The following is a 70911-nucleotide window of genomic DNA, read 5'->3' as shown; positions in this document are numbered from 1 at the left end:
AGTTTTTGAAAGCTTGATAAATCGAACATCGATTTAAAAAATCGCTGGTTGTAAACAATCCTCTCTACGCAAAAGCCAGACTCCAACACGCTCACACTGACCACGATTAATCTGGCACATAGGAATAAAGAGCCTCTTTTTAAAACTGAAGGGGCTGCAGTTCTAAATCCACAGAGCTCGAGGGGCAGAGCTGGGATTCGAGCACAGGTCAGGCTGACTGAGGAACCCAAGGCCTCACTTTTCTCTGGTTCTGCCTGTTTTGTCACCAACCCCTCGGGCCCTTGAACCCAATCCCCGCTTCACCCACTCTCTCAGTGGTCACTCTCCCTTGACTCCAGGCCACTCACAGTTCACGTTGAGAAAGATTAAGGCGCTTTTCAGGAGAATCTCCTCGAAAATCTCTATCTGACACTGAAGCGTCCAGTCGTAACGGTTAAGCCTCCGGAGGAGCAGGGACTTGCCATCTGGGGATATGGTCAGCCGGTCGCTGCTGGACACTGGCCCAGAATTCAACAGCCACGTGACCTTGGTGACGTTGGTGTGGCAGACGGCTTCTATGGAATCCATGAACTCCACCCCGGAGCTGGTGTTGACGGAGATGCTGGGGTTTTTCCACTCTGGGGGAGGCAGGAAGGAGGCCATGTGGAGTGCCACCTGCCTCTCCAAGCTCTTCTTCTCCAAAAAACAATTTTTTTTCGGTGGGGAGGGTTATGTGGGAGACAATTCAAGAGCTGTAAAAAGGGGTCTGGGGTCTCGGCAGGGGAGCAGTCCTGGAGCTGAGAGGGCCAGGAAAGTAGGGAGAGGGTGACAAGGCTATGGGAGACTCTGGCGCTCGTCTGAGCCCACGCGGCGCCCTGAGCCGTGGCCTTGAATTAGGCATGTGGCCTCATGGCTGCTTCTGCCCCCGAAAACCAGGGCAGTCCCAGCAGAGGCGCCACGAGGCAGAACGCAGAACACAAGGTGGCATTTGGGCTACCAACCATCATTGTTCCCGTGGTTACAAATACTACCTCCAACATACAGCAAATCACAGAGGACGATACTGACCCCTCTCCCACAGAGGGGGACACTGAGGATCCCAGGGGGAGAACAGCCCCCCAGGGCCACGCAGCATATACAGAGGGGAACCCAGCCCTTCCTGCCTTCAACACCCGCACTCTGTCCCCTAGCCCTGGGATGGGGGTGGGGACATGCCCAGGAGCTACCCCCAAAATCTCTGCTCCCTGGAGCTGGCTCTGTGAACCCCCTCCCCTTGCGGGTGGGTGCGGCCAGGACGTGTGTCTAACCTACAAGGTATGGCGAAGGCAATAGGCTGTCAGTCCCCTCATTGCCTTACATCACACCAGACCTTATCTTAGCAGATGAGAGGTTTCCCAGCTGACCTTGAAGCAGCAAATGGCAACACCATGAGTGCACTACCCGCGGCAGGAACCACAGTGGCCTTGTGGGCCAAGGGCCACGGGTCATCGCCAGGCACAAGCCGGGGCCCTCAATCACACAACCTGGCCATGAAGCCAAACATGAGCAGAAAGCTCAGCTAAGCCAGGCTCGCCTTCCTGACTCGCAGAGCTGGATAATGAATGGGTGTGATTTTAAGCCGCTGTGCGGGGGGGCTGTGTGTTACACAGCGATCAATAACCAATACACGGTCGCACAACGGAATTGGAGCCCTTGACATTCCGGAGCAACCCATGTCTGTGGGAGAAGCTAGGCTGCCACCTGCCGAGGCTCTCGGTGGCCCTGGAGATGGACGGGAGATGGACTCCCAAAGCTTTCAGCTCCAACTCTCCTCGAGGCCGGGAAACGGGGTGAGCGGCCGAGGTACCTTGAATCTCCAGCCAGCCGGTTGCGGTCTGTGTGCCGTTGCTGGCCTCTACCCGCACAGTGTAGTTCCCCGTGTCATTTAATTCAGTGTCCTGGATGAGCAGGTCGCCCGTGTGGCTCACGTTCTCCCGACCCCTGTGCTCGGGCCCGACCTGCCAGGACTTGGAGGGGGGTCTGTAGCTGGCAATCATGTTTCCCGCCGTGCCGTCCGCACCGCGGTGCCAGCTGTACTCCAGAGCCTCCGCTGGGGCGTTCTTGAGGACCAGGCTGCTCGGAAATCCCTCGAGCCCTAGGAGCGAGTCTGGGCTGATGAAGATTTGGCTGTAGGCCAGGCTGGTCCCACAGACCAGCAGACTGGCTGAGAAAGAGAAAACAGATAAAAGCATTTGGAGAACGATTCACAGGGACAGTGGGAATCAAGTCCAGAATTTCTAGTTCCTAAATGAGTCCCCATGGCCTCAGCCCCCTGCTTTTGCTCATTCTTTCCTCATCGTCTCCCAGCCCAGCCTCCTCCCTGGTGTTCAGCCTCCAAGCCATCCTCCCACGAAAGTTAGGTGCATCTTTTTAAAGCCCAACTTGCCCTCCCCTGCTCAAGGACCTTCCATGCCCCCCAGGGCTTTCATGATAAAGTTTTAGACATTGCAGCAAGAACTTATCCTTATGACCCATCTGATTTCCTTTTGTACCACACTTTGCCCTACCCAATCACCCCGGGCACTTCCTCATTCATTCATTCACTTATCAAAAAACACTCTGTGCGTCTGTCATACATACGGCTGTCTTGATGCAGCGAAGTCTCTCCTAACTCTAGATTTTTGCACATTCTGTTCCCTTTTCCTGGAACTCTGATCCCTGGTTTTTCCTCCCCATACCCACCGCCTCGGTGACTCTTCTCACTCTTCAGCTCTCATGTCTCCTGCAGCCCTATGCCTCCCTCATCCCAGCCCTGACCACTGGGCTATCAGAGTCCAGCGAGAGCTCACCATCTCCCACTGGGAGGTGAGACCCAGGTGGGATTGGGAGAGGGCTGGGGCCATCTCTGTCACCACGGCAGAGCTCGGGTGAAGTTGGGAGATGCACTCAACCCCAGACCATCTAAATTCCCTGGAGTGGATGTGAAGTGGGTGGGAACAGGCTGTCGCCCAATTCATCGGCAGGCAAAGCCGCCAGGACCCGCTCTGGGCCCCTCAGTGCAGATGAGGTTATGAACCCCGGGCGGCCAGTGGGAAGCTACCTCCTTCGTGTTGGTGAGGCGAGGACGTCGGGTCTTGGCAGGAAAGAAAGAGAGGGGCTGGGAAGGGTGGGGGAGGGGATCAGGGCAGATCCGGGCACCTGGGGGGGATTGCTGGGGGGTGAGGGTGGGGTTCCCATGTCATCACTCCAGGGGGTGGATGGAAAGGAATGCTCCGTGTCTCCGTGTGTGTGCGCGCGCGCGCAGTGCTCAGGTGCGTGAACTCACAAGAGTTCCACTGGGGTCCTGCTCCCCCTTCCCCACTCCCTGCCCTGGGAGTGAGCCCCCACCCCCGCCCCAGCCTGACCTGCTGGGCCCTGGAAAGCAAGTTCAGCTCTCTCTTACCCGCAAGGAGGAGGCCCCTCCAGGGACTGCGCCGGGGGCTGGGACGGTCCATGCGCCGCGGGGGTCCTCCCGCAGGAGGGTTCTTCCCAGGAAGCAGGCAGCGGGGCGCCTTCCTGAGCTGGGTTTCCCAGTCAAGCGCCTCCCCCTCCCCCTCCCCCTCCCCCCTCCCCGGGGCGGGGCGGGGCGGGGCGGGCGGTGCTTCCTCCCAGGCGGACTCTGACCGCTTGGGAGTCGGTCTTATCTTTTATTGCTTTATTTTGCCTTTACTTTATTACTTCTCTTATTTTTATATTGATTTAATGGTATTTTGTCCTGATTACAACTCATAATAATAAATTATTATATTATAATAATGCATTATATAATAATAATAAATTATTATATTATAACAATATATTAAATTATTATTATAAATAATAATAAATACATTATAAATAAAAAAATAATAATACGCACGCTCACTTTAGGAAAGCGGGGTGAGACCATGCCTACCACTTCTTGCTGCGCGGAGCATCTTCGTCTTCCGTTTCCCACGGCCGGGTATTGAAATCGCCGGGTCCTGTTTCACAACCTGCTTGGGCATTTCCGGGTTAAAGATTCTTCCACTGTGGCGGTGCCACATAGCTGCAGGGCAGGCCATTCTATTTATTGTTGGCTGCTCCCCAGATTCACCATCAGAGTAGCACCCCCAGGGGGGTGGGGCGAACGATGGGCTCCAAGCAGACAGTAATGGCTGGGGGGCGGGGAGGGGAGCAGTGTGCACAGGTGCAGGAAGGCGTCCGCATGGTGAGACACAATGAGAGATAGACAAGGAGAGCCCGTGGCTCCGAGGCACCGAGAAAGCATCCCAGAAACCCATAGTCGTCCAAGTTTTTCAAACCCTTCTTTCAATTTTATAACAGCAAATACGCCTTTTGCAGTTACCAAAAGGAATGCATTTGTTGTAGAAAACTGGGAAAATCCATTAAAAGAAAAAGAAAATCACTTGTAATGATCTGGCTACCCAGAGCTACGTCTGGGCTCTCTTCCTCTGTGCCTCTTCTGAGAGTTTTTGTATAATATGCATATTCATGCCCATATGCAAATTTTAATGAAATAGAGGCATATTTGGGAGCATTTCGCTTTTTTCAGCTCTTCTTCTCTTGCTCACACGTTGCATTCTTTTTGCCTTGTTCCGTGAGCAGATGTGTGCTGAGCGCTTTAATTTAAATTCTCGGAGCCGGACTGGTGGGTCAGTGGCTTTGCAGGGTGTGTGAAGGGAGAGTTTGGCCGAGGCTCGGAATCCTGAGCCTGGGTTGGAATCCCATCTCTGCCACGAATGGTCATGAGCCCTCAGGCAAGTTGTTCCCCAATATTCACTTTCCTCACCTGTAAAATGGGGACTTTGAAAGTTTGCCCTTCGTGGGGCTGTGCGAGGGTTAAATGAGATGATAGTATGCATATGACTAAGAAAAATACCTCACATATAAGCTCAGTGAATGTCTTGTATACATTTCTGTATATAATCCATTTTATACTACATAAATATAATATATTTTTAAAAAATATTTTTATGTGTATTATTAGACTTTTTGTTTTGTTTTTTTTTTACATGCTCTAATAGTGTAATCATACCCATTCAGGGAAGGATGCTGAATTCAATCAAAAAGATTTTCTTGATAGAGAATTGGGTATTTCTGTGGGGAAAGCAGGGCCAGCTGCGTGATTTTCAGAGCCCAGTGCAAAATAAGAATGGGGGTCCTTGTTTAAAAAAAACAAAAAGAAAAACAGGAAAAAGGTACTGTTAAAACTATTAAGACTTAAATCTAAAAAAGTATTTGCAAAGTCTCCTTCCGGGAATGGTGAGAATGGGGGAAAATTCAACTTCCCCAAATTGAATTCTTGATATTCTCACAAGCAATGGGGACAACCAAAGCTATAGGCTGAGCCCCAAGACTTGGGGTTTGTTCATATGAAACTTAACCCCACAAAGGATAGGTCAAGCCTACTTAAAATTAGGCCTAAGAGTCACCCCCAAGAGAACCTCTTTTGTTGCTCAGATGTGGCCTCTCTCTCCAGCCAACACAACAAGCAGTCTCACCACCCTCCCCCTCTCTGCATGGGACATGACTCCCAGGGGTGTGGACCTTCCTGGCAATGTGGGACAGAAATCCTAGAATGAGCTGAGATCCAGCATCAAGGGATTGAGAAAACCTTCTTGACCAAAAGGGGGAAGAGTGAAATGAGACAAAATAAAGTGTCAATGGCTGAGAGATTCCAAGCAGAGTTGAGAGGTTATCCTGGATGTTATTCTTACGCATTAAATAGATATCACCTTTTTAGTTAAGGTGTAATGGAGAGGCTGGAGGGAAGTGCCTGAAAATGTAGAGCTGTGTTCCAATAGCCATGTTTCTTGAAGATGATTGTATAATGATATAGCTTTCACAATGTGACTGCGTGATTGTGAAAACCTTGTGTCTGATGCTCCTTTTATCTACCTTGTCAACAGATGAGTAGAACATATGGAATAAAAATAAATAATAGAGGGAACAAATGCTAAAATAAAAAAAGACTTAAAACTTTTACTCTTTTTCCTTTGTCCACAGTCCTCCTCTTAACTTCTCATGATGAATTTTATTTGCTTTTTAATGATATTCTAGGTAAAAATACAATAACATAAAATTTTTCTATTAGTAACATGCATTTTACTGTTCATTTTTATGTTATGCAATGCCAGTTTTAAATGCAAGTAAATAAAAGCATATTTAAACCTTATGTGAAATTACACAGTCCATATTTCTTGCTGGTACAGGCATATATTTTTGTTCTTAACAGAATAATGGAAATAGTGCACAAAACAAACTCAACTACAACATCGTGACTATAATTAACAGCACTCAATTATGTGTCTGAATGTGTTAAAAGGGGAATTTTAGGTTGTATAAATGTTACTAGAACAATAATTTTTAAAACCTGTAGGATTGCAAGACACAAACAAGGAGCCCTAATGTAATTCTTAGACTAGAGTTAGTAGTACAATTATAATAATATTCTTTCATCGATTGTAACAAGTACATCACACGAATGCAAGGTGTTAATAATAGAGGGGGCACATGGGAACTCTGTATTTTGTGCACGAATTTTTCTGTAATCCTCCAACTTCTCTAATTGAAAACAAAAACCGAAAAACACATGGCCTAAGAAAGCTCAACTAGATTTGAGCTTGAAATCAAAACAAAAAAACAACCTCCCACTCCCCCGCACACTAATTCAACTATTTTTGTTTCTTCTTGGTATGTACATATTCTGTCAACACTCGACCTTTGGTTTACCAATAGGTAAGGAAGGAAAAGAAACTGAAATGAAAAGAAACCGTGGGTTGCCCAGTATTTCCCTTTCCTTCCGCGTCATGCGTCATCATTTTCAACATAAGTTGCTTTTTCGGGTTCTTTAATTCCTGTTGCTTCCATCTGTGTTTAAAGCACGCTGTCGTCTGAATGGAAAGCGTGGTCTCTCTTGGGGCAGGCAGCCCCTCACTTACTCAGCCACAGAGGTGACACTTCACTTGTACTCTTTTGGATCTCACCAACTTCCCATGCATTGTGGGTCCCCCCAAACTCTTCGCTTGGGGGGAGGGGTCGTGAGTGGGGTATGCCAACAGGGTGGCAAGGGATGGACGTCCAGAGTGGCGCCCAGGGTGACTGGACTGGCTTGTGTCTGAGCCTTTCAGCAGCCTGAGCATGCCAGAAGCAGTCTGCCTGTGGTTCCTTTGGTTTCTCAAAACAATACTCAGTTTATTAAGGTTATAAACACAAAACTTCATTTTTCTAGAGCTCTGAAGTTCAATTTACAAATCCTGTTGTTGATGGCCAATCTAATAAACTTGACTAACTGCAGGTGGATCAACTGAATATCAATAGGCAAAAAGGTATTAAAAAAAATCAGTGAAATTTACAAACACAGTTAATTAAATCCTCTTAAACATTTTAAACTGCATTTCTATATTTAAAAAAACAAAACAAAAACCTTTCAACCACATAATCTAACAACACAATCTTCCCACGGCTTAAATTACTCTATAAATCTAATCAATTAAACATATAAATGCAGGGACACAGGTTCTTTCAAACATCTCAATATTGTTTACAAATTTAATGAGTCTCTTATAACATTCAGTGCAAACCTACAGGTCACGAGTTTTTCACCCAACTGCGTGTTTTAGATTATTTTCACAAGGTTAACCTGTGTCTCTAATGTGTCAAATCCCCTTAAACACATGTATGAGTTCCCCACTGCTGCTGTAAAAAATGACCATACGTTTAGCGTGTTCCACCAACAAAACATGTATCATCTCACAGATCCGGAGGTCAGAAGTCCCAAATGGGCCTGTCTTGGGTAAAACCAAGGTGCCTGGTGCCTCTGGAGGCTCTAGGGGAGAATTTGTTTCCCTGCTGTTTCCGGCTTTCACGGGTGACCTTGCCCCTTGGCTGGTGGCCTATCCTGAGGCCGCCCCCATGTCTCCTTCTCTCTCGGACTGTCCTTCTCTCTTGGACGCTCCTTCCTCTCTCACTCACAAGGACCCCTTGACCACAGCAGGTCCCCCTGGAAGCTCTCCCCATCTCAGGAGCCTTAACCATCGCCACCTTCAGAGTCCCCTTTGCCATTTCCTCAGGTTCCAGGATAGGATGTGGACAGCTTGGGCCATTCTTCAGTGAAACACAGCACTGTACCTGCCTCACGTACCCGCGTTGACGTTCCTGCAGTTTTAAGTGACCCCAGAAATGCAGGGTGGGGGTGGCAGCCCAGCGCGGAATTATATATTTGAATGTGGTTAGGAGGGAGCATTTTAGGTCGTATATATGTTACCGGAATAAAACTTTATTTAAAAGACCCCATAAGCTTGTGCTACCCAAATGGGGAGCCCTAACGTAAACCGTGGACTGATGTGTTGGGTACGATTATAATGATATTCTTTCATCAGTTGTTAAAAAGGTACCAAACTAATGCAAGGTGTTAATAATGGGGGAAGGTATGTGGGAACCCTGTAATTTCTGCATGATGTTTTTGTAAACCTACAACTGCTCTAATAAAATACATACATACATATATATATATATATATATATATAAATTTTCCTTCGACATCTCTCTACTAAATCCTGAAGCTTCCTGAGATTGGAAATGAAGGTATCTAGAGAGAAAGGTATCTATCATCTCAAGTGAATGGGGGAGGCTGTTTGACAGCTGAGATCCGGCTCTGGAAGGTAAGATCTGGTTCCCGGCATAATTCTCCCCTTCTAAAGTTGTTGTAGCAACAGGGACTCTGGACTCTACTGTGGCCCCCTGAACTCTGGAGAACCCCCATTTGGCTCTTCCATTGGGGTGAGTGCACGGCTGGCTGCAGCCATCTCTGCTGGGCTGGATTCCCACTTCCTTGATTTCTCTGAAGCTATTTCAAACTGGTTCTAAAGACGCTTGAAATCCAGCCACATCCAAATGTGATTCTCTCCAACCCTCTTTTTTTTTTTAATCATCACAATTGACTTTGTTTGTGTGTGTGAAAAATAACATAGTTACAAAAAAGCAGTAAATTTCAAAGTGCATTGCAGCTGTTGGTTGTAGAACAGATTTCAGAGTTTGGTATGGGTTATAGTTCCACAGTTTTAGGTGCTTACTTTTGGCTGCTCTAAAATTTTGGAGACGAAAAGAAATATCAGTGAAATGATTCGGATCATACTCAGTCTCTCCAGTCCCTGTTCAATTCCGACCTCTGTGGAACCCTGGGCTCTCAGGGCCTGGTGAGGGTGCTACCCGCCGGGTGGGCTGCCTGCTCTTTTAGCTTCTCCCTCACGTGGGGTGGCAAGGAGGGTCTGGCTGCAGCTCGCACCCTTCTGGGCACAGCCTGCCGTTCCGTTGGCTCAGAGGACCCGGAGAGCTGCGCCTCCTTCCCTCAGGACCTGTTCCTTCTTGGTGCCGTCCCCGAGACTTCCTGGGAGTGGACACGGCCCCCGCCGCCCGGCTCCCCGGCCCCCAGCCTGGGCTCAGTCTGGGCAGCGCGTGGGTGCAAGCCAGCCCGGGAGCCTGGCCACGGGGTCCCTGAGCCGGGGTGTTTGGGCGAGAGGAAGGGGCAGGCTCCCCATGAGGGGTCACGGGGCTGTGGGCAGCCACGGTCCCTCCTCTGGGGGACACGAGAGGAAGAACCCAGGGCCCAGGGAGAGGCAGAGGTGAGAGAGACAGAAAAGAGTCCTAATGGGTTTGGAGCTCTGTCGTTAGGCTTTTCTCCCAGGCATAGCCCCTCTTGCATCCTTGGCTTCTCTGCGAAACCTCAGAATCTTCATCAATTTCCCTTTGTGCTTAAATTGCTTCAAAGGAGTTCCTGGGCCTGTACCCAAAGTTCTATTAACAGATGAGCCTGCTTTGCTCCCCCCAAGAGACCCTATGGTTCGGGATTGAGTCCAGCTGAAAACAATGAAAAAAATATATTAATAAAGTACTTAAACAGGGCAGCTGTTTATTTCCCTCTCATATGGTGGGTCCGTGGTCTGTGGCCCCAAGGAGGGCAGAGGCGCCCAGATCCCCCTGCTCACGGGGAGAAGGGGCGGGACAGGCTCCTGGGGGTGGGGGGCGGCCCTCGGGAATGGCTCGGAGCACTTTGGTTTGCTCCTCCCTGGCCAAAATGCAGTCATGTGGCCACACAACTGCAGGGGCGGCCGGAGAGCTCGGTCTTTTGCCTGGACCCATCAAGGGTCCTTGCTGCTAAGCCTCTGCCCCAGGGAGCATCTGACCGGGTCTGTTGGTGGCATCGATGTAGAGTTGTCCCTAAACCCAGCCAACACCTTCAGACAAAGTCACTGCAGAAAAACACCCCTCGCTTGTATCCAGCTGTGGCCAAACGACACCCCTGTGCAGTCCACCAGGGAGGAGATGGAGGGACTGGCTTCCTTTGTGCCCACGGCATGACCCGCGTGAGGTCCCTGCCCTTGAGAGGTGACCGCAGGCTTGGAAGATGTCCTGAGCTCCAGAGACTTACTCTGATTCCTTCAAGCCACGCCTGGGGCGGGCCCTGCCCCCTCTCGCCCAGGTCCCCGGTAGCTTGGAGCATCTGGCCTGAAGCCCTGTCTCTTGGGCTGGGGTGGGGTGGGGGGGCACCCTACATCTGCCGGGAGGTCCCCAAGCTGGGAACCGATGTCCTCTGGGGGATGTGCCGATACGGACTGAGCTCCCCTCGGCCAGCCCCAGAGCCCCCCTGGGGGGCAGGCGGGGGTCTGCGGAGCTCCCCGAGGCCCAGGGACACTTGGTCTCTATGCAGCCCAGCTCTGTTCCTTCTCATCAAGAGATAGAGCCGCGGCCCCTCCCCGGGCAAGGGCGTCGGGCTTGGGGGCCGCGAGAGCGTCAGCTGACCTTGTCCCCATGACGCGGCCTGGGGAGGGGTGAATGCTGGGGGGTAGATGGCGAGGGGCCTGAGGCCCCAACCAGCTCCTGGAGAAGAAGGGAGGGGAATGGGGTCACAATAACAACCACAACAACTAATTTGGGTGAGATTAAAACGCTTTGGTAATGGATGGTGGCAGGACACTGAAAATGTAATTACGCCGCTGGATTGCACATTTAAAAAGTCTCCAGGTGACTCCACACTGATGATCATCGGTGTGTTTTTCTGTCTGGACATTAAATGATCCTAAAATGAATCCCACTGTAGTAATTTATCTGCCAAAAATGTGAACTGAAAAAAACAATTAAAACTTCATAGCTATGCACTTGATTATTTTTAAAAAGCAACCACATAGCATATATCTTTTAAGGGACTTGTATCTAGATTATATAAAGAACTCTTACAGCTCAATAATAAAAAAGACAAGAAGCCTGATTCAAAGATGGGCAGAGAACTGAATAGACAGAAGAAGCTATCCAGGGACCAGTCAGCACAGGAAAGGATGTTCCACATCATTAGCATAAGGAAATGCAAACCAAAACCACAATGAGACGCCACTTCACAACCACAAGAATGGCTGAAAACGAAAAAGACAGATAACAGCTTGTGTTGGAAAGGATGCGAAGAAATCAGAACCCTCACAACGTAAAATGAGACTTTTGATGGGACCGTAAAATGGCACAGCCAATTTGGAAGACAGTCTGGCAGTTCCTCAAAAATTTAAACATAGAATTACCAATGACCCAGCAATTCTACTCCTATGAATATGCACAAGGCAAAGAAAGGGTATGTCTACACAAAAACGTGTGCACAAATTTATCTCAGCATCGTTTGTAAAACATAAAAGCCATCCAAAATTTTCATCACCTGATGAATGCATGAACAAAACGTGGTCTATACACAAAAGAATATTATTTGGCTGTAAAAAGGAGTGAAGTACTGATTCATGTTGCAACATGGGTAAGCCTTGAAGGTATTATGCCAAGTGGGAGAAGACAAAATCAAAGGGCCACATCTTGCAATGATTCCGCTCACCTGAAACATTGGGAACAGGGAGTTCATAGACACAGAAAGTAGGCTGGGAGGTGCCAGGGGGCTGGGAGGGGCGAGGGGATTGGGAGGTGACTGCCAAGGGGTCTGGGCTGGCTTGCTGGGGTGATGAAAACACTTTAAAATTGAGTGTGGTGAGGCTACGCAATGCTGAGAATGTATGAAAAGCCCTTGAATTGTAGATTTGAGTAGACGGGCTGTGTGGTTTTTGAATTCCATCTAAAATGAAGCTGGTACAAAAACAATAAATAAATGACCCCTGGCAGGTGGAATAGCTGAGTGTTTGTTTAGCCTTGACTTTGAAACACAGAAGACACACTTTGAAACCATGAATGCGAGGATTCGAACACAGCACCAAGACTTTCTTGCGGTGGGGGTTTGAGAAAGTAGCGCGAGGCCGTGGTGCCTGCTTTCTGCCAGCATTTGCTGACACTCGGGATGGGCTCCTGTGCAGGGGCTGTGAACCTCCATGTATCTGGAACAGGAGGCTGTGGAGACTCGGCTGGGGGCTGGGAGAAGCTGGCCCGAGGGATCAGCTCAGCTCTCGGTCCGAGGGAGACGTCCTTCTCTCCCAGACTTTAGTGCCCCGCTCTGAACAACCTTACCCACGTCCCTGCACTCCTCTGAGCCTCTGTGTTCTTCACTGGCGAGGAGGCAAGGATGCCCGGAAACACTTACAGCAGTCCATGCTCTCTCAGCCAGCCCATTCCAGGCGCCCGGCTGAGGCAGAGCTTGGCGGGGCCATGCCAGGACCAGACAACCCGTTGCGTCTGGGAGGGAAGCCTGTTTATCCCCCTGCACCTCCACAATTCAGCATGAATGAAGCGGACGTGTGCACATCACACCCGATAAGTCAGCTGAAGTTTTCTGGGCACCGGGTTGAGAGGAGACCCATGGAGGGGCAGCCCAGCAGGCCCCTTACTCACTTGCTCTGCCCCGCAAGGCCCTGCCTTGTGCCCATACTGTGTGGATATTCCACTGTCAAATTATATCCTGAATAAAAAGGGGATACACGGGGGTGCAAGGGTGGTTCAGTGGTAGAATTCTTGGCTGCCCTGCAGGAGACCTGGGTTCGATTCCCAGCCCCATGCACTTCCCAAACAAAGGAAAACCAACCAAACAAAAATTCAACAAATAGTGCTGCGATAATGGGATAGTCACATGGAAAAAAGACTGAAATGTGACCCCCGCCATACAAGCATACAAAAAAAGAGGGGGGAGGGATTTAGAAGGCAGAGAGAAACAAGACCGGAGTCCCCAACCTGGCCGGCAAGTCAATAAATACATTCTGTCCCTGACTTTATTCTTTTCCTTTGTGGGGTTGGGAATCTGTAGCTTAAGTTAAAAATGCTGAGGACAGGTAAATGAGGTTCAAATCCTGGCTCCAGAATGGACCGACTCTGCTCTTTAGAAAGTGAGTTCACATCTGTGAGCCTCCTTTGTCATCTCTCGTAAAATAGCGCGTCATCGATGAATCCCAGAGTGATTCGATCAGTGAGTGGAAAAGTATTTGCAAAGCCCCCTTAGGGGAATGGTGAAAACGGGGAGAAATTCAACTTCCCCAAATTGAATTCTTGATATTCTCACAAAAGTGTGGACCACCAAAGCTATAGGCTGAGCCCCCAGTTTTGGGGTTTGTTCATATGAAACTTAACCCCACAAAGGATAGGTCAAGTCTAGTTAAAATTTAGGCCTAAGAGTCACCCCCAAGAGAGCCTCTTTTGTTGCTCAGATGTGGCCTCTCTCTCCAGCCAACACAAGAAGCAATCTCACCACCCTCCCCCTGTCTATGTGGGACATGACTCCCAGGGGTGTGGACCTTCCTGGCAATGTGGGACAGAGATCCTAGAATGAGCTGAGATTTAGCATCAAGGGACTGAGAAAACCTTCTCGACCAAAAGGGGGAAGAGTGAAATGAGACAAAGTGTCAATGGCTGAGAGATTCCAAACAATATGTAATGGAAAGACTGGAGGGAAGTGCCTGAAAATGCAGAGCTGTGTTCCAGTAGCCATGTTTCTTGAAGATGATTGTATAACGATATAGCTTTCACAATGTGACTGTGTGATTGTGAAAACGTTGTGTCTGATGCTCCTTTTATCTACCTTGTCAACAAATGAGTAGAACATATAGAATAAAAATAAATAATAGGGGGAACAAATGCTAAAATAAATTTAGTTTGAAATGCTAGTGATCAATGAAAGCAAGGGGTAAGGGGTATGGTAGGTATAATTTTTTTTCTTTCCTGTGTTTGTTTTATTTCTTTTTCTATTGTCTTTTTATTTCTTTTTCTGAATTAATGCAAATGTTCTAAGAAATGATGAATATGCAACTAAATGATGATATTGTGAATTACTGATTATATATGCTGATGTTTTATTTGGTTTGTTAATTTTTTAATTAATAAATAAATTTTAAAAAAATAGCGGGTCATTGTAGGGCTCCAAAATGCTGCTGCATGCACGGCACATGCATCCGTCCCGGACAGCTTCTTGCCTCTCCCATTAGCCCACTTTAAGTTCGAATTACAGCTCTGCAAATCCACACTCGCAGGCAATTGCAACAGCCAAGGGGACACGCATCCATTCTCTTTCGTGAGTTGAGGTTTCAGAGTCTCAGAGGCTTGGGCTGCACAGAAGTGGACAGGAGGCTGCTAAACAGCAGCATTCCAGGAATTGCTGTAGAGAAAGAGGAGGGTTTTTCATGGCCCTTCGCAGGAAGTTTTGCGACAAAAACCTTTCTGCGCATTGACAGACACCCGTGTCCTGCATTCAAATCTAATGCAAATTGCTCTCGCGTCCACAGGGAACAGAATTATGCTGCGAGTCTGCGTGCTGTCACGTAGCCTGGGGTCCACCTTTACAGGCTGTCCTGAGTATATGGGAAAGCAATAGGGCCAGGCACAGGTGGCCCCGGGCTGGAGGAACTGCAGGAAGTAAAGCTTCCCCCACAAAAAGCTCCCAGCTTAAGTCCTGCAGCAGCGCCTCGGGGTGAGAGGAGAATGGGCAGTGGAATGAACCACCCCAGCGGAATCTTACCCAGGCATCGATGGATCACATTTTTTTTTTTTTTTTTTTTCAGCAACTATTTTTTTTTATTTATTTATTTTTTTTATTTTTATTTTTTATTAACGGAAAAAAAAAAAAAGAAATTAACACAACATTTAGAAATCATACCATTCTACATATGCACTCAGTAATTCTTAACATCATCACATAGATGCATGATCATTGTTTCTTAGTACATTTGCATCGGTTTAGAGGAACTAGCAACACAACAGAAAAAGATATAAAATGTTAATATAAAGAAAAGAAATAAAAGTAGTAGTAATAGTAAAAAACAACAACAACAAACAAACCAACAAGCAAACAAAAACAAAAAAAACCCTATAGCTCAGATGCAGCTTCATTCAGTATTTTAACATGATTACTTTACAATTAGGTATTATTGTGCTGTCCATTTTTGAGTTTTTGTATCTAGTCCTGTTGCACAGTCTGTATCCCTTCAGCTTCAATTACCCATTGTCTTACCCTGTTTCTAACTCCTGCTGAACTCTGTTACCAATGACATATTTCAAGTTTATTCTCGAATGTCCGTTTACATCAGTGGGACCATACAGTATTTGTCCTTTAGTTTTTGGCTGGATTCACTCAGCATAATATTCTCTAGGTCCATCCATGTTATTACATGGTTCATAAGTTTATCTTGTCTTAAAGCTGCATAATATTCCATCGTATGTATATACCACAGTTTGTTTAGCCACTCTTCTGTTGATGGAGATTTTGGCTGTTTCCATCTCTTTGCAATTGCAAATAACGCTGCTATAAACATTGGTGTGCAAATGTCCGTTTGTGTCTTTGCCCTTAAGTCCTTTGAGTAGATACCTAGCAATGGTATTGCTGGGTCGTATGGCAATTCTATATTCAGCTTTTTGAGGAACCGCCAAACTGCCTTCCACAGTGGTTGCACCCTTTGACATTCCCACCAACAGTGGATAAGTGTGCCTCTTTCTCCGCATCCTCTCCAGCACTTGTCATTTTCTGTTTTGTTGATAATGGCCATTCTGGTGGGTGTGAGATGATATCTCATTGTGGTTTTGGTTTGCATTTCTCTAATGGCCAGGGACATTGAGCATCTCTTCATGTGCCTCTTGGCCATCCGTATTTCTTCTTCTGGTAGGTGTCTGTTTAAGTCTTTTTCCCATTTTGTAATTGGGTTGGCTGTCTTTTTGTTGTTGAGTTGAATAATCTCTTTATAAATTCTGGATACTAGACCTTTATCTGATATGTCGTTTCCAAATATTGTCTCCCATTGTGTAGGCTGTCTTTCTACTTTCTTGATGAAGTTCTCTGATGCACAAAAGTGTTTAATTTTGAGGAGCTCCCATTTATTTATTTCCTTCTTCAGTGTTCTTGCTTTAGGTTTAAGGTCCATAAAACCACCTCCAGTTGTAAGATCCATAAGATATCTCCCAACATTTTCCTCTATCTGTTTTATGGTCTTAGACCTAATGTTTAGATCTTTGATCCATTTTTTTTTTTTTTTTTTTTTTTAAAGGAAAGACAGAGAGAAGGAAGGAAGGATAGAAGGAAGGAAGGAAGGAAGAAAGGGAAACATTTTTAAACATTTTCTTGTTTTTATTGTATTCTGTTTCTCCGTTTTTGTTACATGGGCTGGGGCCGGGAATCGAACCGAGGTCCTCCGGCATAGCAGGCAAGCACTTTGCCCGCTGAGCCACCGCGGCCCGCCCTCTTTGATCCATTTTGATTTAACTTTTGTATAGGGTTGGATCACATTTTAAAAACTACTTAGCCTCGAATTTTGGGACTCTAGAGTAAGGACCCCTCAGTCAGGATTCCTTTCATGAGTCTCTGGGATGGAGGGTTTTCATCTCACTCTTTAAACACTGAATCAAGACAATACCGACAATCTCATGGGGTCAAAGTCAAGGTCAGCTAAGAAGTGGAGAAGAGGGATGAGAACATGTGTCTCCTTGATAACAAAACCACATTTCTACTTATCACGTGCGTTTAGCACACGGAATCTGCCCCATCTCTTTGGCTGCATCTCACACCTTCCCCGTCACCACGTAAATGCCAATCCATACCAGGATAGAGCCTTGTTCAGTCTAACTGTACAGAAATGAAGGAACAAATGAACAAATGGACAAGCTACCTTCTTAATTTTCAATGCAAAACAGCTCCCCATTGGGCTTTCCGTGTCAGTCTTTTGCTTTCATATGTTTTTGCTTCCTGTTAACACCTCCACGACCCTGCCCGGAGAAGTTGCAATATATTCTGTTCCCTGTGGACGGAACAGCAATTTATGTTTGATTCGAAGCAGGCAGGTTTTGTCACCAAACACCCGTGGAGCGCCATGAAAACCCTCCTCCTTCTCGGCGGCAATGCCTGGAATGCTGTTTTTCTAGAATCCCCACGGCAATACCCAAGCAAGCCAAACACAACAGGCTGGGAAACCCCAGCATGACAAAAGGAATGAATGAGAGCGTGCTTGAGTGCAGCAGCCGCCTTCACGTGCAAATTCACAGACACCACCAGAGGGGGGATTGACTCTTCTACTTTGTGTCCTTTCAAACCCAACAGGTGTTGGGTACAGGTGAGTATCTGAAAGAGAGAGGAGCCGACCTGAACCCAGCCTGTGCTTCCCCCATTCCAGCTCTGTTCCTGGCCATGCATTACTTTGCCCGGTGCACTCAATGACCAATTCCTGAGACACTGGGGTCTCAAAGAGAGAAAGAGTTTATCACTAGACATGTGGTAGGAGAGCAGATGGCCTAGCGGCCCGAAATCTGTCTCTTCAAACTGCAGTAACTGTGATAGTTGTATTAGAGAAAAGGATGGCAGGTTTAGAATAGTGAGCGCCGTGGCCCCAGTTGACGCAATCAGAGGTGATCTAATTATTGCATGTACATGCCGAGTCACAGGATGTGTGTAAGAAAATGGTGGCATGAGGTCCAGGTGACTTGTAGGTTAGAGTCTAAGCTTCTGCGCACGTCAGGCGGTCCCACTTTGGTTAGATCCAGTCTCAGTTATGAAGATAACTTTGGACTTGGGATGGGTTAGTTCAGGGCTGACTCAGGACCCTTCGTTAATAAACATCAGGGCCTGTCTTTAGTGATTACAAGACTCTAAAGTTGAAAAACTGGATAACCGGGTTTGAATGAAGGTTAGTCATAGGGTTTTTACAATCACAAGGGCAGGAGATAAGGGCTCTACAATCATTATCAGAGATCAAGGCAGCTGGAGTACAATTTGAGATTTCAGGAATTTCCCTCTGTCTACTCCAACATACCAGAAAGCAAAAGGGAATATCTATATAATGATTCAGAAATCAAAATCATCCCTTAAATCCTGATTTCCCAGTTCCAGTTCCTCTCATGTCATTCTGGAATTGCCTAAGGAACCCCCACCCCATCCTGCCCCCAGGGTTGAGACTGAGTCTTATTTCCAGCCTCTGGCTGCCAATGGCACCCTGATTCATTCAATAAATGAAGGCATTAAAATCTCCCTCATTTCCCCGGGGCTCCTCCATTCTCCTCTGCCCCCAGCATCCAATCTTCGGCAGGAGTAAAACCCCAGAGTGCTTAGAAGCGGGAGGTTGGTGCTACACACAAGCGCTGAGGGCCAGCCAGCCTGTGGGGGAGCAGCCCTGCCCCTCTGGGCTGCAGAGTCCCCGTGTCTCGAGTGGGGACGTGAGCACGCTGCCCCCCAGAGCACCCAGCTCTGACAAGGAACAGGCCTGAAGTTCCTCACCTTTGCAGGACAAGCACCTGGGACTCCTGAGGTGCTTGCTCTCAGTCCCACAGCTCTGGATTCCTTGAAGGAGAGAGCCTAGATTTAAAGGATGAGAATCCGTCATGGTCTGCCCTCTGGTCAAAAATAAACTAATAAAATAAAAATAAACTAGAACTCGGCGACAGACGGATCACTTAAAAAGGCCCAAATGTTTGAAAATTAAGCCACACACTCCTAAATAAACCAGAGGTCAAAGAAAAAAAAATCACCCACAGAAATTTGAGATCATTTGATTGATTTAATAAATAGTGCATTTAAATCTTGTGATATCTATCTTAGAAATACCTAGGGGGAATATGAAGTCTAATAAATATTTTAGGAAAAAAAGAACAGATTGAAGAACAGGGTTCTTTTTATTTTATTTTATTTTATTTTTCTAAATACCAAAAAACACCAAACAAATGCGAACTGTTCCTACTTTGATCATTCTGTTCTACATATATAATCAGTAATTCACAATATCATCACATAGTTGCATAGTCATCATCATGATCATTTCTTGGGACATTTGCATCTATTCAGAAAAATAAATAAAACGAAAACAGAAAGAAAATTTATACATACCATATCCTTTACCTCTCCCTTTCATTGATCACTAGCATTTCAAACTAAATTTATTTTAGCATTTGTTCCCCCTATTATTTATTTTTATTCCATGTGTTCTACTCGTCTGTTGACAAGGTAGATAAAAGGAGCATCAGACACAAGGTTTTCACAATCACACAGTCACATTGTGAAAGCTATACCATTATACAATCGTCATCAAGAAACATGGCTACTGGAACACAGCTCTACATTTTCAGGCACTTCCCTCCAGCCTCTCCTTTACATCTTGAATAACAAGGTGATATCTACTTAATGCATAAGAATAACCTCCAGGATAACCTCTCAACTCTGTTTGGAATCTCTCATCCATTGACACGTCTCATTTCCCTCTTCCCCCTTTTGGTCGAGAAGGTTTTCTCAATCCCTTGATGCTGAGTCTCAGCTCATTCTTGGATTTCTGTCCCACATTGCCAGGAAGATCCACACCCCTGGGAGTCATGTCCCATGTAGACAGGGGGAGGGTGGTGAGTTTGCTTGTTGTGTTGTCTGGAGAGAGAGGCCACGTCTGAGCAAGAGAAGAGGCTCTCTTGGGGGTGACTCTTAGGCCTAATTTTAAGTAGGCTTGACCTAACCTTTGTGGGGTTAAGTTTCATACAAACAAACCCCAAGACTGAGGGCTCAGCCTATAGCTTTGGTTGTCCACACTGCTTGTGAGAAAATCAAGAATTCAACTTGGGGAAGTTAAATTTTCCCCAGAAGAACAGGGTTCTTAAAACCCTTCTAACATATAATAGAGGACATCAGTCATGTCAAAAGTTGTTCTTTATGAAATGTATAAATGCCTAGCAGACTGCTCAGGAAAATTAAAGAGATGGTACAAAGAATCAATAGCAGGAATGGAAAAGGAAACATCTTTAAATATTTCATAGAGAAAACAAGATCATAAGATGGAATTATAAGCAACTTTATAAATTTGAATAGGCAGATGCAATGGTCAAATTACAGAAATGAATCAATTTATAAAACAAGCTCAAAGAGAAAGATAAAATCTGAATAGCCCTGAATGCATTAAAGAACTTTAATTTAGGGCAGGCCACGGTGGCTCAGCAGGCAAGGATGCTTGCCTGCCATGCCAGAGGACCCGGGTTCGATTCCCGGTGCCTGCCCATGTAAAAAAAAAAAAAAAGGAACTTTAATTTGAAACAAAGCTTTTCCATAAAGAAAATTCCAGGACCAGATGGCTTCCTGGTTTAATTCTATCAAAAATTTAAGGAAGAAAAATTTAAAAATCTTCCAGAGAATAGAACAAAAGGGATCACTTCCCAACTCATTTTCTGAGGTCAGGAGAAGGACAACATAAAACAGGAAAATTAAAGCCAATCTCGCTACTGGTTGAAAAAATATTAGCAAACCTAATATAATAATGTACAAACAGGATTGTAGATCATGTGCAAATTAGACTGATTTCAAGAATGCAAGGTTGGCTTGATACTTTTAAAATTTTTGTGATATAATTAATCACATTAACAGAAAGAGGAAACGTATATAACCCTTTTCAATAGATGCAGAAAAAATTGTCTAATGCAATTCAACACTCATTAGTGATAAAAAATTCTGAACAAACCATAAATAGAAAGTAAATTTCTTAATCTGACATCCAAATATTTTTTTAAGCTCCTAACAATAATTAAGGGAAAAAAGGTACAATGTCATAGAAAGTTGAGCATAAGGCTTGAACAGATATTTCCTCTGAGATGGTTATTAAAAAAAGCATTATTAAAAAGAGAACTAGACGACCTCAACAAACCAATCACAAGTAAAGAAACTGAATCAGTCATCAAGAAGCTCCCCAAAAAGAAAAGTCCAGGACCAGATGGCTTCACACGTGAATTCTACCAAACATTCCAGAAAGAAGTAGTACCAATCCTGCTCAAACTCTTCAAAAAATTGAAGAGGAGGGAAAGCTACCTAACTCATTCTACAAAGCCAACATCACCTCATACCAAAGCCAGACAAAGATTTTATACAACTGGTGACACTTGCTAAAACTCGTCTTGATATCCATTTTATATGGATGAATTTTATTAGCTATAAATTATACCTCAATAAAGCTGATTTAAAAAATCTCTCAAAAATAAACGTAAAATTAGAACTGTGTCAAGTGCTATCTTAAGTGCTGCGAATGAAAGGTACTTGGAGCTTGTAGTATCTGAACAAAACGAAGGGACTGAGAAAGGTGCAGGAGAAGATGAAACATGTTTTTCAGATTTTCTCTTGCCCTTGGATCCCTATAGGTACTTAATTGCTGATGTTTCTAACTCTGCACAGGTGGAGTGTAGCCCAAGTTAAGAAAGAACCTCAATTCTCATTATACCATCATGCTTTAATACTAAGAATTATACCACCATTCCATAAGAATTTATACATGCAATCCATGCACTTAATTTTTTAGTGCACTGTCATTTTAAAGAAAGATTTGCCAGCCTCTGGCTTTCCTGATTCTAGAACCTAATTTAACGTTCACTCATTCTTTCATTAAAAAATATTTATTGAAGACTTTGTATTTTCCAGGCACTATTCTAGGAGCTAAATATATAGTAACAAATAAAATATATAAAAATATCTGCCCTCATAGAGCTCCATTCTGGGCCACTGAGCAATCACTCTCAATCCCTCCCTTCTCCCACTCCCCAGCAATCACTAATGTCTCTGGATTTGTTTATTCTGGACATTTCATATAAATGAATTTATGCAAATGTGGTCTTTTGTGTCTACTAATTTTTAATTACACATTGGCTGTGAACTAGCAAATCTGCTTCTTGGTACAGAACTTAGTTAGGTGCTCTTAAAGACATTTACAGTGTGTTCACAATTGTGTTTTCTGTAATAGCCCAAATTAAAAACAATCCAAGAGTATCAACATGGAGAATGGATAAATAGCAGCAAATCCAAACAATGGAACACTCAAGAATAAACACATTGAATGACTTGATAGAAATTCCCATTCAAGACATGGGTGAATCTTACAAACATAATGTTGAGTGAAGGAACAAAATATAAAAGAAAGCATCCTAAATAATTCAAAGCCTCAATTTCTGCCCTTTCAAGTTGACATCTCCAGAGACGTTTAGCCCCCTTTCCTTCCGGACCTTCTCCAGGAGCTCCACATTTATGGCCAGAGCTCAAACTGGTCCAGGACTCTGCACCTGCAGGAAGAGGGAGGGAGACGTAGACTCTGGGTTCTGCCCTGCTTGGACATTCTGCCTCTGCTGCTCATGAGGTCTGGAGGCCCTAGGCAATGCCCTGTCACTGCCCGTCCAGCTAATCTTGGCAGACAAAACACAGGAAGCCCCGTTAAATTTGGATTTCATGTCAATGATGAATTAATTTTAAGTGTAAGTATGTCTCATGTGATATTTGGGACATACTTATACTACCATTCATTCATTGTGGATCTGAAATTCAAATTTAACTGGTGTTCTATATTTTTGTTCACTAAATATAGCAACCTCAATCCCAGACAGCCAATCCCTGCCCCTGACCTGTGTGATGGACAGGAAAACCCAGGCTGAGTCAGATGTCCCTCTCCCTGGCTGAGTGGGGACAGGTGGGCTGGGACTTTGGCCGCGGTCTCTTTGGTCCATGCTGGGTTCTACCAAGCATCAGTTGTGTCTCCTTTGTCTCCAGCCCCACCTTGGGAAGATGTTCACCATGTGTTTGTTAAATGAGTGAATGGATGAGTGAATGAATGAATAAGTGAGTGAATGGCTGCCTCCTACCTTTTAAAGCTCTCACTCGTCTCCTACGCCCCATTTTTCTCTTCGAGTCCTAAGAGGTGAAGACTGGAAGCCCCCTGTGTTGGATTTCTGAGGCTGCCACCACAAGATCCTTCACACTGGGTGACTCATAACTACAAAATGCATTGTCTCACGGTCCTGGAGGGTGGAAGTCTGAAATGTAGGTGCCAGCAGGACCACCGTCCATAACAAAACCTGTAGGTGAGACATCTTCCTTGCCTCTTTTTACTTCTGGTGTTTGCCATCTACCTGTGACATTTCTAAGTTGGCCGCTGGTTCGCTCCAGTCCCTGCCTCTTCCATCTCCACATGATCTTTTCTGGTCTCTGTCTGCAAGTCCAAGTTTCCTCCTTTTATGATGACACCAGTCATATAGGATTAAGACCCACTCTACTGTGCTATGACCTCACCTTAGCTTTGCTTATTCCGTCTGCAAGCACCCTATTGCCAAATGAGGTCACGTTCTGAGGTACCGGGCATTTTGGCTTCAACATATCTTTTTTTGGGAACACAAGGCAATCCATTTCGACCTCCAAGTCCCCAACTCTGAGGCTCCCCTGATAGAAGGGAGCCCACATTTCCTCAGCGTGCTCCCAGGTTGGATGAGTGATAAGGAGAAGGGGGGAAATGGGGCAACAGCAGAGGTGACAGCTAAGATCACCTCTGAATGCTCCCTGCACTGGGCCCCTTTATTGCCCATCAGGGCAGTGGTCACATGCCAAGGACATCTCAGAGCACTGCTGGGCTTTTCTGCTTCCACATCCCCCCTCTCCCTGAGAGCAGGGTCTATTGCACTTCCCTGCACCAGCCCCAGCCCCAGCCCCAGCCCTGGGCCCAAAGGAGGTGCCTGGTGAATGCTGGTGGAAAGGACAAACCCGGTCTCCTAGCACAGGAGATGGGAGAGCTGAGCACAGGGAGGGAAGGGCCCGCCCCTGGAAGGGTTAGAGCTAACACCACTGATGCGTGCAGGTATGGCTGTACAGAAAGGAATTTGACCTCCAAAGGGAGGTCTGGCCTTTGTCCAGGCTGCTGGAGGAAACCTCCAAACCTTTGCAATTTCCCAAGAGATAGGAGTGTCTTCACTATCCAGAGAGGCGCGGCTTACCTGGCAGTTTATGCAGATGAGATGGCTCAGGGTGGGGCCTCCCAGGAAATCTTAGGGTGGGATCTGGCCAGGCCAGAAAGACCAACCGTGTAATTAGACGTGGAGGCTTTCGGCTGTGCCAAGCCAGCCTGACCTCACGGTGGGAGGGGAGCTGGAGACCAAGTCCAGTCACGTGGGTGCTGACTCAATAGGTGCGTGCCCGTGTAATGAAACCCCAAGAAAAACTCAGGACACCTAAGCCCAGACGAAGCTCCCTGTGCCGCACGTCGATGTGCTGGGAAGGTGACGTGTCCTATTTCCACAGAGAAGGGGGAGGGCCCTCCTAGACTGAACCCTCTCTTCTTTTGGCTGACCCTGATTTGTTTCCTTTTTTTGCTATAATAAAACTGTAATCACGGTGCAGAATTTTCCTGAGTTCTGTGAGCTGTTCTCGTTCAACCTAAGAGGGTGGCGGGAACCCCCAAATTTGTAGCCAGTTGGCCAGATGGGGGTGGTCCTAGGAACCCCGAGCCGACAGCTGGTATGTGAAGGGAGGGCAGACTTGGGGAGACTGTTCTCTTAGCCTGTGAACTTGGACCCACCTCCAGGTACCTTGTGCCGGTGGGTTTTAGCAGGGGTAGTTGGATGACATGGCTACGTGACATAGTGGGACACTGAGAAAAGCAAGGGAGGAACAAGGCAGGATCTAGAGACCAGCCAGGGACATCCTGAAGGGCAAAGTGTCACATGGGCGAGGAAAATGCAGGGGTGGAGCTGAGAAGAGCCCTTCTTCCCTGCTCTTCCATCCCAGCTCTTTTGCCTTCTCATGGATCCTGGGTCTAGGGGAGCGTCCCCTGCCCACAGCAGGGTCCTGTAGCTGGAATCCTCCTTCTTATCTCTGAATGGTCCATCCCAGGTACAATCTGTTTGTGCACAAATGCAATGAGCCAGCTCGACAGAGCCACTGGCTGCTCTGCCCCAGCTTGTTTCCACCTTCGTGACCTCTACTAGGTTATGCCTTGTCCATTCCTCTCCTGGATGGGGAGCTCCTTAGGGCATGCACTGAGTCTGCTGCATCTCCCTTTTGCCTCCACCGCCGATGCAGGGCAGATGCTCACTGTGTTCATTGAGTGAATAAATGAAGGGGTGAATGAATTAACTTTGCACAGATTGCACAGATTAATCAGCCCTTGTGGCAGGTTGGATTATGCATCCCAGCAAACACGTTCTTAATCTTAATCTGAGTCCCTGTGGGTGAGAACCCATTGACAGCAGGACCTGTTGGAGAGGTGAAGGCATGGCCCTGCTGAGTGAGGTGGGTTGTAATCTGGTTCCTGGAGGCCTCGTAAAGAGGAGGCTGCAGGGAGAAGCTGGAAGTCGGCGGGAACCCAGAGGAGAAAGGAGAGGACATCACCATGCGACGGGAAAGCCAAAGAACCCTGAGGCTTGCCAGCAGTGCCCACCGGGTGCTAGGGGCAATCTGCCCCAAAATTGTGTCACTCAAATATGTGTCCAGTCACTGTCAGATGTCCACTTGCAGGTAGGAACACCTCCCGATTGAGAAACTTTGGTCCAGACAATCTTGGGACTCCTTGGCTGGCAAGCGAGTGACCACTTCCCTGGTGCCCTCTTAGGGGCACAGAAAAGCCATCAGCCTGGGTGTCAGGACACTTAGAATGGACACCTGCCTGTCATTCGTGCCTCGGAGGCACCCACAGGACAAAGGCTCAGGGGCCAAAGGACAGTAACCATGTCCACAGGCCAAAGCATCCCAGCCTGGGAGGCAGGACGCGGGTCTCGCCTTCCCTGCTGTCCTCTTTGAGCACAGCAGAGGACCCCAGGCCTCCGTCAGGAATGAGATGACCTTCCTGAGACACGTCGGGTGGGGATGAGGAGATGTCCTCTCTGAGGTCTCTGGGATCTCCAGTCCTCGGAGTTTCCACCCCGCTGAGCGGAGGAGGACCAGTTCTGATGGCTGTGGGTTGAAGTTCCTCTTCTGGGAAGTCTGTTGTGCTCTTATGTTCCCTGCCATCCCTCCCCTCTCACTCACTTTCCTGGTTTCTCAGGAGAGGAAGCCAGGGACCCGCTGAGGATGCTGCTGCTGCTGCCTCTGCTGGGCAGGTGGGTGCCTGCAGGGATAGGGCAGGTGAGTGCCTGCGGGGGATGGGGGCAGGTGAGTGCCTGCGGGGATGGGGGCAGGTGAGTGCCTGCGGGGATAGGGCAGGTGAGTGCCTGCAGGGATAGGGCAGGTGAGTGCCTGCAGGGATGGGGGCAGGTGAGTGCCTGCGGGGATAGGGCAGGTGAGTGCCTGCAGGGATGGGGGCAGGTGAGTGCCTGCAGGGATAGGGCAGGTGAGTGCCTGCGGGGATGGGGGCAGGTGAGTGCCTGCGGGGATAGGGCAGGTGAGTGCCTGCGGGGATGGGGGCAGGTGAGTGCCTGCAGGGATAGGGCAGGTGGGTGCCTGCAGGGATAGGGCAGGTGAGTGCCTGCGGGGACGGGGGTGCCCTGGTCTTCACAGCTTATACGCAGCCCCTTCCCCTCTCCACCCTGCCCTGATTGTTCCCGTGGTCTCCCCCCAACAGGGCCGCTGCCCCCACCTCCCCTCTGCCTCCCAGCACAGGCCTCCGGACCGCGCTTCCTGGCCCCACCGCGTGCAGCTGCTGCACAGTTTGGAAGCTGGTGTTTCCTCTCCGTTGCCGGAGACAGCGGTGCCGTGGCCCCCTCCTGGGACGCACGCAGGCCTGGGGTCCTCTGCTGGGCGCTCAGCCACCGTCCCCCCCCCCCACCCCCCCCCCCCCCCGCGTGCGAGGGCTCCCACGCCCAATCGGACCCGCCCCCTGCGGCTCTGACGGCGCTCTCCCTTCCCCACTTCTGCCTGTCCAGCTGCTGACCCTCGTGTAGGGTCCGTCCCAAACGTCACCCGTCGTGCGTGCGTGGGATTCGGTGCGTGTAACCACATCGTCGTCTGCTCACAGCGTCGCGTCTCAGTGCAGGGAGCTGTCACAGCGCCAGGGCGCGCTGGTGAGCCTCCCTTCCAGACCATCAGGAACGAGATGACCTTCCCGAGACAAGTAGGGTGGGGATGAGGAGACGTAAAGCATAAATACAATCAGACTGTGCGGGCTGTTGTTCCTCGCTCGGCGGGAAATTGTCCGGGGAGAGGAGCATCAGACGCACGGGGCTGCCTTTCTCTGTTCCGGGGCGTGAGGGCAGGCAGGAGGCGGCTCTGCGCTGACCCGGGCGCCCGCTGGGGCAGCTGCTCTGAGGCAGGGGCAGGCCTGGGGCGCGGGGCAGACACCCAGGAGGCCGAGGTCCGAAAGCGGAGGGGGGCCAGCGGGTGGGGGCGGCGGGGGCGCTGCAGGCCCGAGGGGCCGAGACTTCTGCGGAGAGGGAGACATGGCTGGATTTGCATTTACCTCAGGACCCCCATGGCTCTTGCGCTAATAGGTTGGACAGAAGGACCCGGAGAAGACACTGATGGACACGCCAGGCCTGGTCACTGAGGACTAGGGTCAGGGCGCTGGTGCTGGCCGTGGGATTGGGTTTCCCATTGGCCCTGAAGGGCGAGCTGAAGGGTTTCCTTTTCTTTCTTTCTTTCTTTTCTTCTTTTTTTTTTTAATTTAAGAAGACAGGGCAGCCACGGTGGCTCAGCAGGCAAGAACGCTTGCCTGCCATGCCAGAGGACCTGGGTTCGGGGTTCGATTCCTGGTGCCTGTCCATGTAAAAAGAAAAGAAAACAAACAATACACTTAAGAACCACCAACAATGGATATCTTAGCTATCCATAAAGACATATTCAAATAAAGTATCCATTTATCATTGTAAAGCCTGTGTTTGCACAGTAAGCTTCATAAACCAATTTAAAATTAAGGCAACAAGGAAAAAATCTATATATTAAGCTAGCAAAAAAAAGTATCAAGCACTGACTTAGATATCATTTGATCAGCTGACAGAACTGTGAGTGTTCTCAAACTAACAAGCAGAGAGTGCCTACAAATAAATATCTGCACTGCTATAGCGAAGACCTATGTAACTGCAGATATTTTTACAATTAACATGTGGAGTTTTTTTTTAGATCAGCCTCATTCACTTTATAATGCACTCACATTTACACTCAAATTTCATGTTTACAAGTACAAAAGGCAAAGAATCTAGTCAACTACATTCAATAGTTAATACAATTGTCCCCGATCCCCATTTTCTAAATCCAGAAGAAAACGTGTGTCTTTGTGCTCACGCCTGGGTTTCCACAGAACTGAACTGACGCTGTACCGCGTTCCAGGCCAAATCAGCCAGAAGGAATCATCCGTCGCTGGTTTGAATTTCATTGCGGGTGAAAAGCAAACTCCCCAGGGTTTCAAATCCCAGAACTCATGCTCTGTGCTTCTGTACTGTTCAACTGAACTTCGCTTTCTAGAGCAGGGCAGTTTTCAGTGGAAATCACTTCCGTTTGGGTTTCCGTGTCAGATGAATCGGTGCTCACGGTAAGGCTGGAAGGCTGGAGGGTTTTCGCGGGGATGGGGAGGGAGGGCAAGAGACGAGCAGGGCTGGCGCCAAGAGGATTCCCTGAGCATCCGGCCGGATGAAGCTGTCGTGGGGAGAGGCCGCCGATGAGCAGGGGGTGGGGGTGGAAAGCCACCTCCGAGGGCTGCCGGAGGCCCCAGCAGGAGGCCAGGTGGGCGCTGCGTGTAAACGCGCGGAGAGGGGGAGGGTCCAGGCTGGAGACGATGAATATGGAGCTGGTTAAGGCGGGGGAGGGGGAGGCGCAGGGACAGAGCCCCAGGGCGGTCAGTGGGGAGGGGGCAGCCGCGTGAGCGAGCAGGAGCAAGCCGAGGGGCCGCTTCCAGGAGCCGCGGAGCCGCGCGCCCCTGCGGCCCGGGCCGGGTGAGGCCTGAGAAGCGGACAGCTAGATCCGGAGACCCGCGTGTGGTCTTGGCAACGGTGGTTTTACCGGAGTGGAGGGAAAGGGGGTGAGGATGGGACTGAAGGAAGCTCGGAAGCCGCTTGGAGGAGGGGAAGCGGGAGGAGCGAGGACGTGCTACCCTTTGAGCAGTTTCCCTGTGAATGGGGAACCAAAAAATGGAGCAGGTGGAGAAAGACTCTTTGCAGTTCCTTCTCTGCCTTCTCCCAGAGTTGCTCAATGAATTTCCGCCTGTGTTCATTTCCTTTGACCTCTGTAGCCACTTACATCAAAATGGCTGTCGAAATGTGATATGGTCATAGGATGGAATATCACGCAGCAGTTGGAAGGAATGAGGTCCTGAGACAGGTGACACCGTGGTTGAACCTGGAGGACATAAAGCTGAGTGAAATAAGCCAGCCACCAAAAGATGGATACTGTATGATTTCACTAATCTAGAATGTGTAAATTCAGAGTCTTAAAATGTAGAATATATCTCAATAAAGTTGAAAAAAAAAGGGGGTGTCTAAAGACTCAAGGGGACCATCCTTTCTTAGTCTCTTCTAATTTGTGAGACTGCAGAGCCTCCTTGGCTTATGGCCACATCCCTTCCACTTCTGCCTCTGTGGGCACATTGCGTCCCCCTCCCCTTCTGTGGGTATTAAATCCCTGCCCCTCTCTTATAGGGACCTAGTGACTAGCTTGGGCTCACCAGGTAACCCAGGAAAATCTTCTCCTGCCAAGACGCTGAGCTTACTCACAACTGCAGTGTCCCTTTTCCTTGTTAGGTAATATTGCAGATTCCAAGGATGGGGATGTAGGTATTGTGGGGTGGCCATGTGACCTTCTGCACCCCCAGAATACTCCTTTCTGCCCCCAGGCGATGCTTCTTTCTTTGTCTTCCTTTTCTGTTTTCCAGGACCTGCCACACTAGTGGGTCATCTCATGCACACCATGATTTTGTTAATAGGGGTCAGCCGTTCTACAAACCACCTTCAGGAGAGTGGCAGCTAAAGTTGCAGACTGTGAGAATATATCTGCAGAGCACACATCTGATGAATGACTGGAATCCAGGTTATATAAAGGTCTCAAAACAAAAGAACAAATAAATGAATAACCACAGTTTTAAAAAAAAAGGTTTTAAAAATACTTAATATTAATTACTTAAAACAATAGTAATATTGATCAGCATCTTCACCAAAGAAGAAAATTGGATGACAAACAAGCATACCAAAACACAACCAACACCATTAGCCATTAGGGAATTATAAATCTTCGGGAATGAAATACCACTAAAGAGGTATCAGAATGCTTAAAAAACAAAACCAAAAAAAAAAAAAAAATCCACTCTGGTAATACCAAGTGCTGGTGAGGATGTGGTAGAGTTAAAACTCTCAGATACTGGTGGTGGGAATGAAAACTGATTCACCCCTTGGAAGAACAGTTTGGCGGTTTCGTATGAATTTAAATTTACACGTACCACATGACTCAATGATACCTTATATAACATACTACACTTTGAGCAGGGTTTCTTTTTCCAATTTTATTGGGAAATATTCTACATTTCAAGACTCTGAATTTACACATTCCATATTAGTGAAATCATACAATATTTGTCCTTTGGTGTCTGGTTTATTTCACTCAACATTATATCCTCAAGGTTCAACCATGGTGTCACAGGCTTCAGGACCTCATTCCTTCCAACCGCTGCATGATATTCCATCATATGGAACTCGGACACGGGGCGGTGGACCTGGAAGCTGGGGGTGGGGGGGACTGGAGGAATGAAGGAGGACACCAGGCTCCACCACTTTCCTATATCTAAATTTTCTTGGAGCGAAGGGTCAACACCCACCTTTCCACCTTGAAGAGGAGCAGCATCTCCACCCCCTGTGACCAGCAATTCCACCCGCTGGTGACCACTAGTTCCGCCCCCTGTGACCAACAGCTCTACCCCTGTGGCCAGCAGCTCTGCCCCCTGTGGCCAGCAGCTCCGCCCCCTGTGACCAGCAGCTCTACCCTTGTTGCCAGCAGCTCCACCCCCTGTGACCAGCAGCTCCACACCCTGTGACCATCAGCTCTACCCCTGGTAACCTGCAGCTCCTCCCCCTGTGACCATCAGCTCCACCCCCTGTGACCAGCAGCTCCACCCACTGTGACCAGCAGCTCCGCCCCCTGTGACCAGCAGCTCCGCCCCCTGTGGCCAGCAGCTCCGCCTCCTGTGACCAGCAGCTCTACCCCTGTGGCCAGCAGCTCCACCCCGTGACCAGCAGCTCCACACCCTGTGACCATCATCTCTGCCCCCTGTAACCAGCAGCTCCGCCCCTGGTAACCTGCAGCTCCTCCCCCTGTGACCAACAGCTCCACCCCCTGTGACCAGCAGCTCCACCCACCTGCCTCAAGGACGCGCTTCGCTTCCCCTTGTCCCTGGACCTCCTTGGGGAGCCGTGTCCTGCCTCCCACTCAGCTCTCACCCCGACCTCTGTCCACACCAGTGCACTCGGCCCTCTCCCCCTCCCATTGACAGTGCCCTCTGGTCCCCTCCCTGGACAGTGAGCTCCGAGAGGACAGCTGTGCTCATGGACTTTTTGGTAGGAGATGCTGAGGCCCCTCCTTGATCCTGGGTGTTGGCTTCCACGAGGCACGGCCAGGCTAGGAGAACGCCTGAATCTCACCCGAAGGCTTGAGACAGGCCATTCCAGCCTTTTCTCTGGGCACAAAGGGGCATCTTTGAATCCGGAGAGATTGGGCCAGCGGATTGGGCTGGAGATGCAGACTCCTCCTGGGTCCTGAGAAGGCGGGAAGGTTAAGGCCTTCCAGCATCGCACAGCTCACGCCCCCTGCCCCTCACCACTCTCAATCTCTGCATCTCTTTCTCAGCGTTTTGGCATCCCTCTCTAACTTTCTCTCCATCATGACATTTCTCTCTGCACTATACATCTCCGTCTCTCTTTTTCTGCCTCTTTGTTTCTCTGTCTCTGCATATTTGCATTTCTCCCTTATTCTCTTTCTGTATCTTCCATCTCTCATTTTCTCCTCCAGCCTCTTCCCTCTCCCTTCCTCTCTCCCACTCACTTTTTTTGTACCTCTCTCCCAAGCTCCAGCGATCCTGAGAAACATCTCGTCCTTTCCCATCCTGGAGACCCAAGCTCTGCACCTGCTCTGTGATGCTGACGGCAACCCCCCTGCACAGCTGAGCTTCTTCTGGGGGTCTCCAGCCCTGAATGCCTCCCCCATCTCCAACTCGGGAGTCCTGGAGCTGCCTCGAGTAGGGATGGATGAAGGAAAATTCACCTGCTAAGCTCGGCACCTGCTGGGCTCCTTGCACGTCTCGCTCAGCCTCTCTGTGCTCTGTGAGTCTGGGGGCTCGGGAACACCCCCTCCAGCAGGAACAGGTTGGGGAACAGATAGCGCAGGGAACAAGCAGGAGCACATCTTTACGGCGTCCTCCAGCTTGGCCAGAACAGGACTGAAGTGTCCCCAAAGCTTGGGGGGGAGGGGGGAGTTCGGCTTGGCAGCTGGCCCAGATTCTCAAGGGGCTTATTGTGGGGAGACCTTGGATGAAGAGAACCTGGGTCTTTGAAGAGATGTTTGCTGCACAGGGGTGTGTGGGCTGGGCTGGAGGTGCTGGGTGGCCTGAGCCGTTCATTCCATGTTCTGGAGAAGACTGAGGTCCTACAATGGGTGGGAGAACTCTGGGTGGCAGGGGAGGGCCACTCCCCTCAACCTGATGTGGGGGGGGCACATGCGCCTCTTCATTGGGAGTGGACTTCAACCAACGTCTCATTTAACTGCAGGGCAGCCAGGAGCTGGGGCAGGTGTGGTCAGCGGGCTGCTGGGGCTCCTGGCATTGCAGCCTTGCTCACTCTGGGCCTCTGCCTCCTCTTCATGCCAGCGTCAGTCCTGGGTTGGGCAAGGGAACAGGGAATGAAGGGATCCCAGGGGCACTGTGCGGGGCTAGATGGGCAGAGCGGGGCGGGGATGGTGGCAACCCTGCATGGGTTCACCGCTTCGAGCATGGGGTGTGTTCCTAGGCCCTGGTCCCAGGTACCCAGGAGGGCGGGGCTGTTACAAAGTCTGATTATGAAGGCTTCTGGGTAGCCTCACCTGCTGCCTGTCTTGGTCACCCCTTCCGGCCTCATAACGGTGACCCCAGGACCTGAGCAAACCAAGCTAAAGACACCCGTGTCCCTGTCGGGGTGAAGTCCTGCAGAAAGAAAGAAACAAGACCAGCAGCGTGGATGACACCCCCCAACCCCCTGGTGAGTGCCGTGGGCACCCTGGCATCTGGTCTGTCCTCTGCATACCTCCCGACGGTGGCTGAGGGTCAAATCACATTCTGCAGGTCCAGAAGTGAGCTCGTCTCCGTTCCCCTAAACGTGCTTCCCCTGTCGATTCTCCACCTTTCTAATGGCACTCTGGTCTCCACCACCAGGCAGAAGTCTCCACCCTGTTCTGCCCCAATCCTCTAATTCCTCTTCCTTTGCCGCACACCACAATGCATGTCTGTGCTTCTTCTTAACACAGCTCCAGCCACACCCTTTTCCTTTCCTTGATCCTCCCTGAGCTGAGCTCCGTGTCACACCTCCTTCCTCCCACCTCTCCTCTCAGCACAGTTCCTTAGCATTGCCTCCATAAGAGATCCTTGTCCCATCATTGCCAAGCTTCAAACCCAGCACCTTTCCCTGGTGTGGGACGATGAGTTTTCTCACTCAGTGAGGGGGTGGGGGGCACTTGGGGCAGGACCCCCAGGGCCACCTTCGGTGCTCCACCCACTCTGGCCGTCTCACTCTCCTCGAGCAGAGCCGGATTTGTTCATGTTGGAATCACTGCTTGGCTGTCCCCTCCAAATCAGAAGCCTGGATCGAACTGTCTAACCACTGCTCATCCCACAAGCTCTGCCTTTCATTTGTTTATTTATTTGGCTCTGACTCATATGGACACACACATCCAGCCCTCCAGCAAACACCTATCGGGCTCTGCAGCATTGCTCTAGATGCTTGGGTTGTGCCTGTGGACAAATGTGCATTTCCTTGCCCTCAAAGACTTGCATTTATTGGGAAGGAGAGGAAAACAATGAGTAGTGATAAAATACAAGAGATCAGCAAGAAATAAGGGCTCTTAAAGGAGATTAAACAGAAGAGTGAAGAGGGACTGGAGAATAACCTTTAAGCAAACACTGCATGAGGTGACAGAGCGTAAGAGCGAGCATCGCAAGCACCAAGCAGAGGAAGGAGCACGTGCGAAGTCTCCAAGGCTGGGTTGTGCCTTGTGTTAGAGAAATAGGGAGTGGGACAGTGTGGTTAAAGCAGAGTTAGGATGGCTTGGGTGGACAAAGGGAGTAAGAGAGAATATTGCAGAGGCACATGCACACAAAATGGAGACACAGAGGCTGCAAATAGTTCAGGGTCCTTCAGGTCACGATAATTACTCACGTGTTTTGAGTAGAGAAGTGATAAGAGCTGACACTCATTTTAATGAATTTGCTGTGACTACTGTATTGAGAAAGCCTGTAGTGGGGTTTCTAGTTTGGTAGCTGCCCGAATTCAATATATCAGAGATGGAATGACTTTGAAAAAGGAGAATTTAATAAGTTACAAGTTTACAATTCTAAGGCTGTGAAAATGTCCCAGTTAAAGCAAGTCCATAGAAATGTCCAATCTAAGGCATCCAGGGAAATATTCCTTGATTCAAGAAGGCTGATGAAGTTTGGGGTTTCTCTCTCAAGTGGAAAGGCACATGGCAAACGCAACATCATCTGCTAGCTTCCTCTCCAGTTCTCTTGTTTCATGAAGCTCCCCAGCAGGTGTTTTCCTTCTTCATCTCCAAAGGCCACTGGCTGATGGACTCTGTGGTTCTCTTGTCATTCTGTCATGTCATTCGGCTCCCTCCTCATTCTCAAGGGGACTGTCTCTGAAATGTCTCCTCTTTTATGGGATTCCAGTAAATGAATCAAGACCCACGTAGAGTGGGTGGAGACATGTCTCCATCTCATCAAGTCCAATACCCACAATTGATTGAGTCACATCTCCATGGAGAGAACCGAATCATGTTTCCAACCTATACTGCTGAATAGGGATTAGAAGAAACCGTTGCTCCCACAAGATTGATTAGGATTAAGACAGGGCTTTTCTAGGGTACATACATCCTTTCAAACCAGCACATGGGGCAAGACAGGAGGGAAGAGACCAGACTGGAGGACATTTGATACTCTAGCTGATATAATGTTGACTTCCCACAGGATAGCAAGGTTGGATCCAGTGTACAGAAGTTGTGTTCTTGAAACGTTTAGAAGGTAGAGAGGACAGAATTTGCTAGTAGAGTGATGGGACAGACATGGGTTGGGAGCAAAGAGGGCTTGCTGCCATGCCTCATGGATGTCACAGCTGTCAAAGACAATCCATAGATATCCACATATGTCATGTGTGTCCGTTGATATCCTAGAATTCTAGAATGACCCCAGTGAGGCTCCCATGGCACCATGATGAATGGGATTACCAGTTACTGAAATCGTCAACTGTGCTGGTTTGAAATGATGCATGTACCCTAGAAAAGCCATGTTTTAATCCTAATCCCATTTTGTAAAGGCAGCCGTTTCTTCTAATCCCTATTCAGCACTGTATGTTTGAAACTGTAATCAGATCATCTCCCTGGAGATGTGATGTAATTGAGAGTGGTTGTTAAGCTGGATTAGGTGACGACATGTCTCCACCCATTCAGGTGGGTCTTGATTAGTTTCTGGAATCCTATAAAAGAGGAAATATTTTGGAGACAAAAGGTTTGGAGAGAGCAGAGAACACTGCAGCACCATGAAGCAGAGAGTCCATGAGTCAGCGAACTTTGGAGATGAAGAAGGAAAACGCCCCTCGGGGAGCTTCATGAAACAGGAAGCCAGGAGAGAAAGTTAGCAGATGACGCCATGTTCGCCATGTGCCCTTCCATATGAGAGAGAAGCCCTGACTGTGTTTGCCATGTGCCTTCTCACTTGAGAGAGAAACCCTGAACTTCATCGACCTTCCTGAACCAAGGTATCTTTCCCTGGATGCCTTTGATTGGACATTTCTATAGACTGGTTTTAATTGGGACATTTTCTTGGCCTTAGAACTGTAAACTAGCAACTTATTAAATTCCCCTTTTTGAAAGCCATTCCGTTTCCGGTATATTGCATTCGGGCAGCTAGCAAACTAGAACACCAACACTGCAGAAGAAGTGTATCTGGGGGAGGGGATTGGGACATTATTTTTATTGATTTGAAGTTTGAGGTTCTCTTCAAACATGCAAGTGGAAGTGACAAATAGATGGTTAGAGCCTGGAGCTCAGGAAGTCCCCAGGCACGCGTGAGAGGTTTGAGGACCTCCACCTCTGGGTCTGATAGTGAGTGAGATCACACTGACCAGAGGGGATCCACAGAAAAAGTTCTGAGGCCCTCCAGAATTTAATGTCTGGGAGGTGACATGGAAACAGAAAGTGGGCTGTGAAGGAGCCGACACTAAGGAGAGATGTAAGACCAGGGGAATGGAGGGTTGGGTCCCGCTGGCCAGCAAGTGGGAGGAGGAGAGAATGGTTGTGTGTTTCAAATGCTGATTAAGTCCAGCAAGTCTGAGAAATGCCCATTTGAATTTAGCTAAAGAATGTACATTGCTGATTTTGGTAAGAGCACATCAGGTACCGTGGTGGGGAATGGTAACCAGAGAGCATCAAGTTCAGAGAATAGAAGTGAGGAAGTGGAAATTGTGAGTGTAAATCACTCTTGAGAAATGTTGCAATAAATCTTGAACCAAGAAATGAGCGGACCTTCAGCAGAAAGTGGATGTAGTCTGCAAACCTTGGTCGTTTCCAGATAGGATCAGATACTGTCTCCCCAAGGGTACCAGGTGCATCTCCATATGGAGACTGCTTACAGCTTTATCTCCAATGCACCCCTTGTCTCCCCCCACCAATGCACAGTGAGCTTCTTAAGGAAAATTCAGCTCTGATTTGGACCCCTGCTCTTCTCTCTATCTCTGCATTTCATCCACATGGTTTCACAATTTGCAACTACATGTTTATTTGTCTTAACAGTCCGTCGCTACCTGCATCCCCTTCCAGAAGACAGTTCACAGAGTCCAAGTCTTCTTTGCTTCCCTCTTGGGTCCGGCAGATAGGACACCATGCTCTGGTTTCAGAGACACCTGGAGTTGGATTTATGATTAACACACATGAGCCCTTGGACCAGTACCTAATCTCTCTGAGACTTAGTTTTCTTATCTGTCAAATGGATAAAATACCGTTGTTTGTCACATAGGTATGTGTGCATGTTCAGTGGAATTGGAAAGCAACCAATAAGCACTTATGTGCTCGGTTTCTGAATGAAAGGGGAGTTAAATGTTTGACGAAAGAATAGATGAATGAATTCATGCTCTGGGAGAGCCAGGTTCACCTCAGGGACCCTCTCTGCCTTTTCCCGCCCCTGTTATCCTGCTCTGACCTCCTTCTCTCCCCTCCAAGGAGGATCGCTGGCAGGAGGCAAGTCAAAAAGCCCTCTGATTGCAGGACGGGACAGGAGTTCCGTTATGCCACCCTCAGCTTTCAGTGGTCAAATCCTCGGGAAAGCGCTTACACCAAGAACTCAGAGATCAGGTGCAAGGGACCCTGGGCCACAGATGCTGCTTCAGGGGAATTTGACATCCCCATAGACAAGGGGTTCCAAACTACTGTATGTACGTTTTGTGCCATGGTGAAATTTCCTGAGGCTTTGCAATCATCGTGACCCGGGATCAAGTCCCTTCCCTTTCTTTCACTAAAGTATGAAATCACACCAGCCGCTTTCTTCCTTCATGTCTCGGTTTGCTGCTCTATATAATGTGTGCAACAAATCCTACTGCCCAGGTGTGCCATGAAAATTAAATAAAAGTCCATATGGAAGACACCCAGAGGTCCTGTTTCATAAGGAGAGTTTGGTGCCTCCTGGTTCCTTCCGGCTAGACCAAGAAGGCATTTGTGACACTTTGGCCAGAGTCTACTGCCGCCAGTCCCAGAAACAGCATCAGCAGTGCGCTGCCACTCCCTGCCTCAAAACCCTTGAGGCTTCCTATATCGCCCTCAGGCATCATTTGTCTCCACTCCTGCATATTCCTTTTCCATCCCATCTGCCTTCTCCCAGTTTTACCTCCTCCTTTATGTCTTGCTACAGCAAAAATCACATGTTAACATTTAGAGAATTTTCTAAAACTCCGAGCTGACCAGTCAAAATACTGTCATAATTCTCCAAGCATGAAGAATAAATAACAAGCATCTCAAATTGACATTCTAAGTCAGGAGGTGGCAAAATTTGTATGCAAAGTTCCAGATAATAAATATTTTTGGCTTTGAGGGCTGTATGTTCTCTGTTGCACCTCTTCAACTCTGTCTTTGTAGCACAAAAGCAACCTCAGATAAACTGTAAATGAATTGAGGCTGTGTTCCAACAAAACCTTATTTACCTTAAAAAATGTATGTATGGAATTATCATGTCATCTGGCAGTTTTATCTATTGGTATATACCTGAAAGAAATGAAAACAAAAACTTGAACCCATACTTATCCACAATAGCCAAAAGGTGGAGCCAAACCAAGTGTCCATCAACAGATGGGTGGATAAACAAAATATGGTGTATGCATACTATGAGATATCATTCAACAAGAAAAGGGAATTAAATACTGACACACAGTATAGCTCTAATGGACCTTGAAATCATCATGTTGCATGAAATAAGACAGACACAAAAAGACAAATATTGTTTCACTCCATTTACATACAATATCTAGAATAAACAAATGGGTAGTGACACAGAATAGATTAGAGATTTCCAGAAGCTGGGGGTGGGGGGGAGCAGGGAGTGGCAGTCAGTGCTTAGGTGCAGAGTTGCTGTTTGGCATTATGAAAAAGTTGTGATGTGGTAGCACAGTCTTATGAATGTCAATAATACTATGGAAGGGTGCATTAAAAATGATTAAAATCGGAAAATTTGTGTTATGTAAAAGCAAAACTATTTACAAAGCAAGTAATAAAGAGCCTATGGCTGACCGATTGCCGTTTTAAGTAAGTGGTTTTATCTCACCCAGTCTCCTCTTCCACGGGCCACTGATGTCCCTTCAGTCCCTCAAGCAATTCTCTGAGAACCCCATTCTGACGCATCCTTCATTTCTTTGTGAGTTAATGTCACTCCTCCAGGAATGCCTGTCATCACATCATTTGGCACTCACCTTCTCATCCTTCAAATCAGTTTAAAAGTAGAGATGGGTTGAGAGGGTGAAGGGAAGCAAGAACTCATGATGTACCTTTTCAAAAGTTTCATTAAGATAATAAAAAGTAGTTCAAACTAGGGAGGCCGCAGTGGCTCAGTGGCAGAGTTCTTGTCTGCTGTGCTGGAGACCCGGGTTCGATTCCCAGTACCTGCCTATGCAAAAAAAAAAAAAAAAAAAAAAAAAAGGTAATTCAAAGTAAAACAGAAAAACATTCTTCAGCAGCACCCAGGCTATGGACAAGGGTACAGCATTATGTAGTAACTTCATAAAGTGGTCCTTAAATAATGAAATGGAAGATGCTGCTGTGGTTTAAAATCCTCTGATGATCAATTTTCATGCTCCAAACTTCAGAAGAAGCAGAATAGATAATATTTCAGTCAATTTCTATTTGTGGCAATGGCGAGCTCTGTGATGTGAATTCATCCCTTAATGTTTTAAAGAAAACATTAAGAATTGATAGGTAGACTTCAGATCCAGGCAAGATGGCATGCAGTAATTTCTCCCTGCAAATCCCCTCTACGTACAGTTATAAGCCTGGAAATGTTGCAAGAGACAGGCAAAGGAGAACTCTATAAGGTAGTGATAAGAGCTGAGCAGGTTTGAGACCTCAAGACTGGAGGAATGGCACTGAGTCAGGGTGTCTTGTACCCCTTAATCCAACAGGGGAAGGCTGTTAAGACTCACAATGTTCCCCTCCTAGGTAGAAACAGAACCTGTTTTAGTTTCCTTGAGGCTGCTCAAAGCAAATATCAGAAATGGGCCAGATTAAACAATGGGAATCTATGTCTACCCGGTGGCAAGGCAGAGGAACACCTTCCATCCCCTTGGGCAGCATCAACGGGAACAAGTAGAGCCCCCGAGGCACCAGATAAACCAGACCAAAAACAACATGATTGAGCTCCGAAAATTAAACTGCCCTTGGAATCACAGCTCTTAAAAGTTGGCCAACACAGGGAGGGCCATGGTGGTTCAGCAGGCAGAGTTCTCGCCTGCCATGCCGGAGACCCGGGTTCGATCCCTGGTGCCTGCCCACATTAAAAAAAAAAAAAGTTGGCCAACACCCATACATGCTAAACCTAAACAAGGTGGCTGTTCGCCGAAATAAAATGTGCAAATAAGATCCAGAGTGAACTAATATAATAAACAAAATATCCAAGATACAAAAAAAATACCCCTCATAACAGGAAAACTGCAATTTGAATTCAAAAAGACAATCAACTGGCATAAACACCATGATGAATCAAATACTGCAGTTATGTGATGGTGGTTTTCAAATCACCATCACAAAAATGCCTGGTTCAACATTTGAAAATTAATCAAGTCAGTCTACCATATCAACAAGCAAAAGAAGAAAGATTGAAATATATCAACTGAAACAGAAACAAGCACTGGACAAAAATTAAACACTCATTTATGATTAAAACTCTCAGCAAATTAGGAACAGGGAGTGTGCTGGTTTGAAACTATTATGTAGCCCAGAAAAGCCAAGTTTTAATCCTGACCCAATCGTGTGGGGACACCTGTTTCTTTCAATCCTGGTTCAATACTGTAGGGTGGAAACATTTGATTAGATTATTTACATGGAGATGTGACGCGCCCAATTGTGGGTGAGACCTGTTGGTTAGACGGAGATGAGACTCCACCCACTCAAGGTGAGTCTTGATTACTTTACTGTAGTCCTGTTAAAGAAGAAAAAAATTGAGGGGGAGGGTACATGATCCTGGAATTAAACCTGGGTCTCCTGCGTGGAAGGCAAGGATTCTACCACGGAACCACCTGTGCAGCCTAAAAGGGGGAACATTTTGAAGAAATCTCAGATGCAGATGTAGACACGGACCTTTGGAAACGGAGATGCAGACACTGAGAAAAGTTGCTTCAGAGCTGTGGATGTTTGGAGACACTTGGAGTGCTGATAGAGAGAGCAGATGCCTAGAGAGGGGCAGAGCGCAACAGAATTCGTCATGTGCCTTCCCATGAGATGCCAGTCAAGCCAGAGCCCAGAGTTGTGTCCTGGAGAAGCTAAGTGAAGGCTCACAGTTGCTTAGAGAGGAAACTGCTGGTATACCAGGAACAAGAGCCAGCAGATGCCAGCCACGTTCTTTCCCAGTTGATAGAGGTGTTCCAGATGGCATCACCTTTCTTGAGTGAAGGCAACCTCTTTTTGGTGCCCTAATTTGGACACTTTCACTTCCTTAGAACATAAACTTATCATGTAATAAATTTCCTTCATAAAAGCTGTTCTATTTTTGGTGTATTGCATTCTGGCAGCTTAACAAACAAATATAGAGAGGAATTATATCAACTTGATAAAGAGGGTTTACACAAATCCCCACAGCTAACATCATACTTAATGATGAAAGACTGAATGCTTTCCTCCTAAGACTGGGAACAAGGCAAGGATATCAACATTAACCATCCTTACTCAATGTAGTACTGGAAGCTTTATAAACTACAGTAAAACAAGAAAAGAAAATAAATCAAAGACTTACAGATTGGGATGAAAGAAGCAAAATGGTCTTTGCAGAAGCCATTGTTGTTTCCAAAGAAAATCCAAAGAATTTGCCAAAACAAATAAACAAAACTTCAACTAACAAGTGAGTTCAGCAAGGTTACAGAATACAAGCTCAAGGCTCTAAACTTGATCACATTTCCAATATAGGAGCAATACTATTTTCAGTCACTCCAAAGGAAATGAAACAAAATACGTGATTTATGTGGTGAAAATTATAAAATAGTGATGAAAGAAAACAAAGAAGACCTTAATAAATGGAGAGATGTGTTCATAGATTGGCAGACAACATAGCAGAGATGTTACTTCCCCAAAATTGATCTACAGGTTTAGTGTAATTCCTACCAAAATCCCAGCAAAACACCTACATCATACCATATTCAAAAATTAACTAAATTTAGCTAAAAAGGCACCTAAATATGCGAACCAAAACTGTAGAACTCATAGAAGAAAACATGATCTTGGATTTGACAGTGGCTTCTCAGATATGACACCCAAAGCATGAGCAGCAAGAGAAAAAAACAGAAAAATCATACTTCTTTAAAATGGGAAACTCTAAACCTATAAAGCTTCTAGAAGAAAACAGGAGGATGTCTTCTTGAATTGGGTATGGTGAAAGATTTATTTGATAAGGGAAAAATAAATAAAAGAAAATTAATCACAAAACATTTTGCTCATCTAAAAATACAATTAAAATTAATAGGGAAAGGGTGCACAGGTGGTTCAGTGGTAGAATGCTAGCCTTCCATGTGGGAGACCTTGGTTCAATTCCTGGACCATGCATCCCCCCAAAAAATTTAATAGGAAAACCACAAACTTAGTCAAAATATTTGCAAAACAAATAGCTGACAAAAAGCTGGTATCCAGAATATAAAGAACTCCTATACCTCAACAACAAAAAGACAAAGAAATAAATTATAAAATGGGCAAAAGATATATTCTCAAACAGAACAGAATATTCTGAAAGGAAGATGTGTGAATGACCAAAAAGCACATAAAATATTGCTCAACATTATTAGTCATCAAGAGAATACGAATTAAATCCATTTATATCTGCAGTCACCAGAATGACTAAAAATTTTTTTAAATACTGACAGCATCAAATGTGGGTGTGATGTTGAGCAGCCAGAACTATTAGATATGGTTGTTGAGAGTGTAAAATGGTGCAATTATTTTGCATAAACGTTGGATAATTTCTTATAAAGCTAAACATATGCCTGCTTTATGACCCAGAAATTTTACTCTGAGGTAATTACCCAAGATAAATGAAAGCATTTATCTGCAAAAAGAGTTGTACAATTATGTTTACTATAACCCCAAACAAGAAACAGCCCAAGTGTTCATTAACTAAAGAATGGGTAAACAAAGTGTGGTATATTCATGCAGTAGAATAACTACTAGGCAATAAAAAGGGACAAACCACTCATACATTTAAGAATGTATTTGAATATAAAAATCATTAAGCTTAGTGAAAGAAGCTTACCCAAAGTGTATATAATATATAATTCCATTTATATGAAGCTCTAGTACAGGCTAAGTTGATTGCTGCTGGAAACAAAGAAGGAGATGGGATGCCTCTATGGGTCATGACAGAGAATGACTTAGAAAGGGCATTAGGGAACTTTCTGGGTTGGTGATAATGTTTCACATCTTGATAAGTTTGTATTTCACAGGTCTATGCATTTATCAACATTAAAGATTGGAAGTAAAAGGATTGGAAAGATATAAAACACCAAAATATGCATATGTTTGTAATCATTAGTATATTATGACATATATTTGAGATACTCTAAGATCTTATTTCAGTTGTACATATTTTCAAAACAAATGTTTTGCAGGGGGTTGACCTTTTAAATGTAAAATGAATTATAATCTGATAATGTCTACCTAGCTAGCCACGACGCTTCATTTTTTAAAAATTTATTTATTTATTAATTAAAAAAAATTAAGAACAAACAAAAACATTTACATATCATTCCAGTCTACATATATAATCAGTAATTCTCAATATCATCACATAGTTGCATATTCATCATTTCTTAGAACATTTGCATCAATTCAAAAAAAGAAATAAAAAGACAACCGAAAAAGAAATAAAACGATAACAGAAAAAAAATTATACACATCATGCCCCTTACCCCTCACTTTCCTTTATCACTAGCATTTCAAACTAAATTTATTTTAACATTTGTTTCTCCTATTACTAATTTTTTTTATTAATTAAAGAAAAAAAAGAAATTAACACAACATTTAGAAATCATTCCATTCTACATATGCTATCAGTAATTCTTAACATCATCACATAGATGCATGATCATCATTTCTCAGTACATTTGCATTGATTTAGGAAAAGAACTAGCAAAACAACAGAAAAAGATATAGATGTTAATATAGAGAAAAAAGTAAAAATAATAATAATAGTAAAAAAAAGAAAAGGAAAAATAATAATAATAATAATAGTAAAAAAAAAAGAAAAGGAAAAAGAAAAAGACAAACAAACAGACAGACAAAAAAAAAACCTATAGCTCAGATGCAGCTTCATTCAGTGTTTTAACATGATTACTTTACAATTAGGTATTATTGTGCTGCCCATGTTTGAGTTTTTGTATCTAGTCCTGTTGCACAGTCTGTATCCCTTCAGCTCCAATTACCCATTATCTTACCCTGTTTCTAACTCCTGCTGGACTCTGTTACCAATGACATATTTCAAGTTTATTCTCGAATGTCCGTTCACATCAGTGGGACCATACAGTATTTGTCCTTTAGTTTTTGGCTGGACTCACTCAGCATAATGTTCTCTAGGTCCATTCATGTTATTACATGCTTCATAAGTTTATCCTGTCTTAAAGCTGCATAGTATTCCATCGTATGTATATACCACAGTTTGTTTAGCCACTCTTCTGTTGATGGAGATTTTGGCTGTTTCCATCTCTTTGCAATTGTAAATAACGCTGCTATAAACATTGGTGTGCAAATGTCCGTTTGTGTCTTTGCCCTTAAGTCCTTTGAGTAGATACCTAGCACTGGTATTGCTGGGTCGTATGGCAATTCTGTATTCAGCTTTTTGAGGAACTGCCAAACTGCCTTCCAGAGTGGTTGCACCATTTGACATTCCCACCAACAGTGGATAAGTGTGCCTCTTTCTCCGCACCCTCTCCAGCACTTGTCATTTTCTGTTTTGTTGATAATGGCCATTTTGGTGTGTGTGAGATGATATCTCATTGTAGTTTTGATTTGCATTTCTCTAATGGCCAGGGACATTGAGCATCTCTTCATGTGCCTTTTGGCCATTTGTATTTCCTCTTCTGAGAGGTGTTTGTTCAAGTCTTTTTCCCATTTTATAATTGGGTTGGCTGTCTTTTTGTTGTTGAGTTGAACAATCTCATTATAAATTCTGGATACTAGACCTTTATCTGATATATCATTTCCAAATATTGTCTCCCATTGTGTAGGCTGTCTTTCTACTTTCTTGATGAAGTTCTTTGATGCACAAAAGTGTTTAATTTTGGGGAGCTCCCATTTATTTATTTCCTTCTACAGTGCTCTTGCTTTAGGTTTAAGGTCCATAAAACCGCCTCCAATTGTAAGTTTCATAAGATATCTCCTTACATTTTCCTCTAACTGTTTTATGGTCTTAGACCTAATGTTTAGATCTTTGATCCATTTTGAGTTAACTTTTGTATAGGGTGTGAGAGATGGGTCTTCTTTCATTCTTTTGCATATGGATATCCAGTTCTCTAGGCACCATTTATTGAAGAGACTGTTCTGTCCCAGGTGAGTTGGCTTGACTGCCTTATCAAAGATCAAATGTCCATAGATGAGAGGTGTAGAAGCCAAGAGTTTAAAGCAAGACCTATAGAATTTGTTGCAAGCTGCTGGCCTCAGGATGGCGGTGGTGAACTGTGGAGATTGTTATGTAGAGCAGTCTGGGAGGAAGAGAATGTTTACCCAAAACAGTTATGCTAAGTATGAAGAACACTGTGAGATAAGAATCTTGCTCCCTCAGGAAATGCCTGCATATCTATTGACATCCTGTGGTATATAACTAGGATCTGGTTAAGAATAAAATTGTCTGAAGTCTGTCTGAAGTAAACTCAAGCTTCAGACCCCCTGAGCCCGTCTGTGTCTTTCTTTCTTCCTTTCTTTTTTTCTCATCATTCCTTAATATCCTTCGAGCTCTGTTTCAATAGGAAGCAACAGAGAGGGTCTATATCTGAGCACTCTATTCGATTCCATTGGTTGATATATCTATCTTTATGCCAATACCATGCTGTTTTGACCACTGTGGCTTCATAATATGCCTTAAAGTCAGGCAGCGCGAGACCTCCAGCTTCGTTTTTTCTTTTTTCTTCCTATTACTTATTTTTATTCCATATGTTCTACTCGTCTGTTGACATGGTGATAAAAAGAGCATCAGACACAAGGTTTTCACAATCACACAGTCACATTGTGAAAGCTCTATCATTATTCAATCATCATCAAGAAACATGGCTACTGGAAAACAGCTCTACATTTTCAGGCAGTTCCCTCCAGCCTCTCCACTACATCTTGAACAACAAGGTGATATCTACTTAATGCGTACAAATAACCTCCAGGGCAACCTCTCGACTCTGTTTGAAATCTCTCAGCCATCTCTCAGCCATTGACACTTTGTCTCATTTCATTCTTCCCCCTTTTGGTCGAGAAGGTTTTCTCAGTCCCTTGATGCTGAGTCTCAACTCATTCTAGGGTTTTTCTCAATCTCTTGATGCTGAGTCTCAGCTCACTCTAGGATTTCTGTCCCACATTGCCAGGAAGGTCCACACCCGTGAGAGTCATGTCCCATGTAGACAGGGGGAGGGTGGTGAGTTTGCTTGTTGTGTTGACTGGAGAGAGAGGCCACATCTGAGCAACAAAAGAGGTTTTCTTGAGGGTGACTCTTAGGCCTAAATTTTAAGTAGACTTGACCTATCCCTTGCAGGGTTAAGTTTCATATGAACAAACCCCAAGACTGGGGGCTCAGTCTGTAGCTTTGATTGTCCATACTGCTTGTGAGAATATTAAGAATTCAACTTGGGGAAGTTGAATTTCTCCCCGTTCTCACCATTCCCTGAAGGGGACTTTGCAAATACTTTTCCATTCACTGACATGATGCTTCATTTTATCAAATACTTCCTTCAGAATTATTTTCATTTGATTAAGGCCAAAAAAGAAAACATCCAATGATAACAAAGAATCATTGATTTGCCTTATTTTATATTTCTAAATATACAAGTAAAATCTATATTAAAATTTCCTGTTGGGATAAAAAATAAATATGCTATTCATCTGGTTTTTTTTTTAGTCTCTCAATACTCTCATAATCATAGGAATTATTTTACTTTTCATCTGAAGCACAAAATTATATATCCCATTCCTTTTGTCTAACTGCTCACACTTTTACAGTAAAATAAAAACCAGGCATCACTGGGTGGTGCTACTCAAACAGCATTTGGGACATTCCCTTTGATCAAAATCATCTTTCAGTCAATTTAATGTTTTGAAAATATTTCCTGATTCCATGAATGGGAATGTCCAATTTGGTTTTAGGAATTAGAGAAAACTCTTGAATAACTTCCCTGAGAGAAATTTACCTGAATTTACTGTTTTGCATATTCAAAACATTTTATATAATGCCTTCCTTTATATATTATGTTTTATCTGATTTTTAGCATTTTTTTTTCTTGCCCCAAGTCTTCTACGAGCATGGCTTCTTTCATTTCCAGGGAAAGGTTTTCTAGCAAAGCGCTTTGGAGACAGCTTGTCTAGACATAGGACTCAGCCCATTGAGTACCGGTTGGCACGTAGTAGGTGTGGTAGTTAGATTCAGTTGTCAACTTTGCCAGGTGAAGGCACCTAGTTCTGTTGCTGTGGACATGAGCCAATGGTACGTGAACCTCATCTGTCACTGATTACATCTGCAGTCGGCTAGGAGGCGTGCATGCTGCAATGAATGACGTTTGACTTAATTGGCTGGTGCTTAAATGAGAGAGCACAACGTAGCACAGCCCAAGCAGCTCAGCATACCTCATCTCAGCACATGCAGCTCAGTCCGGGCCTTTGGAGATGCAGAAAGGAAACCCCAGGGAAAGATGCTGGAACCCAGAGGCCTGGAGAGAAGGCCAGCAGAGACCACCTTGTGCCTTCCCACGTAAGCAAGAACCTCAGATGAAAGTTAGCTGCCTTTCCTCTGAACTGACGAAATAAACCCCCTTTTATTAAAAGCCAATCTGTCTCTGGTGTGTTGCATTCCAGCAGCTAGCAAACTAGAACAGTAGGTTATTAATTAATAATTGTTTATTAAATGATTATAAGCCTTGCTCTTAAGGGGCAATTGGTCAGAGGTATTAGTAGCAACCACAGCATTAATAAAATGCACCAAGATTCTGCAACTCAGACTCCCACTCTTTCACTGAACATGTGTTTATTGCACACCCATTACGTCCCCAGCAGTTATGGGCACTTGGGATGTATACATCATTGAACAAAAGAAAATTCTGTGCTGTCCACTGTGGAGCCCATTTCCTCTGAGGGAAAGCATACCATGGACAAGCCACGCACTACATCAGTTCACAGTGTAACGTGTTCAGAGGGAGTTAAGAGGAAGGGCAAGTTAAGGGACAACAGGAACAGAGCGTGTGGAGGGGAGCTCGATATTAACACAGGTGGCAGGGCGTCTCGTAGACGGGTGAGAGGAGAAGCGGGAGCAGAGCAGGCATCTCAGTAAGCAACCCAGGCAGAAGGAACGGCTGAGTTCTGGAAACAGCCAGTGAGCTCTCATTGACAGGAGTGAAGTGAGTGAAGAAAAGGAGAAGATCAGGCAAGGAAAAAATTAGGGTCAGAGTGTGTAGACCCTTGTACCCTTGGAATGTGGATTTACTCTGCATGATATAAGATCCCGAGCACAGGTAGAGTGAAATTTCCAAGAGAGACCCTCTTCTCCCTTCTAGTTAGCTGTGCTTAGGGCACAAAAGGGCAATGAATGCCAGTTTAGGATACTAGCACTAACAAGCCAAATGAATTGACCCATTTTCATTAAAAAATGACAAAAAATAGAAGAAGTCCACCCTGTGCATAATTACAACTCTTCACACAAAACACATTACAATGTAAAATCCAATTCATAGAAAAAAAGACTAGAAGGACTCGTACTCATGGGTCCATCACCAGGATTTGTCTATGGGTGTTAGGATTTTGTGGGGAATCAGTCACACCTGGATTTCAATTCCACCAGCACTGTTTCACAAAGTGTCTAATATTTCCAATCCTCCTTTTTCTCATTTGCCAAATGGGACTAGCCCTCACTTGTAGTATTTGGGTGGGTGTGCTGGTCTGAATTTGTGGTGGACCCCAGAAAAGCCATGCTCTTTAATCCTCATTCAATATTGCTGGGTGGGATCATTTTGGTTGCTTCCATGAAGATGTGACCTATCCAATTGTGGGTGGTAACTTCTGATTGGATGATTTCCATGGAGGTGTGTCTCCATCCACTGAAGGTGGAGTTGCTTACTGGAATCCTTTAAAAGAAGAAACATTTGGGAGAGAGTCCCTTTTGGTAGAGCCACGAGAAAGCCAGCAGGCGCTGCCATGTTCGCCATGTGTTCTCTCCTTCCAGTTGGGAGAGAAACGTTGAACGTCGTTGGCCTTCTTGAACCAAGGGATCTTTCCCCGGATGCCTTAAATTGGACATTTCTATAGATTTGTTTTAATTGGGACATTTTCTCGGCCTTAGAACTGTAAACTAGCAACTTATTAAATTCCCCTTGTTAAAAGCCATTCCATTTCTGGTATATTGCATTCTGGTAGCTAGCAAACTAGAACAGTGGGGGAAGCATGAAGTATCACATTTAAAGGAGCAGTACGGGAGGCAGTATACAGAGGACCTTAGCAGGCATATCTCCCTGTCTTATTTCCCAAGCCAGTGGGGCAGCTGGGATAGTGCCTGAGGGTGAACAGGAGAGACAGGAGGAGAGCAGAGAAGCACATCACCACCCACTCCTGACTGTCTGCTCCTGATTTCATCCATCCCTTTCAAGCATGTCTGACTGCTCTCTGACCCTTTGCCCTTCTGACTCAAGACAGGGATGGTCAGCCACGGGAGTCAGGTCCTTCTGCAGAGCTGGGAAGCACCTGAGCCGCAAGCACGGTCCTGATTCAGAACCATGGACAGCACCCACACCCCTGCGTGGGTCTCCAGAGGCTGCAGTGTGTCCCCAGGCTGGAAGGAGTCCGGGGAAGGTCAGGAAGCATCTTAGATCGATGACACAGGGTTGCTGGTCACGGGTGTCCAGCGCTCTCCAAGGTTTGCTTTCATCCTGACCTCCCACTGCTAGAGGTTTGGTGCTGTCCAGAGGGGAAGACAGCTTAGCCTGGCATTCCCCGTAATTAGATAGGAACAATAAAACAGGCATTATTGGGATGTCATTGGAGAAAAGCAGCAGTCACTCAAAGATGGGGTCCTTATAGCATTTTGCAGCTTTTGCAAGACCTTGGAAGACCTAAGGGTGATTTTCACTCTTTCAGTCCCAGACAGGTTTTTGGTGTTTTAAAAAACAAACAAACAAAAACCTCTTTCTGGTTTTCTCACATCTCATTTCTGCTTGGAGTTTTCTGGTCTCTCTCAGTAATTTTATCTACTCCAACGCTCCCATTCCCATTTCTGCCCAGACACGCCTGCAGTTTCTCTCTAGCACAGGCTGTGCAGAGTCCCAAGGTCAAGAAGGGGTAGGACATCTGGGTCTTACTGACAGAGCTGTGGGAGGGGCTGAGATAGAAACAGAGACTTCTTATGCTCCTGCCCCTCTATGGGGCACTCTTTTAGGCCTCTAGGTTTCTGGTCTTCTTTCTGCCTAGGGGGCCCACATGGGTGCTGGCTTCTTCCTTACCTAAGGAGTCACCTGGTTTCCTCCTTACCTACAGACTCACCTGTATCTACTGCACCAGGGGGGTAGGCCCCTCTCCAAGGTATCCCCTTGTCTTAATCCCCCAAATACCAGGACAAGGTTTGTCAGCTGATCATCCCCTAAATCAGAGCTCCCAGCCAGGGGCCCTGACCCCCCTCCTGATCTTACTTTCAAAAAAGAAGGGCTGAGGGAACAAATGAGCTCCTTTTCCCTTCAGGGCAGGGTAAGGTCTTGGACATGGGGACCCAAAGGGAACCTCCAGACATGAGGACAATATAATCATTGTCTCCTAGACCTCTAGTCCCATTCCTAACCCACCTATGTGCATTAGGGAGGCACTTCTCTAACCTGGTCCTCCTGACCCCCAGAAAAGCAGATGAACTCCTCTTCACCTCTCACGTCTGGTCTCTAAATCTATTCCGATGGCTGCAAGTGAAATGTAATCATGGTGACGAATACACAACGATGTGATGATATTGCGAACCATCGTTTGTTCACTACGTATTGAACATTCGTGTGTTAAGATTTATCAATAAAAATATTTTTTATAAAAAGAACATTTTCATTACTTCAAAAAATTAAATTAAATAAAAAAGAAAACCCAAATCATCCCATATCACATATGCTGATTTGAAAAGGTTATTACCCTAGAAAAGCCATGTTTTAATCTGGATCCATCTTTCAACTCCTATTCAGCACTGTAGGTTGGAAGCTTGATTAGATTACCTCCAAGGAGGTGTGACTCACCCATTCAAGGGGGGGTCTTGATTCGTTTGCTGGAATCCTATAAAAGAGGAAGCAATTTGGAGACAGCCATGAGAACCAGTAGAGCCCACGCAGCCAAAGACCTTTGGAGATGAAAAAGGAAAACACCTCTGGGGGACCATCATGAAAAGAGAAGCCTGGAGAGAAAGCTAGCACATGCCGCCATGTTCGCCATGTGCCTTTCCAGTTGAGAGAGAAACCCTGAACTTCATCGGCTTTTCTTGAGTGAAAGTAACCTTTTTTGGTGCTTTAATTTGGACATTTTTATAGCCTTGCTTTAATTTGTCATTTTCATGGCCTTAGATCTGTAAACTAGCAACTTAATAAATTCCCCTTTTTAAAAGCCATTCTGTTTCTGGCATATTGGTTCCGGCAGCTTGCAAACGAAAATATCTCATATCCCCATCCTGACCCCTAATATTTGTGTGGTATATTGGTTACTGTTGATGAAAAAATATAAAGATATTACTGTTAAGTCTAGTCCATGGTTTGCAATTGGTACATTTTCCCCATATACCACTCTATTATTAACTCCTTGTAATAGTGTCATACATTTGTTCTAGGTCATGAAAGAATTTTTAACTGTCAATCGCAGTCATCATCCACCAAGTAATGTCTTTTTTTTTGTTATTGTTGTTGTTTTTTTCCACGGGCAGGCACTGGGACTCGAACGCAGGTCTCCGGCATGGCAAATGAGAACTCTGCCTCCTCAGTCACCATGGCCCAGCCCCTAGTAAATTTTTTTTGCATATTCTCAATTCTTAAAGCAAATATTTATCAGCATCTAATGTGTGCCAAGCCCTGTTCAAGGCAGGGTGGATTGAACATTAAAGGGAAGAGGTTCAAAATCCCTCATGAAGCACACACTCTAAAATCTTAGATTCTAATGTCAGGACAGACAAGCAAAGAATAATTAAGTAGGCTATATATTATATTGATTGTTGTTAAGGAATTTGGAGAAAAACAAGACAGGCATGACGGGTAGTGGATATGGGAAGGATAATACACTTAAATATGCTTGTCCATGGAAGCCCTTGCTGAGAAATTGACATTTGAGTATACACATATGCACACACAGAGACCACAGACACATGCGCCGCCCCCACCCTGGCACATGAAATGGGGCATGGCCCCCTGGATACTGAAATAGTTCATCACCTGGGAAGACTGGGGGCCCCGTTCTCAGACTGTATTACCAGACAAAGGCCATAGATTATTTTGCTCAACGCGCTCAATAACCAATTCCTGAGTCACTGGGATTTCAAAGAGAGAAAGAGTTTATTACTAGATGTGTAGTGGGAGATCAGATGGCCTAGCAGTCCAAAATTCATCTCCTCAAACTGCAGTAATTGTGATAGTTTTATTAGAGAAAAGGATGGGCAGATTTAGGATAACGAGCACAGTGGCCCCAGCTGATGTAATTAGAGGTGATCTAATTATTGAGCGTGCGCAGATTGATTACATGCTGAGTCACAGGATGTGTGTAAGAAAATGGTGGCATGAGGTCCAGGTGACTTGTAGGTTAAAGTCTAAGCTACTGCCCGTGTCCATAGGCCCACTATGGGTAGATCCAGTCTCAGTTATGAAGATAACTTCGGACTTGGGGTGGGTTAGTTCTGGGCTGATCCAAGACCCTTCATTAATAAACATCAGGGCCTGTTCTAGTTTGTTAGCTGCTGGAATTCAATATACCAGAAATGGAATGGCTTTTAAAAAGGGGAATTTAATAAGTTGCTAGTTTATAGTTCTAAGGCCAAGAAAGTGTCCCAATTAAAACAAGTCTATAGAAATGTCCAATCAAAGGCATCCAGGGAAAGATACCTTGGTTCAAGAAGGCCAATGAAGTTCAGGGTTTCTCTCTCATCTGGAAGGGCACATGGTGAACAAGGCGTCATCTGCTAGCTTCTCTCCTGGCTTCCTGTTTCCTGAAGCTCCCCAGGAGGCATTTTCTTTCTTCATTTCCAAAGGTCACTGGCTGGTGGACTCTCTGCTTCGTGGTGCTGCAACATTCTCCGCTCTCTCCGAATCTCCCATTCTCCAAAATGTTTCCTCTTTTATAGGACTCCAATAAACCAATCAAGACCCACCCAAATGGGTGGAGACATGTCATCACCTCATCCAGGTTAACAACCACTCTTGACTAAATCACATCTCCAAGGAGATGATCTGATTACAGTTTCAAATGTACAGAATTGAATAGGGATTATTCTGCTTTTATGAGATGGGATTTTGATTAAAATATGGCTTTTCTAAGGGGCATGCTTCCTTTTAAACCAGCACAGAGTCTGTTTTTAGTGATTAGAAGACTTTAAAGTTGAAAAACTGGATAACTGGGAACAAATGAAGGTTAGCCACAAGGTTTTTACAATCAAGTGGGCAGAAGGAAAAGGTTATACAATCATTATCAGAAATCAGGGCAGTTGGATTTCAGTTCAGCAATTTCAGGTATTTCCCTCTGTCTATTCTAATACACTTAGAAAGTAAAAGGAAATATCTATATAAATAATCATTTGTTAATTCCTAACTTCACAGTTAGAAGATCAGCTAAAATCTGGGGCCACATTCCTGCAGGAGAGAAGGAAGGTGGGAAACTCTGTAGCTCTGGGCCTCTTCTTGTCATTTGGGAAACATTTCATTCTCAGTCCCCACCTTCTCTGTCCACGGCTCGTGCTGCCTGCGTCCAGCCAGCCTGATTCCCTGGGTGACCAGTGTAGTAACTTGAACGGTGATTATATTCTATTGGGAGGAAAAAAATCTCCTGTCAACCTGGAAAACCTCGCCACAAAGGCAGAAGAGAAAGAAAACAGTTTTGGTAGTGAGTAAGCCTTAAAACAGAAGGCGATATGTGTCACTTGCAATCCACAAAAGAGATTGTAAAGACAAAGAAATCTCTCCGTCGTACATTGTCAGGCTGATCCGACCCATCACATGGGAGTTCTCAAGAGAAACCACAGCCAGACAACCAGTCCTCAAGGAAGAGGACTCAACAGCACCATTTATCACACAGTTCACCCTAAATTTGCCTGGTAATTGTGTGTGGGGGGGCAGCTGGGTTTGCTAAATGTCTTCATCCAAAGGAGAAACAAACTCATATCTCCATGGCAGGAAGTAGGTTTGCACCTTGGAGCCAGGAGCCCTCCCCTCTCAGAAAATTAAAGAAGAGGAATGCTAACTTCCTCAGTGGTTACATTTCAGAGAGAAGCCCCACATGGCCTTGAGAAAGAAATTCCTGGTGAGAGGGTTATTTAGCCTTTTAAAAGACTTGCCTATATCTCAAGGAGGTGGAAAAAGAATTTATGATGACAAAGTTTTCTAAAGTAAATGCTCTGAGAGACATAAAGTGAGGGTGGGGCAGGGAGAAGAGTCTCTCCTTTTTGCACCACCAGGGAAAATTAATTTTTTTCTCTTTTTTGACCCATATTTACTTTTACAATCCATACTTAAACTGACTGCTGAAGAATGGACAGAGGCTCTTACACTTTTTCTAGAAAGGGTGGGAAACATCTCCGAGCCTTAGGGAAGACGGAGCTATGAGGTGAGAAGGGAGGTGGACTCAGCTGAGTTGTGGAAAGCAAAGGAGTTAAGGATGAAGAAATTTGGATTCTGGGGACACGCAGGTGTGGGTGGGATGTTCAGGTGCAGCACTAAGTAGCCATTTGTCCTTGGAGGCACCCTCCTTGGTCCTTCTGTGAGGATCCCACCTGTGGTAGTTAGGGTCAAGTGTCGACTTGGCCAGGTGAAGGTGCCTAGTTCTGTTGCTGTGGACATGAGCCAATGGTACGTGAACCTCATCTGTTGCTGATTACATCTGCAGTCGGCTAGGAGACATGCCTACTGCAATGAATGATGTTTGATTTAATTGGCTTGTGCTTAAATGAGAGACTGCAACGTAGCACAACCCAAGCAGCTCAGCATATCTCATCTCAGCACTCACAGCTCAGCCCAGGCCTTTGGTGATGCAGGAAGAAATCACCCCAGGGAAAGTTGCTGGAACCCAGGGCCCTGGAGAGAAGGCCAGAAGAGATCACCCTGTGCCTTCCCACGTTAGAAAGAACCTCAGTTGAAAGTTAGGTGCCTTTCCTCTGAAGAACTAATGAAATAAATCCCCTTTTATTAAAAGCCAATCCGTCTTTGGTGTGTTGCATTCCAGCAACTAACAAACTAGAACAGATTTGGTACCAGGAGTGGGGTGCTGCTGCAGTTTGCAAATACAAGTCATATTGGACCAGTTTTTTTAATGGATAAGGGGAAGATTTTGGAGGAACTGTGAAGAGAATGATGTAGAAGTCCTGGAGTGCTTGAAGAGACTGCTAGTGTAAAAGGAACCACTGCCAATCTGGACAAAGGGAGATACAAAAGGGACAATTGGAGTTTGCAGAGTGAAAACCAGGTCAGGTCTGAAGCCAGGAAACCTTGAGAGTAGACCCACCCATATGCATGGAGAGGATGAGTTTGCTCTAAGGGTAGAGGATGAGTCTCCCACCTCATTGCAGTGGAAGAGTTATGCAGCTTTGGGCCTTGGAAAAAGTATAGCACAGTCCTTGGGGACTGTGGAGAGCCTGGCTGCCACCACATGGAGGGGTTGAGCATGTGCCCCGGAAATGGCAGAGAGCCCAGGTGTGGCCGGGATGCTTGGAGAGGATGGAGCCAAGAAAAAGGTGGTCTCCTCAATGTTCCCTGAGGTTGATTTGGAAAGATGCGGGCCACTGCACAGGCTCTTGGAAGGGGTGGGACTGCCACTTTCTAAAGCTGAAGGATAAATGATTTTCAGACTTTGAAATCCAGTAGTGTTTGCCCTGCAGGCTTTCCTTCCAATTTTGCCCTATGGATCCTGTGACTGTCCCACCTTTGCATATTGGCACCAGATAACTTGTTTTGAGATTCATAGGTCCACAGCCAGAAGATAATTTGTGCCAGTTTAATATCGTTTAAGGTAATGCACATAGTTGCCAAGTAGACAAGGGGTGGACATGTGGTAGTTAGGTTCAGGTGTCAACTTGGCCAGGTGAAGGCACCTAGTTCTGTTGCTGTAGACATAAGCCAATGGTACGTAAACCTCATCTGTTGCTCATTACATCTGCAGTCAGCTAGGAGGAGTGCCTGCTGTAATGAATGATGTTTGATTTAATTGCCTAGTGCTTAAATGAGAGAGCTCAATGTAGTACAGCCAAGCAGCTCAGCATACCTCATCTCAGCACTCACAGCTCAGCCGAAGCCTTTGGAGATGCAGAAAGAAATCACCCCAGGGAAAGTTGTTGGAACCCAGAGGTCTGGAGAGAAGGCCAGTAGAGATCACCCTGAGCCTTCCCACGTAAGAAACAACCTCATTTGAAAGTTAGGTGCCTTTCCTCTGAAGAACTAATGAAATAAATTCCCTTTTATTAAAAGCCTTCTCACCTGCCATGCTGGAGATTCGGGTTCAATTCCTGGTGCCTGCCCACGCAAAAAAAAAAAAAAAATTTTAAAAGCCAATCCATCTCTGGTGTGTTGCATTCTGGCAGCTAGCAAACTAGAAACACCCCCCCCCCCATCCCCACCAAGGGTGGAGTGGAGCTCACTGGCCTTCCTGGGGGCCCCTTGAGAAGTCTGGAGAGCTCCTGAGCTATTCCAGCCCCAAATAACATCCCCCTGGGGGACTCCCCCCGCCCAGCCTCCAACTCCTGGGGAGGCTCCTGATCTCCAGGGTCCTGGTGAGGAGACAGAGGCAGGCGTGAACAGAGACCCTGCCTCTGACAGGCATGAGCTCTTTGGCTAAAGCAGGGGCCCTGGCCCTGCTGCTCCCAGAAGAGGAGGAGGAGGTGGGTCTGTGGGTCAGACATGGATTTCCTCAGACCCTGGACCAGAGATGCTGAGGAACTGTTTGAGGTCAAAGGGGTTGGGGGTGGGGGTGGGGTGGCAGCTGGAGCTGCAGGCTGGACCCCTGTCTGCTCTCCCAGGCCCTTTTGCTCTGGTTCTGCTCTCTGGGGTTAGCCCTGCGCGTCTTTCCTTTCCCACCTCGTAACTGAGAAATCAGGATTTAAGGGATGATTTTGATTACTGAATCACAATGTAGATATTCCTTTTTGCTTTCTGGTATATTCGACAGAGGGAAATACCTAAAATCTTTCATTGTACTCCAGCTGCCCTGATCTCTAATAATGATTGTATAGCCTTTATCTCCTGCCCCTATGATTGTAAAAACCTTGTGACTAATCTTCATTCGAACCCAGTTATCCAGTTGTTTAACTTTGGAGTCTTGTAATCACTAATGCTTATTAATGAAGGGTCCTGGGTCAGCCCAGGACTAACCCACCCCAAGCCCAAAGTTATCTTCATAACTGAGACTGGATCTAACCAAAGTGGGCTCACCTGACACGCAAAGAAGCTTAGACTCTAACCTACAAGTCACCTGGACCTCATGCCACCATTTTCTTACACACGTCCTGTGACTCGGCATGTAATCCATCTGCACACGTGCAATAATTAGATCACCTCTGATTGCATCAGCTGGGGCCATGGCGCTCATTATCCTAAGCCTGCCCGTCCTTTTCTCTAATACAACTGTGAGAAGTGCTGCAGTTTAGAGAGACAGATTTGGGCCATCGGCTCTCCTACTATATGCCTAGTAATAAACTCTTTCTCTCTTTGAAACCCCGGTGTCTCAGGAATTGGTTATTGAGCACATCGTGCAAAAGAATCCACTGCCTTTGTCAGTAAAACAACCTCCCATGCCCCGTCCTCACTCACTCCTCTGTGTTCCTGTCCATGACCCGTCTCAGCCTGGGGCCCACAGGCATCTCTGCTCTGCAGATGACAGAAAGCGCCCGAGCTGCAGGAGCAGCAAGAGGGGCGGCCAGCGGAGGGGCCAGCACGAGTCCAGAGTCCATGGGTGAGGGGAAGTATGGCTGCCCTGAAGTGCAAGCCGTGCTGGGATCAGAGCTGGTGCCTTGAGGGACAGCAGAAGTGTCCCCGGTTATCCAGCCTTTCTCTCCCTCTCTTTCCTCCCATCCTCCAAGCAGCCTCATTTTTGCAGATTGGCGTGTGTTTCCGCCATGGGCTCAGCCAAGACCACTAACAACAGTTCACTGTGTGAGGCTCTGAATCTTCTTGACAATCCCACAAGCTCAGACATCTGACTAGTTCACCGAACAGAGGAGGCAACCATGGCACAGAGTGGTTAAGCCCTTTCCCAAGGCAGCACAGTAAACATTAAAAGAGAAAGCCTCTAGCCCTGCCCCCTGAATCATGAGCCAAGGCAGGACTCAGAAAGGCTGCTGAGGAATGTCACAACCCAGAGAGGGTCAGGCCCTGCCTGGTGACACACAGCGAGAAGCTTCCCATCTGAGTCTGCAGGCGACGCTTGCCTCATCCTTGTGTTGGCGTCTCCCACACACTGAGGGTATCATGACCCCTCCACGTGAAGATGAGGTAACTGAGGCTTGGAGGGGAGAGGGGCCAGGCCTTACCAAAGGGGTACACTCGGGCCCCAAGATCAGGCCCCCCCCAGCTTCCAACAGTGCAGTCAGCACTGGGAACATGCAGGAGAGGAGGCAGTGAGTAGGACAGTGTCTTAGTCAGGGTTCTCCAGAGAAACAGAACCAACAGGAGAGATCTATAATTATGAGATTTATAAAGGTATATAAATCATGCAACCGTAGGAATGGAAGAGTCCAAAATCCGCAGGACAGGCTGTGAAGCTGGCGGCTCCGAAGAAGGGGTCTGGAGGAACTTCACAGGAGAGGCTCGCTGGCTGAAGAAGCAGTGAAAGAGTCTCTTTTCTCCCTTAAAAGGCTTCAACTGGCTTATCTCGGTGGGAGATATGCCTTAGCTGATCACAGATGTGTTCAGCCACAGATGCAATCAACCGCCTGATGATTCAATACCCCAGCCTTCCAGTTCATCAACCAGCCACAAAATATCCTTGCAGCAAAGGACAGGCCAGTGCCTGCCTGACCAGACAGCTGGTCACCATCACCTGGCCAAGTTGACACCAGAACCAACCATCAGTGGCAGGACGCCCCAAGCCCAGCTGAGCGCTGCCCAGGGAGCTCAATTTGCAGCCGCAGTCGGGTTTCCCACAACCGCCTCCCTGGGCTTCCACCTTGCTGGCAGGAGGTGGGACTTGCCTGCTTCCTCCTGGGTTCAGGAGCTCCTCAAAGACAGGTCTGCCGGTGGCCCCCCTGCCTCCAGCGCCCTGCTGTGGGTTGAGCCGTGTTCCCTAAGAAGACCCATACACTTCTACTGCCCTATCCCACAAATGGGACCTCATTTGGAAGCAGGGTCTTTGATGATGTGATTAGTGAAGATGAGGCTGAACTGGGGTTAGCGTGGGCCCTCGTCCAATGTGACTGGCCTGCTTGCATCAGGAGAGGGGAACGGGAGCACAGAGGCAGGCAGGTCCTGGGTGGGACTGGCACATGTAGACGGAGGCATAGGCGGGGTGATGGGTCTACAAGCCAAGGGGTGCAAGGCTGGCAGCCAAAGCTGGAGGAAGGGACAGCAGAGGAAGCATGGCCTGCTGATGCCTTCATGAAGACCTCTGGCCCCCAGAACCGTGAGAGAATATATTTCTGATGTTTTCAGTCCCCAAGATTGCTGTCCATTTTTACAGCAGCCCCCCGAAAGGTGTAGAAACCCAGGATGTGATTGCTAGGTTAATTTGTTAATTAGTTGATTAATTAAGCAGCACCTCCCTCACCGGGGGGCCCTCCCCGTCTTTTATGCTTCGTCGTCCCTCAGGCCCCACCTGAGTGCACACCTGGTAGGACCGGATCTTGCAAGCCTCTAGAAGCTGGAACCACAACGCCTGGCCAGGTAGGACCTATGTAGTCAGCCGCAGGCAGATGTGGGTGATGGAGACAGACAGGAGCTGGGAGCCCTCCGTTAGGACCCCAACTGGAACTAGGAAGTGGCTGTTCTCTGAGGGCCGAGCCAGCTTTCACGTGAGTGTGTGTGAAGTTCCGCTTCCATGGTCAGCCTCTTTTAGGGCCTCCCACAGCTTCCTGTTGGGGCTTCCTCTCAGTCTCAAGATACCAAGATCTCCAGCCTCTTCCCCCAAAGATGCTGCCACTGCTGCTGCCTCTGATGTGGGCAGGTGGGTGCCCTCGGGGATGGGGCAGGTGGTGGCTGGGCTGGAGTCGTGCTGACCTTGGTTCCTTACAGGGTCCCGGGCTCAGGTCTACTGGCTGCAAGTGCCGGGGCCAGTGAAGGTGCAGGAGGGCTTGTGCAAGCTCGTGCCTTGCCAAGTCTCCTACCCCCAGAAAGGCTGGATCGACTCTGACCCGGCTCTCGGCTACTGGTTCCGGGAAGAGGACGATCCCTTCCAGGATGCTCCGGTGGCCACAAACAACCTAAACCGAGAAGTACGGGAGGAGACCCAGGGCCGATTCCACCTGCTCGGGGACCCCGGGACATACAACTGCTCCCTGGACATCAGAGATGCCCAGAGCGGGGACACAGGAGCGTACTTCTTCAGGGTGCAGAGAGGAAATTCCGTGAAATACAATTACAAAGAAAACCAGCTCACTGTGCACGTGACGGGTAGGGAACAGGATCAGGGAGAGGACATGGGGGGATCCTGGGACCCCTGCTTCTTGTCCCAGGAGAGACCCAGGGGGACGGGATACTCAGATCTCTCTCCCTCTCCTCCCCAGCCTTGAGAAAGAAGCCTACCATCGACTTCCAGGGGCCCCTACTATCTGGCCACCCCAGGAACATAACCTGTGCAGTGCCGTGGGCCTGCAGGCGGGGGACGCCTCCCACCTTCTCCTGGACTGGGATCAGCCCCACTCTGCTGGGTTCTGGGGCACCCCAATCCCCGGTGCTCACCTTCACCCCGGGGCCACGTGACCATGGCGCCAGCCTCACCTGCCAGGTGACCTTCCCGGGAGCGGGGGTGACCGTGGAGACGACTGTCCAGCTCAACGTGTCCTGTGAGTGCTGGGCCGGGATGCCCAGGGCCCTGCGGGCAGGGGGGACAGAGGGCCAGGGCCTCGGACACGGGGCGGTGGTCCCGGAAGCTGGGGGCTGGAGGAAGGGAAGAGAAACACCAGACTCCGCCCCTTTCCTGTTTCTAAATTTTCTTGAGGAGAAGGGTCAATGCCCACCTTTCCACTGCTGAAAAGGGAACAATTCTATCTGTCTGTCCAGATGCTCCATGGAACCTAACCATCAGTGTGTTCCGAGAAAACGGCACAAGTAAGAGCCACCTCTGCTCTCTGGGGATGTGGTGGAAGGGGGGTGTCTGCCCCTCAGAGCAGATCTGGGGTCTCAGAGCTCAGCTGGGAGGAAGGCTCAGGCCAGGTGAGGGCACAGCAGAGGTGGGAAGTGCCCCCACTCATCGGTCAGCCTACAAACTGGCATCCCCCCAACTCCGGACCCTACTCTCACCAAGGTTGCATGTGACTCCTCCTTGCCAAATCCAATGGCTGCGCTGTCACCGGTGCCAGGGCTGTCCCCAAAGCCCAAACCTCCCTCGTTCCCCTCTAGTTTCCTTTGACCATTTTGATTTTATTTTTTTTTTAAATAGCAGGGAGAATATTTAATGAGAATAAAACAGGACCCAGCATGCTGTGCTCCTCCTCTCTGAGTTATCTTGCAAAGACAGCCCAGGCATGTGCCTCCGAACACACATCCACGCACAGCAGCAAACTCCAGACTGCTCAGCAGCTTTATTTTTTTAAAAAACAAACTCTTCCTATGTGAATCATTTTAGATTTACAGAAAAGTTGCACAGATAATACAGAGAGTTTCCATAAACCCCTCACCAGTTTCCCCCTTTGTCAGAATCTGCCATCCCTGTGGTACATTTGTCATAACCAAGAAGCTGGCATTGTAGTTTGCTATTAACTGAACTTACTTTTTTCTTAAACATATATATTTTGCAGATCTTTCGGGTTGAGCATAGGAAATCTTGACTCTTATTAAGGACGCTTTGGCTTTCCGAGTATAAATATATCATAGTATAGCATTCTTAACTGGCCCCTCATTGAAGGAAAACTGTGTTGTTTCCAATCGTTTGGTCATACAAACCTGAATGAACAGCTCGTGTGCACAGTTCTCCCATGTTCACATGTGGATAATTTTCTAGAGAAGGAAGTCCTGGACCAAAGAATATATTTGTAACTTCTACAGACCTTTGCCAAATTGGCCTCCACTCTATTTACATTCCCACCAGAATATGCCTATTTCCCAGCTAATGATTTTCATCCTTGCTGACATCATACATGAATTCGTTGTTATTTTATTTGGCATTACCATTTTGTGAATACGTCAAGGGTCTTCCGTTGTGTTGAAGAACAATTCTTCTTCTGAGGACTTTTTCTTAGTAATCTGTGGAAACTTTTTTCAGATTAGGAGAGTCCATGATTGGTTCATTGAAAATGTCGATTTCCAGGATGTTGATGGCCTTTTGACTCAGCCTAGGCTGATTTTGCTGAGAAAAACCAAGTGTATTATTTTACTTAGTTGCATTCAGAAATGTGCTGGAGTTGGTTCTTTCCTATTGGCAAGAGCCAGTTACCTGTAACTTTTTCCAACTCTGGGTTCAGTGATTTCAAATTGGCTCCCACGATGAGAATATTTACACCACAGAAACTGGCAAGTGCTACAATTCAGGGTTTTTGCTGTTTAACAACAGAAAGCTGTTGTTAAACATTTACCGTAGCCACCAGCTGCATTTACCAACCTTTCCTTCTATGCCTCTACTTTCCCCCTCATCTAATATTAGCTTTAAAATCACCTTCTTTTTCTCCCAGTAGCCTCATCTCCAAACATTCCCATTCACAGGACTATCTATTTTTACGTGAGCTTGCAAGGTAGGTTCAGAGATCAGCTGTGGCTGTACCTCCTGTACCTTCCCTCCGAAAGTTTTTCCACACCGGTCTTATTCTCTAGCCAGTTCCTACATGTTCTTCACAGTTTACATAAGCCTTCCCTCCTCCAGGAAGTCCTCGGGTCCTGACAGTCTCATTGACCTGTCCATCAGGACTCCCTCCGCCTGGGCTGCCCCCATCACAAAAGGTGTCATGCTGCCTTGCGAATACCTGCCTTCATCTTCTCTTTGAGACTGAGCTCCTCAGAGCTAAATTATGCAGGTCTTTGAGAACTGCTGCTGAGAGACTAAATGGCAAGACGGCAAATTTGGGACCTGAGTTGGTACAGATGGCTGAGACAGGAGGCATGAGACCAGGGCCAGGTTGGACGAGCACGTATGAGCCTCTTGGAAAACCGTGGTATCTGTTCTCAGTTCTGTCCCCTTGGGGCCAAGCCTTGGTTGTACCAGACCCTCAGGCAATGAAGTGAAGAATCAGGTCTGGGCTCAGCAGCGCCCCCCACAGCTCCCTCTTTCTCTCTCCAGAACTGAAATACGGGGGGAATGACTCAGCTCTCCCAGTCCTGGCAGGGGAACACCTGCGTCTCCTCTGTGTTGCCGACAGCAACCCCTCGGCCAGGCTGAGCTGGGTGCGCGGGAGTCAGACCCTGAGCCCCTCGCAGCCCTCGGACCCGGGGTTCCTGAGGCTGTCTCGGGTGGAGTTGGCGGATGAAGGAAAATACACCTGCCGAGCCGAGAACGCGCTGGGCTCTGCACACGTCTCCCTGCGCCTCTCTGTGCTCTGTGAGTGTGGGGACCCTCGGGGGGAGGAGACCTGGGTCCTGGGGAGGGGAGCACCTCCTGACCATTTCGCTACCCCCCCAACAGATCCCCCCGAGCTGCTGACCTCCTCCTGCTCCTGGGAGGCCGAGGGTCTGCTGTGCAGCTGCTCCGCCCGGGCACAGCCGGCCCCCTCCCTGCGCTGGCGGCTCGGGGCGGGGCTGGTGGAGACTAACGGCAGCCGCGCCCCCGCCACAACCACCTCCAGCTCGGCTGGACCCTGGGCTCACAGCAACCTCAGCCTCCGCGTGGGGCCCGGCTCCGGCCTCACCCTCAGCTGCGAGGCCCGGAATGCCCTCGGGGACCGGAGGGTCGCTGTCTTCCTGCTGCCAGGTCAGGGGGTACGAAAGGCAATGGCTGGGAAGACACTGGGGAGTGGAAGAAGTGGGTCTGAGCAGGAGGGGGCGAGTTCAAGGTCCTCGGTCCTTTGGTTGGGGCGGGGCCTGGGGGGCCGGGGGCAAAGGATGGAGTCCGGAGGGGACCGCGCGCGTGTGGGCTGTGGATCCGAGATGGCTGGGCGCTCGGGTGCCTGCGGATTTGATCAGGGCTCACCCCAGTTTTCACGGTCCGCAGGGAAACCAGCTGCTGGGGCCTGTGCGCTCCAGGGGGCCGGCGTGGGTGCTGGCGGCATGCTCCTCCTCGTTCTCTGCGTCTGCCTCATCTTCTTCATGTGACTTGGGGCCGCGTTTGGGGGACGGCTCGGGGTGGGGGTGGTGGGAACTCAAAGATGCGCCAACACCCCAAGCCCAGAACTGAAGGGACATGGAAAGGCAGTGGCGCCTGGGACGGGGAAGGTAGCTGAAGCTGGGTCCAAGAATTTCGCCCCCTGCCGTCCTGGCCAGGTGCGGGGGCGTCTGTTCCCACCCCCTGGTGCCCACTGTGCAGGAGGGGCATGCCTGCCCTCGTGGTGGTCTCTCATGCTGGCAGCAGGCCCTCAAGCCCTGCCTCGGTCACCCCTCTTTGGCTTGTCCCCACGCGTGGGATGAAAAGACCTGGTCTCTTTCCGCAGAGTGAAGAGACACAGGAAGCAATCCGCGGAGGCAGCGGCGAGCAAGGATGACGTCCACCCTGTGCTGGGTCCCGCCTTCCAGAAGGGACACGTAAGCAGCTTTCCGTCCAGTGTCCCAGCTGGTCCAGGACCCCCCACCGCGCTGCACTTGGCGCGCCAGGCCTTGAGCACCTGGTTTTCTCCCCGAGTTTGTTCCTCCAGTGGCCTTTCCCACAGCAGCCACGCGGGTGTCACACCCGGGAGCTCCCCTCTCTGCCCTCCTCCCGTTCCTGTCCCAGAGCCAAGACTTTTCCAAGTCCCTTCCATTTTTCCTTCTTGCAAAGGTATTTTCTCCGTCTGTCCCCCTTCCTGCTGAGCCTGGCTTCTCTCCACACTGGCCTTGGCCCCAGGACTCCCTCTCTCCTCCTCTCCCACGAGCTTTCAGAAGGAAATTTCCCAAACAGTGGCCGTCTGGTGGCACCTGGTGCTGAGAGCCTCTGCTTGCTCCCCGACATCTAAGCAGCTTGTGCCATAGACATGGTCAGAGGAGCAAGAGCTCGGGCCCCAGGTCACCTGAAGGACAGTCTTTGCTGCCTCCTCCAGACCCCTGCTTCTCTGACCCCTTCTCTCTCTTTTTTAAAATTAATTAATTAATTTATTCATGAAACATAACCACATACAAACACATTCTTCCCATATGATCATTCCATTCTTGTTATATAATCAATAACTCACAATATCATCTCCTAGTTGTATATTCATCATCATGATCATTTCTTACATTTGCATCAATTCAGAAAAAGAAATAAAAAGAAAAAAGAAAAAAATTCATGCACACCACACCCCTTACTTCTCCCTCTCATTAACCACTAGTTTTTCAATCTACTAAATTCATTTTAACATTTGTTCCCCCTATTATTTATTTACTTTTAATCCATGTGTTTTACTCGTCTGTCGATAAGGTAGATAAAAGGAGCATCAAACGCAAGGTTTTCACAATCACACAGTCACGTTGTGAAAGCTATATCATTATACAATCATCTTCAAGAAACATGGCTACGGGAACACAGCTCCACATTTTCAGGCAGTTCCCTCCAGCCTCTCCATTACATCTTGCCTAACAAGGTGATATCTATTTAATGTGTAAGAAGAACCTCCAGGATAACTTCTCGACTCTGTTTGGAATCTCTCAGCCATTGACGCTTTATTTTGTCTTATTTTGCTCTTCCCCCTTTTGGTCGAGAAGGTTTTCTCAATCCCTTGGTGCTGAGTCCCAGCTTATTCTAGGATTTCTGTCCCACGTTGCCAGGAAGGTCCACACCCCTGGGAGTCATGTCCCACGTAGACAGGGGGAGGGCAGTGAGTTTGCTTGCCTTGTTGGCTGAGAGAGAGAGGCCACATCTGAGCAACAAGAGAGGTTCTCTGGGGGTGACTCTTAGGCCTAATTTTAAGTAGGCTTAGCCTATCTTTTGTGGGGTTAAGTTTCATATGAGCAAACCCCATTGGGGTTCAGCCTATTGCTTTGATTATCCCCACTGCTTGTGAGAATATCAGGAATTCTCCACTTGGGGAAGGTGAATTTTCCTCCATTCTCACCATTCCCCCAAAGGAACTTTGCAAACACTTTTTATTCACTGTTCAAATCACTCTGTGACTTATCTGGGCATCACTCTGGACAAACCTACAAAATCCCATGCCCTATGCAAGGTTCCAAGTACTATGGTGTTCAATTAAGCTGTCCGCATAAGTTATATTAGAAACTGCACTAGCCAAAATATAAATTTTGTACCAAATAAACATTTTTTGCTTTAGTCTGACCCTTCCTCTCGTCCCTCCCAGGGTCATCTGAACGAATCCTGTGCAGAGGACTCCTCCGACACTCTGCCCTGCGCGTCGGCCTCCAGCGAGGACCCGGAGCTCCACTACGCCACCCTCAGTTTCCACGGCCTGAGGCCCCGGGACTTCACGGACCAGCAGGCGGGCAGCAGCACCGAGTACTCGGAGGTCAAGGTCCGCCAGTGAGAACCGGCGGAGCCCCCGGACCTGCGCCTGGGGGCGGGGTCCGGAAGGGCGCCCGGGGCTGGAAATGGCAAACAGAACTTCCTTGAAGCGGTTTGAAGTTCACACCGGAGAGCCTGAATTCGAATCCAGGCTCAGCTACTTGCTTGCTAAGCGTGTTGCGTCCGCTGAGCCACTTGACCGCTCTGTGCCTCCTCTGTAAAATGAGGATTAAATGGTGTTCATTAAGAACGCTATTAGGTGGGGGAAATGCACGAATTGCATTAAATACAGCATTAAGTACAGAATGGAGGTGGAGAGGGGGACCCAGTTCTTTACTACGTCCTTTTATCCTGCTTGACTGTTTTTGAGAACCGGTATTATTCTTTTAAAAGTAAATTTATTTGAAAATTTAACTTTCTGGTGGGAGAATATATCTGCAGAACATATATCTCACAAAAGGACTCATTTCCTGAGTATTTAAAGAATAGATAAACATCTTCTACAGATCAATAAGAGAAAGGTAAGACAGCTCAATGGAAAAACAGATATTCAAAAGGCCAATAAACCTATGGAAATGTGCTCAATTTTGGTAGCTGTCAAGGAAACAAAAATTTTAAATCGCACTGTTGTACCACTACACAACCACCAGACTGGCCAATATAATAAAAATAATATCGAGAAACGTAAAGGATTTGGAGCAACTGGAATTCTCACATGCTGCTGGTAGGAGTGGAAGTTGGTATGACTGCTTGGAAAAATGTTTTGCGCTCTACTAAGGATGAACATATGAGCCAGCACTTCCACTCTTCAGTGTTCACCCAAGAGAAGCGCATAAAAATATTCATTAAACGTATATGGGGCTCTCCACAGTGGCGCAAGTGGTGATGGCTGGAGAATGGAACCCACTCAACTGCTCATCATAGTAAGATGGGTATGTTTAAATTGTGGATTATTCAAGAGATAGAACAAGTGAAAACTTCACACGACACATATACATTTTACAAGCATAATGCTGGGTGAAAGAACCCAGACACAGCAGAGTGTACCCTATGTGGTGTGGTTAGAAGCAAGTTTAAAACAGGCAAAACAAATCTTTCATAGTAGAAATGCAGGTCCTGGTGACCCTTTAGGGGTAGGAGCTGGAAGGGGGCAAAAGGAAACTTCTGGGCATCAGGTGATTATCTGTTCTTGGATCTGGATGCTTCTCAGATGTGTTCACTATGAGAAGAATTCTTTACTTTTACACATTTATTTACTCTCAGTAAATTTAAATTAAAACTTAAAAAAAGAGTAGCCCTGTAAATGCCTAACTCTATCCCGAACTGTAAGCTCTCCCAGGGCAGTGACGAGGCTTTGTTCAGTTCTGCCTTTTCAGTGCCCAGCTTTGCCCCATGGCAACAAAAAGTATCCTCCGTAAATCTTTGAAATGACTTGAACTGAAGCCCGGTGGAGTTGACAGCACTCAGGGGATGTGTCTAGCTGTTCTCGTTTGCAAGCTGCTGGAAAGCAACATACCAGAAATAGGATGGCTTTTTAAAAGGGGAATTTATTAAGTTGCTAGTTTACAGTTTTAAGACTGTGAAAATATCCAAATTAAAGCAAGGCTCTAGAAATATCCAATCTAAGGCATCCTGGGAAAGATACCTTGGTTCAAGAAGGCTGAAGACATTCAGGGTTTCTCTCTCAACTGGAAAGGCATGTGGTGAACATAGTGACATCTGCTAGCTTCCTCTCCAGGCTTCTTGTTTCATGAAGGTCCCCTGGGGATGTTTTCCTTCTTCATCTCCAAAGGTCTGTGGCTACGTGGGCTCTTGTGGTTCTCATGGCTCTCTTGGATCTCTCTCTGTCTGCAAAATGGTTCCTCATTTAAAGTATTCCAGTAAACTAATCAAGACCCACCTGGGATGGGTGAGTCACATCTCCAGCTAATCAAAAAGTTAACACCCACAATTGGTGTCACATCTCCATGGAGATAATCTAATCAAAAGATTCCAACCTACATTATTGAACGGGATTAAAAGAAACAATTGCTTTGCTAGACATTGCTACCTATCATAACTTGCCAAATCCTAACCAGGACCATTCCAGCCAATCCTAAAGAACACCTAGGGCATCATATAAGATTCCACAAGGGTTCCATGTGCTAGAGTAACTTTCCAGAAATCTACAACCTCCACATGGGTCCCTGGACCAGATAAGTCCTGAAACCTAGAGGGCCCAGCCTCTCCAGAATATCAGATAGTTCCATCTCCCTACCCCATATTATTGACATCCCCTTCCAACATGAAAAAATTACAATGGCCATAGCCCAAACACCCCTAAAGAGAGGGACAGAAATATCAAAGGTGATGGTGGAGTTATACAAAGAAGATAGGATTTAACATACGAGTATGATTGCTGAATCATTAAATTGATATCTCTTCTAGTCTCCAGTATCTTCGAGCAGCTAGAAGTAAAAATCTAACATTGTGGAATTGTAACCCATACCAAACTCTGAAATATGTTCTACAACTAATGGTGGTGCTAAGCTTTGAAATTTATTACATTTTGTATAGATGTCATTTTTTACAAAAAAGAAAAAAAAACTCGTTTGTGATGATAAAAAATAATATTTATTCCTCCTAGCCTCCCATATTCTGGAGCAGTTAGAAGGAAAAATCTGAAAGGATCGTATGGTAGCCCATGACAAACTATGGGATCTGTCCAGTAACTACCAGTTGAAGGGAGCTTTTTTCTTTCTTTGCTTTGTATAGATGCTATATTACACAATTAAAAAGTTAAAAAAGAAAAGAAAAGTTGCTCCCACAAGATTGTTATCAGGATTAAAACATGGCTTTCCTAGGGTACATAACCCTTTCAAGCCCACACACCAGCCCAGACCTCTCTCCTGAGCTCTTAATTAAGAGCTCTGTCCAGGGATACCTGGTGCCTGAGCCAGGAAAGCCTCGCCCTCCTGCTCCTGGGTTAGCTCTGATTCCCCAGCAGGACACACGTTCTTCCTGTCACCAGATCTTTGGAACTGGCCTCCACCCCTCCTCCAGTATCTCAGAACCCCACTTATGATCCCGGACTGGCTCTTCTCTACTTGTTCCTCTTAGAGGCCACTGTCTAAACCACTTCCTGAGTGTCTTGAGTCTGAAATTTCCCCTCCCCAGCCTTTGGGGGCTGTCAGTGCCCTTGGCCACAGTACAATGTGTCTCAAGCTCCGGCTGCAACACTAATTCCCTCCTACCAGCCCTCCTTTGGGACCAGGACTCAGTTCATGTCTCCATCACTGCATCAGTCACGGCGTCTAGAGAATGCTTTGCTGAAGGCAGTAGAGGGAAGTGGTCAACATTTAAAGCTCTTCCATCAGACCATGAACTGAAAAATACCTGCTTCACCACTTGCCCGCTACTGCTTCCATTGCTCATCTGTTAAATGGGAATAATAACAGACCTGGGTTCATGGGTTCATCGGGCTGATATGAGGCGTAAATGAATTACCACATGCAGAGTGCACTGCACAATGCCAGAGGGGATGGTAAGTCCCCAGGAACGGTCAGCTCCGGATGGCCCATTTAGCCAATGGCCCAAAGCTGCTAGGGCAATCATTGAACCCACTAAATGACCCTTAGGTTTCAAGCTGTAACCTGTAGTGCTGGACTCTCTACCAGCACCCTGAGTGGACGGGCATCCATGTACTTATGGGGAAATCGCTGATGTACAAATTAGCAAAAGAGAAACACTAAGTTTATCACGAGTACTTGTGGGCAGAGCTTTGCTTGGCTTCTCCTCCGCCTCTCCCTCTCCCCACTCCCGTGAACCAACAAGTCCTGGATCTGTCCCCTTTC

At 46.9% G+C, this 70911-nt stretch overlaps 2 protein-coding genes and 2 long non-coding RNA genes across 5 annotated transcripts in view; 2 read left to right on the top strand and 2 right to left on the bottom strand.

Annotated features, from left to right (window-relative positions):
* The window catches only part of CEACAM18 (CEA cell adhesion molecule 18), a 9613-nt gene extending 6079 nt beyond the window's left edge, over positions 1-3534 (bottom strand). For both annotated transcript variants that reach the window (XM_077131009.1, XM_077131008.1), the window contains exons 1-3: positions 3401-3534; positions 1826-2182; positions 348-617 (exon numbers count right to left, since the gene is read on the bottom strand). In XM_077131009.1, the coding sequence (XP_076987124.1) occupies positions 348-617; positions 1826-2182; positions 3401-3452 (679 nt within the window). In that variant the 5' untranslated portion in view covers positions 3453-3534. The remainder of the gene's footprint in view (positions 1-347; positions 618-1825; positions 2183-3400) is intronic.
* Positions 3535-28169: 24635 nt separating this feature from the next.
* On the bottom strand, positions 28170-30973 carry LOC143658801 (uncharacterized). Its single transcript, XR_013163328.1, has 3 exons — positions 30855-30973; positions 29288-29386; positions 28170-28687 (listed from the first exon to the last, which is right to left on the bottom strand). It is a non-coding gene; the product is annotated as an uncharacterized LOC143658801 (long non-coding RNA).
* A 284-nt stretch (positions 30974-31257) lies between these two features.
* Positions 31258-33259, top strand: LOC143658800 (uncharacterized). Its single transcript, XR_013163327.1, has 3 exons — positions 31258-31327; positions 32098-32352; positions 33156-33259. It is a non-coding gene; the product is annotated as an uncharacterized LOC143658800 (long non-coding RNA).
* A 27194-nt stretch (positions 33260-60453) lies between these two features.
* LOC143658735 (sialic acid-binding Ig-like lectin 13) lies at positions 60454-67513 on the top strand. The gene is made up of 9 exons (XM_077130957.1): positions 60454-60532; positions 60601-60978; positions 61092-61370; positions 61588-61635; positions 63797-64054; positions 64139-64423; positions 64664-64760; positions 65100-65190; positions 66918-67513. Exons 1-9 carry the CDS (start codon positions 60499-60501, stop codon positions 67098-67100), a joined length of 1653 nt encoding a protein of 550 aa, XP_076987072.1. The 5' UTR covers positions 60454-60498; the 3' UTR covers positions 67101-67513.
* The last annotated feature ends 3398 nt before the right edge of the window (positions 67514-70911 follow it).

The sequence above is a fragment of the Tamandua tetradactyla genome, chromosome 16 (assembly GCF_023851605.1).
Source record: "Tamandua tetradactyla isolate mTamTet1 chromosome 16, mTamTet1.pri, whole genome shotgun sequence".
NCBI lineage: Eukaryota > Metazoa > Chordata > Mammalia > Pilosa > Myrmecophagidae > Tamandua > Tamandua tetradactyla.
This window is presented reverse-complemented; position numbering and strand designations above follow the sequence as displayed.

Excerpts from the sequence above, each read along its gene's own strand:
- LOC143658735 (XM_077130957.1), top strand. The coding sequence starts at position 60,499 with ATGCTGCCACTGCTGCTGCCTCTGATGTGGGCAG. Across the intron at positions 60,533-60,600 it reads GCTGCCTCTGATGTGGGCAG|GGTCCCGGGCTCAGGTCTAC; the intron begins GTGGGTGCCCTC and ends GGTTCCTTACAG. Across the intron at positions 64,424-64,663 it reads CGCTGTCTTCCTGCTGCCAG|GGAAACCAGCTGCTGGGGCC; the intron begins GTCAGGGGGTAC and ends CACGGTCCGCAG.